The sequence below is a fragment of the Hordeum vulgare genome, chromosome 1H (assembly GCF_904849725.1).
Source record: "Hordeum vulgare subsp. vulgare chromosome 1H, MorexV3_pseudomolecules_assembly, whole genome shotgun sequence".
NCBI classification, from domain to species: domain Eukaryota; kingdom Viridiplantae; phylum Streptophyta; class Magnoliopsida; order Poales; family Poaceae; genus Hordeum; species Hordeum vulgare.
Window position 1 is genome coordinate 25819485 of NC_058518.1, and position 72089 is coordinate 25891573.

The window sequence follows — 72089 nt, forward strand, 5'->3', positions numbered from 1 at the left end:
GTTCTGCTCAAGTTCCGCCTCGTGGCGGTGGCGAATCCACGAAAAAGCTCCTCCTTGATTTTTTTTTCTGGACGAAACCCTTCATATAGCAGAAGAGGGGGGACAGTGGGCTAGCAGGCTGCCCACAAGCCCCCTTGGCGCGGCCAGGGGGGTGGCCGCGCCAAGCAGGCTTGTGGCCACCTGCTGGCACCCCTCTGGCACTTCTTCGGCCCAGTATTTTTAATAAATCCAGAAAAAAATCCTCGTTGATTTTTACGGCGTTTGGAGTTGCGCAGAATAGGTATCTCAACTTTGTTCCTCTTTCAGGCTAGAATCCTCTTTCATGTAAACCTTGCACAATAAGAGAGAAAAGGCATAAGTATTGTACCGTGAAGTGAAATAACATCCCAAGAAGCGATAAATATCAACATGAAAACATGATGCAAAATGGACGTATCATTGGGTATACCTCATATCTCAGATCCGGAATCAAAGTGTTTGTTTCTAGAAATGGGTCCTTTCTCGAGAGAAAGTTTCTCTCGAAAGAATTGTGTGGGAAGATGGTGGAACTTGATGAGGTTACTGAACCACCACTTCAACCAGTGTGTAGCAGGGCACTGGAAGTTGTTCCTGTGGCACCTACATCAATTGAAGTCAAAGCTGATGATAGTGATCATGAAGCTTCAGTGTCAAGTTACTACAAACCTCATAGGTCTTGGAATCCGAGAGAGGATCCATGTATGAAAACAAAGTGTGGACTTTGGAAGAACTACTTGATGGTCGTAAGACTGATAAGTGCAGATGGATATTTAAAAGGAAGACATGCGATGATGGTGAAAAGTCACAATTAAGAAAGCTCGACTTGTCGCAAAGATGTTTCCGACAAGTTCAAAGAGTTGACTATGATGAGACTTTCTCACTCGTAGTGATGCTAAAAGTGTGTTGGAATCATGTTAGCAGTTGTTGCATTATTTATGAAATCTTGCACATATGATGTCAAAACATTGTTTCCTCAACGGTTTCCTTGAGGAAAGGTTGTATGTGATACAACCAGAAGGTTTTGTCAATTCTAAGGATGCTAACAAGTATGCAAGCTCCAGCGATCCTTCTATGGACTGGCGCAAGCATCTCAGAATTGGAATATACGCTTTGATGAGATGATCAAAGTTTTTGGGTTTATACAAGGTTTATGAGAAACTTGTATTTCCAAAGAAGCGAGTGGGAGCACTATAGAATTTCTGGTTAGAATATGTGATTGACATATTGTTGATCGGAAATAATGCAGAATTTCTGGAAAGCATAAAGGGTTGTTTGAAATGAGTTTTTCAAAGGAAAACCTGTGTTAAGCTACTCGAATATTGAGCATCAAGATCTATAGAGATAGATCAAGATGCTTGATAAAAAACTTTCAATGGAATGCATGCCTTGACAAGTTCTTGAAGGAGTTCAAAATAGATCGACAAAGAAGGAGTTCTTGGCTGTGTTATAAGGTGTGAATTTGAGTAAGACTCAAAATCTCGACCACGGCAGAAGAAAGAGAAAGGACGAAGGGCGTCCCCTATGCATTAGCCGTAGGCTCTATAGTATGCTATGTTGTGTACCGCACTTGATGTGTGCCTTGCCATGAATCTGTCAAGGGGTACAAAAGTGATCCACGAATGGATTACTGGACAGCGGTCAAAAGTTATCCTTAGTAACTAGTCGACTAAGGAATTTTTCTCGATTATGGAGGTGATAAAAGAGATCATCGTAAAGGGTTACATCGATGCAAGCTTTGACACTAATCCGGATGACTCTGAGTAGTAAACCAGATTCATATGGTGGAGCAGTCATTTGGAATAGTTCCAAATGGCGCGTGGTAGCAACATCTATAGGATGACATAGATATTTGTAAAGCACACACAGATCAGAAAGGTTCAGACCCGTTGACTAAAAAACCTCGCTCACAAGCAAGACATAATCGAACCCTAGAACTGTATGGGTGTTAGATTCATTACAATCACACAGTGATGAACTATATTATTAACTCTAGTGCAAGTGGGAGACTATTGGAAATATGCCCTAGAGGTAATAATAAATTGGTTATTATTATATTTCCTTGTTCATGATGATCGTTTATTATCCATGCTAGAATTGTATTGATTGGAAACTCAAATACAAGTGTGGATACATGGACAACACACTGTCCCTAGTGAGCGTCTAGTCGACTAGCTCGTTGATCAAAGATGGTCAAGGTTTCCTGGCCATAGACAAGTGTTGTCACTTGATAACGATATCACATCATTAGGAGAACTAGTTGAATGCCCGTGCGTTTCCACGGGGCAATATAAAGATGCTAGACATTAATGAAATGATAAAAAATAAACACAGATGCCAAGCAATGCATGCCTCTGGTTTACAACTGTGTCATGCCAAATATTGATATTATTTTCCGGTTTTAGCTTTCCACAACAACCAAGCACCACCCACCCTTCCTCTCCATGGAACATTTTCTTCTTTTGCCCTCATCTAGTGGGACAGGTTAGGGTCTTTCTACTACCCATCCCAAACCACATGACGTACCATGACAAAAAGAGTAAAAATAAGGTATCTACTGTACTAAATAACATTAAAAACCTACGAACAAAGCCATTAATAAGTGTTGAAAGGGAAGCAAACATTAAGATCCATAATTTGGTCACACTTGATAGATGAAATCTACTTTCTCCGTTCACAAATATAAGATGTCATAACTTGATAGATCAAATCTACTCATTTCAATCCTTATGTAGGCCACATTGAAATATTTAAAATATCTTATATATGTGAACAAAGGGAGTATGTTATAACTTGTACAATATGTTGAGCTACCGCACCGACAACCCACTCCTCGTTGCATGAGAGACATATCTTCCTCTCACGTCAAATGTGTCCCATTCAAATTCCAATGCTCACTGTACGTATCTTTTGATGCTGAGACACAAAATCTGAGACACATCAAAACACCAAATGTAGAGATGACAGAAACAGAGTAAGTGAAAAATCCTACAACCACGATAAAATATATTTCAATAAAGAAGTAACTTTTACTTTGTTGAAATAATGGTAATGTTTGTTAGGTTGCCTCAAAACCTCAAAAGCTAGACCACCATTACTTTTTTTAGGTAGTTAGACACATAATTTTAAAATCAAGTGGTACCTATTTAAGTGATGTAAAGTGTTGCAACTGTAACCATTTGGCTCAATCTTTTTTTAGGTAGGCAGACACATAATAATAAAAAGATGAAGTTTTGTTGAATTTCAATGTCCATGGAACAAACATTGCATTTCTCTTAGTCCATGGAACAAACATCGCATTTTTAGATAGGCAGACACATAACCTATTTTAAGGGAACAAACATTGCATTTCTCTTTGTCCAGAATTTAATTATCTGACTCCATTTATCCAGCCCCTACCACATGAAGGGAAAGTAATGCATATAGAAGAGCTAGTAAGTTTAAAAGTAATTTTATGAAAATATCATACCAATGAAAACATATTGTAACGTCGGTACTCATCTTGTACTATTGCATATAGCCTCATGTATGAGCTAACACTAAAGTAGGATGCATAATTATATGACATGCTGCATTATCACATTAGCTTCACAAACCTAAAGGTCACTAAGATAATGCCCATTGCGACTTCCACCAAATATGTACAATGTCTTGCGATACAGTTGTTCCATGCTGCAGTAGCCAAAGTTCACATCAATGGTACAAAACTAAATATTGTAACAGAAAGGAAAAATAGGGTAACGGCCCTACAAGTTACATATAGCAGAGGCAAGAAAAAGATATGATGCACCTCATAATGGGGTTTAGGTTGTTGCCCACAAATAGATAATGCATGTCATCCCTCGCTAGCACTGACAGTACTAAGACCTTACAGAGTAACATCTTTGTCTTGTGTCCCCATTGAAACTTTCAGAAATGATTTTAACAAACTTGATAATAGCCCTAGGAATAAACACCGATGGGCTAATGCAGGTCCACAGGGCCTGGACACATCCCATTTTTTGGGCTATCATCTCTCTCGTCTTCTCTGCATAGCTTCACAAGCACCAGTGGCACCATCTATTTGTTTGTCCATTCTATTTCCTCTCCTCTAATGTGTGCATCTGAAAATAATCTGATGATTGGTCACTGGATCATTCCAAGATGTCGCGTTCTCGTCCACGTAGGTTGGTCCAAAAGACTGGATATAGATTCTGGTAATAAGCTTGCAATGCACCAGTTTTTTGCTTCAGGGTACCTAAGGTATGAATTCTGATATACAGGGACGGGCAGATATCCTCTTTCACTTGCATTTAAAAAAGGAAAGTCGGGCCGACTCCAAATATCAAACTGATAGTTGCGCTTAAGATTTAGGGAGCGGTTACCAAGATTGGTGATAATTTTCTATTGACACTCCAGCCTGAGGCAAGTCCAATGAAGGGTCGATGCTTCAAGCCCGTTCAAATGCCTTGTATCCTCAATTACTTATCACCTGATTGTCTATAAATTTAAAGATCAAACTATTAGTTACCTTCGAGTTAGTGAAAAAACAAGCAGAAAACCAACTACGACACTAATAGTAATATCTTTCCAAGGTATGCCTTAGCTTCAAAGAGAGACATATCCATATGCAGTGCCATGATAAGTGAATGCTACTTCAAGCCTGATTACTTGACAGTAACACAGTGTAACCAAGAAATATTTATTAACTTGTTCCAGGAAGCATTTGTTGTCAAATTGTGGAGCTACAATAGTTGAAAAGGAACTAAAACACGACTATCAATTGCTAAAACACGGTAGTATATTCTCCGTTGGCATTAAGTTGAACATATAACAAATTAGGAAAAGGAGGAATAGTGTGGATTACACAGAGAACCTCTGTGTGCCTGGCCGCCGACACTCACGAGCAACCCTCTGGGGTGATGGGATAAGACGCGACCAACTGTTAATCGGTGTTCTCGCACCATACTGTCCTTACATGCCTCCCCACCTCATCAGTGAGTTCCTCATCATCTCAGAATAACCACCACCTGTTATAAACACCCACGTAGTGGCAACATGCATTTTTAACGTAGTTAGATCTTTGTCCTTGTAGATACCTATTGTACTGACCATGTGGGGTTTACACCTACAAAGATTGGTTTTTAAAATATAAATGAGGCATATCACCCACGAAAATATGCATGCATAATTTGTTGTTCTCATATTTAATCCCTCCGTTCCAAAATAAGTGACTTAATTTTGTACTAAATTTGTACTAAAGTTAGTAGAAAGTTGAGTCAATTATTTCGGGTCAGGGGGAGTATGAAAGAGGCATATCTTCAGAAAACAAGGGAGGCACTCTAAATAATAATAGTTGGTATAACATACTGTTCATGAACAAATACGGCAACACCAATAACTACCTTTTGAGATTGACCATGTTTCATGAAACTCGAAAGCGTTTCTTCACAATAAAAAGATCACCAACATTCATCATGCATGACGCAACTCTCTGAACCTGGATAAGAACCAACAGCAAATTGCTAACACAAATATTTCAGTTAAGAGAGTGTCCAATGGGGTAAATTATGAAGCAAGAGAGTGCAAAACAATGAGGTTAGCTGAGTGGGAAGGATCCAGCAGGCTGACATAGCTTATTCTAAATAAAGGTCATAAAAAATCTGATATATAGTAAAAAAAAACTGCTGAAATAGGCCCAGGTTACCCTACTGAAATACAATCAGAACCTGAATGTATATTAACTGAATCAAAAATGGGCTATCATATCCATGTTCATACACATAGAACAGGCAGGAAAATGAATCAACTTAATCAATGGCAAACCTAAATAGAAAAGTGAACATAATATGCTCACCAGAGCGACATATGTGTCTAAGTGTGCTCACAATTTAATATGTAAGAGAATCAACATATGCCATGCCACTGAATTTTATTCCACGCGGTTATTACAATCATAAGAAACATTCACATGTTGAACAGAAGATCATTTGACGGTCCCAGAAATATTAACATGAAACATCACACCAAAGTATATTTGAATTAACAATTTAAATAAACCCACAAATGAATCTAATAAATTACATGCCACTCCTAGATTATCAAATAAATACGAGGAACTCGGAGGCACATCAAGAACATAATAGAAAGAACATAGTAACTCAAAAGTTAACCATACTCAAAAGAACCATAAATAATAGAAAAAACATGAAAATATTTGTTCTACCATTCATGAGATGGAACCAACAATCTAACTCCACCCTCGCGTTTCTATGGTCATATGGAGAATTTTATCTATTGGGCTCGATGTCATAAGATGAACAAAACTAAGGAATTATGCTGATGCCATCGGATGGCCTTCGATTTTGGATGCGTTGGTAACTGTGACATATCCTTCAAGTTACCTATTGTTAGGGGCCGTATTTACAGGTACAAAATATCAGGACATTGTCTTGGTAAGGATTCGGGAAAACGGAAATACACTATGAAAATGGCTTAAACCCCTCTCTTAAGACATACTGTAGAAGAGAAGAGATACTTAAGATATTTCGAAGAAACTTACTACAGCCCATCAGCATCGCAATGCAACATCCCTGATGGTTCTGTTGGGAAGCATAGCAGCTATCTTGATGTACCTCATGATATTAGGTTCGCGAGCATATCTGCCATTACCAGCAAAGAAACTATTAGAACATCAAAGGAAATGGCTTCTCAAGCCAGATGGTGACATTAGACATGGTTCTCTTTCTTTCTAGGATTCCTTTGACACAAATTCATGGGTTAGAATCTGATGAGCTCATCGGCACAATGATAGAGTACTCAATTGCGGGTGTTAAGGCATGCTTATGGTTGGAAGAAACCAAGTGCAGATCCACAGTAATACCAAATAACGATGAAAGCGACGCTATAGCAGATGAGCTAGGTAGTGCTAGAAACTAAAAAGGTAAAAAGGTTCCAGTGTGTCATAGACACTTTCCTATTCACAGAACCCTGCAGTAGGTTTCAGGCATATGCATTTAGTTAAATACACTAAAAATCACCATAGGATACTTGCAAGAAAAAAATCCTAGAACAAATGGATTTACCTGCATCAAAAGTGTTATGATGTCACTGACACATGTAACTTCGTGTTTAGTCAAATTTTCAACATAGACAACAACCCGCATATCTTCGCGGAGCTGCACATTAGGTTTCATGTGTAGTACAGTAACATCAAGAAAGAGTACTTGAAGATTTGTGGATGACGGGTCAAGAAGATATGTAATTTGTTCATTGTAGATCTCCAGGAAAGAACACTTGCAGTTGTACTTCAGATTCTCATCCCTCCTGCTCTCATCTTCCTGCAATTTTAGGATTCGCACATTGCAGATTTAGAAACCATAGCATTATAAGATACATTACCCTATGCTCACCAACAAGTCTTTTGTTATCAACAGATTTAAAAAAATACTGCTCTGATTCTCGCAATCAAGAACTGAAAAATACGTGGTGCCATGCCACATTCTGAACTAGTCTTCACTCCCAACTCACTGATTTCACCAAGCATTGTGTGTGTCTTTCCACTTCCAGTCTGCAAACAAATAAAAGGTTGAAGCAGAGTTTTCCATTATAAGTAAGACAAATTAAGTTTATAACATATACCTGCCCATAAGCAGCCTCCTCCACCTGACCGAGCACGGCAACGGCGGCAGCCCCATGGAGGGGTCATGCCTCCTCCCACTGCGCTGCCCCAAAGCGCGGCGCCCCAGTGCGGGAGGCGGCGCTGGCGTTGTTGCGTTGTCCGTGCACACGGGCCGGTTCTTGCTTGCCGGCCAGCGCCGCCACTACCCGCTCCTCCCTCTCTCTTATCTCTTTCTCTCTAACAAAACAATGTTGCACTGGTTGTATTTGTTCCATTAGCTCCATTCAAGATTTTCTCGACGCATATCTTATTTATCTTATCGAGGCAAGACAAATTTTGCTCTTCCTCCTCTTTTACTGGTTGTATCTGTTCCATTGGTTGTCAACTTTAGATGTTCTAAATCATAGGAATATTGCCATTAGTTGTCCCAACTAACAACAGCACTCCACACTGTATAAGTACTCCACACATACAGAAATACTCTAAGCACTTTTTTCTTTGAAATCAATACTCACACTTTCAGAGACAAAAATGAAAGTTACAATGAGCCGAGCATAAGTAGAATAAAGGACCACTTTGCTTCCATTGAACATGTATGACTAGTTAAAATGGTCATGTCCAGTTTTCATTTAGTACTTATTCTAATTGCTATAGGGTCATGTATGAGTAGTTAAAATGATTATGTATGAGTAGTTAAAAAGATCATATAAGGAGTATATGGATGTTCCTTACTGTACACAAATTCTGTCATCCTGGATTCTCCTTATTGTGAATAAATTCAGTCATCCAAAATGTTCAGTCTTATCTAACATTTGCAGTCTAAGGAAGCAAGAAATAAATGTGTAGTTGTTCAAGTTTCTAGTTTCATATATTTTAACTAAATTGCAGTAGTAGATGAATGTCACGGTATGAGAAGCAATCTTCCCTACAAAGAAGAAGTCATACAGCAAGTGGAGTTTGCTCCGAAATGACACTTTCTGCACTTCCATCAGGCATGCAGATCCTCACCTTGACCCTCCTCAGCAGATCGTATCCTCTGTCATGTTGTAGTAGTGATGATCAAATTCACGCCCTCTGCGACAAATGGTTCAGATCTCATTCCATGGCGCAACAACGGGGAATCATCAATCAAAATCTGTTAAAAAACAACCCAAGTAGGAGTATTACCTAGTGGTTGTCAGGGCGAAGGAGGAGGAAGGCTATGACAACCTCATTCGAGCGGCCGCCTTGGTCTGCTGCTGCACCACCAGCATGGACAACCGGGATCCAAAGTCGACGGACGTGAGCAGGTCCCCGAGAACCCATAGCTTCAAGTGCTCGCTCCAGTCCGATATGCCGGCCGTCAGCGGCAACTCGCGGCTCTTCGCTCGCCGCCCGACCACAAGCAACTCGACACCTCGCTTCCTCCTCCTCCTCCTCAACAAGAATAATCTTTGTCTTGCACATAATCCATCATATAAACAATTTGCTACAGATCAAACACCAATACAAGATTAAATATCAAGCATTAGTTTGTGACTTGCCTTAACAAGGGCCTAGATGATGTCTCACGTGCACATGTAGCCATGTAGGCGAGTTTATCATCACCCCGACAACATGCAGAATTTAGGTAAACATCTTCGGTTACATGCGCCTACATCACCTGCTTGTTCCCCAGCGAATTCTGCGACGCGCCGCGAGACCACCGAGTCAGAGACAGCAAACCCTGAACACACAAGGGGAGGGAAGGCTAGGGTTTGTGGGGCCACCTGTAGGGAGGATGCGGGGGAGGCGACGCTAGACCTGCTCCTCGAGGACGGCGGCGTCGGCGGAGTGTCTCTCCTTGCGGGTGGACTGGAGGCCGAAGAAGATCTCCTGGAGGTCGTCCACGCGGGTCTTGGCGCGGTCGCGAAACTGCTAGTGGCACGTCGACGATCGGGGACCCTTGCCCGCCGCGGAGCCACCGCCGCCGCCGCCGATCAGATCGCCCGCCATCGGTGCCAATCAGGGCGGCGCTGGTGGTGCGGTTGCGGCGAGGGGAGGGAAGGCTAGGGTTTGTGGGGCCACCTGTAGGGAGGATGCAGGGGAGGCGACGCTGGACCTGCTCCTCGAGGACGGCGGCGTCGGCGGAGCGGCTCTCCTTGCCGGCGGACTGGAGGCCGAAGAAGATCTCCTAGAGGTCATCCACGCGGGTCTTGGCACAGTCGCGAAACTGCTGGTGGCGCGTCAACGAGCGGGGACCCTTGCCCGCCACGGAGCCACCGCCGCCGGCGCCAGTCGGATCGCCCGCCATCGGTGCCGATCAGGGCGGCGCTGGTGGTGCGGTTGTGGCGATTGGGAGTGGGGGGTCGGGAGAGGCGAGGCGAGGCGAGGCAAAGAGACGGGGTGGGGGGGGGGAAGAGAGGGACGAGGCGCTCAGCCGGTTCGGGGTAAGCATGAGACCTTATTTTCTGTATTTAATCGATCGGTTTACGGAGGGATGGAAAAAATCGGTGGAACTGGCAGTGCTAGTGAGGGGATGTGTCGTGGTTGAACCATCACGACGACGGCAGATCCCCCTTTAATAGTAGAGATTATGTGATGGACAAGACCCAAACTATGAATGTAGCATATGATCGTGTCAGTTTATTGCTGCTGTTTTCGGCATGTCAGTGTATCTATTCCTATGACCATGAGATCATGCATCTCCTGGACACCGGAGGAATACCTTGTGTGTTATCAAACATCGCAACGTAACTAGGTGACTGAAAAGGTGCTCTACAGGTATCTCCAAAGGTGTCTGTTCGGTTGGCATGGATCAAGACTGGGATTTGTCACTCCGTGTAACGGAGAGGTATCTCGGGGCCCACTCGGTAATACAACATCAAAACAAGCCTTGCAAGCAATGTGACTAAGGAGTTAGTTACGGGATATTGTATTATGGAATGAGTAAAAAGACGTGCCAATAACGAGATTGAAGTTGGTATGGAGATACCGATGATCGAATCTCGGGCAAGTAACATACTGAAGGACAAAGGGAACAACATACGGGATTAACTGAATCCTTGACATAGAGGTTAAACCGATAGAGATCTTCATAGAATATGTAGGAGCCAATATGGACATCTAGGTCCCGCTATTGGTTATTGACGGGAGAGTGTCTTAGGTCATGTCTGCATAGTTCTCGAACCCGAAGGGTCTGCACACTTAAGGTTTGGTGACGTTTCAGTATAGTTGAGTTATAGGTGCTGGTGACCGAAGGTTGTTCGGAGTCCTAGATGAGATCCTGGATGTCATGAGGTTCTCCCGAATGGTCCCGAGGTAAAGACTGATATATAAGAAGTCCTGTTTTGGTCACCGGAAAAGTTTCGGGCTTATCGGTTGTGTACCAGGAGTGGCGGGAGGGTACCGGGGACCATCGAGAGGGGTGTCACACCCCAAGGGGCCTCATGGCCTGTGGGAGTAGACAAACCAAACCCTGGTGGGCTGGCCTAAGCCCCCACTAAGACCCATGAGGTTTGAGAAGGAAAAAACCCAAAGGTGGAAGAGGAGGAAAGGGTTTCCAAGTGGAGACGAGGAATCCTACTACTAGTAGGATTGGAGTAGGACTCCTCCACCTCCAATTTCGGCCAAACCTTGAGGGTTTGAGGCTGCCTCCTCCCCTCCCTCCCTCCTATATATACTTGAGGAATTAGAGGCAGCTCTTACCCTAATTTCCACGTGCTCCCTCTACTTCTCTCTAGATCTGTTTCTCCCCTAGTCTAGTTCGGCGGTGCTTAGGCGAAGCCCTACTGGATTAGTTCACCACCACCACCACCACACTGCCGTGCTGGAGAATTCATCTACCTCTCCGCCCCTCTTGCAGGATCAAGAAGGTGGGGATCGTCATCGAGATGTACGTGTGCTGAACGCAGAGGTGCCGTCTGTTCGACACTAGGTTGGGATGGAACGTGATGGGATCGCGAGACGGATCGTGATGAGATCGCGGGACGATCTGCGATTTGGATCGCGAAGATATTCCACTACATCAACCGTGTTATATAAGATTCCGCTTAGCGATCTACAAGGGTATGTAGATTCACTCTCCCCTCTCGTAGATGATCATCACCATGGATAGGTATTGCATGCGCGTAGGAATTTTTTTTGTTTCCCATGCGATGTTCCCCAACACTGTGATAGCGCCGAAACTGATTGGGCTCGTCCCACCATCTGCCAAGCTTCAGCAACTACGTCCCAAAAGCTAGGTTCTTGCTCCCACATGCATTCATAGCAGAATTGCTTATGTTTCTGTTTGGCTCGGGCGCTAGAGTCCACCAGCTCGGTCTCAAGGAGAATGGGGGTGTGGTCCGATATGGCAGATGTCAAGTGCTCCACCTTAGCGAAAGGGAAGAGCGCCGACCGACAAGGGGAGGCCACAACTCTATCCAGACACACCCAACAAATATGCCCCCCAGAAACCTTCTTCTCGCATGTCGAGTCGAGTCCCCGGTAACCCAAAGCAGCTAGACCACAAACATCCACAGCTTCCCTGAAGGCTTGAATCTGCGCACTATCACATTCATTTGGTCCATGCTATTCTTATGGCCTCAAATTTTCATTGAAGTCACCGATGCATATCCACGGAAGAGTTCTCATTCCCTTCAAACGTTTCATAGTTTCCCATGTCTTGTGACGAAGGCTTCTAGTGGCCACTCCATAGAAACACAACATCTGCCATTGGTCCTTGCCTGGTTCCATGACCCATGTATCAACATGATACTCTGAATAATTCTTTATTGCAACATCAATGGTGTTTTTTTCCAGAAAATACAAATGCCACCACTACGACCACTACTGCTAACTCCAAATCTGAAATCAAAACCTAACGAGAAGCGAAGGCCTTCAATACGACTCTTGTGTAACTGGGTTTCTACCAAGCGTAGAACGGTAAGCGAACTGATCTCCACAAGGTCGCGGAGTTCTCGGACTATCGTAGGATCACCAATCCCACGACAGTTCCAACTTAGGATTTTCATTGGGCCTAGCGGCGCTCCTGCTTGGAGGCCGCCAATTTTGCCAACATATCTTTGCTCTGCTTCGACAGAGCCATCCTTTCTTTCTTTCTTCACGTCCCGTGGTGAGATATACTCCGGGGGAGGTGGTGGAACTGTACCTAGCGTAGTGCTCGCGGCCCCCAAAGAAACCATGTTTGACGCACCAACATCCAGAACCACCAGAGCAGCCGAAAGCATCTGTGCAGGAGCGCTGTCAGCCAACACTTCGTCCAAATTGCGGCGAGCTGCAGGGACTTTGCGTGCAACACTTGTCTCAGCCACCGGCTTCAATGGACTAGTCACCTCGTCATCCACTACACCATGCACCGGAATTCCCTACTACTGTTTGTTGGGAAAAAGTCACTTATTGCCGACCCACGGTTGGCCAGGAAAACTTCTAACAGATCGTGTGTGAGGAAAACTGTTTTCGACGACGTTTTGTCGGTCGGCAAAGATAAAGCATGTACTATCGAAACATCGGCCAAGAATTCCCTTATGGCCCACGGACCACCGGTCAGTAAATAATCCCGACCATCAGTCGGACGATAAATGGGCCTCGCGTGTGAATAGCCAAATTTTAGCCCAATTCTGGCCCAACGCGCGAACTTTTTTCCCCAAATGACCTTCTCTTCTCCAGTCAAATCCTATCCTCCCAGTGCCACGTTCTCGGCCGGTCTTCCTCCGTGCCGCCCATCGCCGTCCCGCGCCGTCTCTCACCGCCCCCCGCCGTCTCGCACCATCCCGCGCCGCCCCATGCCGCCCGCGCCGTCCCCCGCCTCCCATCGCCATCCCTCACTGCCCCTCGCCGTTCCCCACTACCCCGCGTCGTCCTGTGTTTCCCCCAGCGCCCCGCGTCGCCCCCACTGCCCTGCGTCGCCCCGGTAGTCCCCCGCCGCCCCCTCCACCCCTCGCCGTCCTGCGCCGCCCCACGCCGCCCGCGCCATCCCTGCGCCATCCCGCGCCGTCCGCCTTTGGACCCGCTGGCCCCGCCTACGCGGCAACTTCTCACTGGCCAGGTTTGCACACCGCTGCTCACTGAGTCACTCGAGAAGTTGGGGCGTGGCTGCTTAGTTGCGATTTTCTTTTTCCTGCTAGAAACAACAACATTGACAGTTCTAATGAGATATAAGGAACATTCCATACAAGGATATCTATTAGTATTACTACTTGAATGGTTTTCAAACCATTTCAGCAATTGGTTTCAACCACAAGTAAGCATTCAGTTTCAGTTTGATTTGGGTAGAAAGTCAAGTTGGTTTGGTTTTGGTTGGACTGACATAAATATCAATTGAGTTTAGTTTGGTTTGGTTGCCACGTTTATTCACGTAGGTTTGGTTGAGGTATGGTTTAGTTTTCAAACTTTCTCACATTTAGCTGAGGTACAACTCCTCTCTCTGTTTGGCACATCTCTCTCGACATGTGACCTTACTTAAACTCTCTTGTTTTTTTGCAGGTAGCACAGAGAACCACTACTCGTACTACTGAGTGGAGGAAGAATATCTAGTAGCAGAATATTTGGTACTTAACGATCAGCTTGTGGTATTTGATTTTACCTAGCAGAATATTTCTGAGTGAAATTGACGAGTTTAATAACAAATGTCGGCTCCAAGATTTACCGAAGTTGTTATCTTAGCGTATTCCTAGCATAACCCAATCGATGTTGCGCGTGAACATGAATTGAATGTTTTGCTTAGGCTTCAGTTCTTATGCAATTTTTTCTTCGGGAGGCTGCACCGTGGGAGCTCATCTTGAAGTGATCATCCACTGACGTGCTTACTGCATCCACTCAAGTGATTTCCTCTGCCCCACTCAAATCCAAATGTCGTCGATATGTGTGGATTCCATGAATATGTAGAGATGCCTCCTTATGTTTGACACTAATTTTTATAGTGTGTAGCTAGGTTGGTTATTAGGATTCTTTTTACCAAGTGTGAAGCTAGCTACCATGGATAGAAGTTGCATGGATGCACCTAGGTATAATGCCACATATATATTTTAAATTTCTTAGATGTCGAAACTTTATATAACATAGTGCCCATGTACACTTTCATGTAGGCATACAGAAAAGTACTTACAAGGGCTCGCCAAATTCCTAGGCTATGCATTTAGTAAATCATCAGTCGAGAATAAAATATTATGTCCTTGCAAAAACTGTGTAAACTCGTACTAGAGAGAAGAAGCTGAAGTCCGTGAGCACCTGGTATGCGAGGGATTTGTAGATGGCTACAAACAGTGGTTGTTTCATGGAGAATGTGTCTCTTCTTCTCCCATTCCTCCAAATCTGGATGAGGGTGACCAAAGGAATGAGGGCGATGATATATCTGATTTGCTAAGAGACCTTGCTGCTAGTTTGGATAAAGGTGGAGATCTTGAAGATGATTGTGGTTTAAATCAGAATGATTCTTTTCTAGAATCTCTCCACAAACTTGAAGCTGATTCTCGACAAGAGTTATATCCAGGCTGTAAGAATTTCTCAAAGCTTCGTTTCCTAGTGAGACTTCTTCACACCAAACTTCTTGGAGGGTGGTTTGATAGAAGTTTTGATCTGTTGTTAGATCTACTCAAAGATGCTTACCCTCGGTCCGCAATACCCAAAAATTCCAATGAAGCCAAAAAACTAGTCAAATGCCTAGCACTTGGGTATGTTAATATCCATGCATGTGAGAATGATTGCATTCTATTTTGGAAGAACAATGCCAATGCCAATTCATGCCCAGAATGTAAGGCTTCACGATGGAAATCAGAAAGGAAGAGTGGAGATGGGAAACGTGTCCACAAGGTTCCTAAGAAGGTTCTTCGTTACTTCCCAATAAAGAAGAGGCTTCAAAAGTTGTTTGTGTGCTCCAAAACTGCACCTCTCACGAGATGGCATGCAGAAGAGCACACGAAAGATGGCTTGATTAGGCATCCTAAAGATTCTCTCCTTTGGAAAGATTTTGATGAAAAAAATAAATAGTTTGCAAAAGACAACATAAATCTTAAGCTTGTTGTATGTGCCAAAGGTTTTAATCCGTTTAGATCCATGAATGTCAACTATAGTATTTGGCCAGTATTATTGATTCCTTATAACTTTCCACCCCTGGATGATTATGAAGCAATCAAATTTCATCCTATCATTGTTGATTCCTGGCCGAAATCCCCCTGGTAGTGATATTGATGTCTATCTTGAGCCACTAGTTGATGATATGGTAAATATGTTTCTCAATGGAGTTAGGACCTATGATGCTCGACTGTAATCCAGTCGGAGTCGTGGTGACAACGATTGAACTAACAGGCGGAGCACTCACTACAACCATTGTTGCCACGGGCACCTCGGACACAACGGGGTCCACCGCAGCAGCTGATTGCCTTTGATCGTCGTCGTCCAGCTGGATGACCTCTCTTGTAGCAGGCGCGGCTGGCAGACAGAAACATCAAAAGTTACAATCAGGAAAACATACACGCGGAAGAATGACATGGAACGGGAAATCAGTTATACCTAGCTATGAGGTGGCTGCGTTCGTGGTGTCAACATCCATAAGATCTTCGTCCCCTCATGGCGGCGACGTGACAGAAGTAGCAGCTCTGTCAAGGCAATCTCAGTCGATCATCGTCAACCAAAATGTTCACTCGGATATGAGTATAATATCAAGTACTTACGCAGATGCGACTGGAATGGCAATCCTCATCATAGGCATGGCCTTCCGAGGCTTAGGTCCGTTGGGCTTGGGCACCTTCGCAGGCTGTTCTACTCGTTCTCCAGACGATCCCCTGACGCGCTTGGCACTCCTGCCACTCGGCGCCGAAGGTTTACTTGAGGTGCGAGCGGGGTCATGACGCTGTTTGGTCCGAGGCTCAGGGCGAGAAGGAGATGAATCTTCCTCCTCGCTCTCCTCCTCCTCCTCCTCGGTCTCTTCACTGTCGTCGACATAGTCCTCGCTCTCCGCACTGTCCTCCATGCTCCCCTCGTCAAGATCGAGTGTGTTTCCATTCGGGACCGGAGAATGCAAGTTCGTCCACTCCTGCAAGATACAATCGACGAGCTCAGTCGACAAGGAAATTGCAAGCACTCGGTTCTAACACAAAAGTATTCGACACGGCAGAGCTAACCTTGTTTGTGGGCAGGCTTTCGGCTGAGAAGGGAAAGATTCTTTTCGCCCCCATCGGATTATCGCAAGGACCGATTATTTCACGGATCCAATTTGCTACCGTGTCTTCGTTTACTTCCTCGGGATGAGACTGAGTGGAATCCTCAGGACTGGTGTAGTGCCACATAGTGTGGTCCCGAGCCTGGAGAGGCTGGATGCGTCTTCCAAGGAAGGTCTCTAACAGATCCATTCGTGTCACTCCGTTGCTGACTAGACCAATCAGTGCTTTGACCAAGGGATCCACCCAAGTTTTCTCCTCCTTCGTCAACCCTAATGTACTCGGAGCACACAGTCGCTCTAGAGTAAAGAAAGGGAGTCCACTCGACATGTTGAGGCAAGCAACATCATTACAGTAAAACCAAGTGGCATGCCAGTTACGAACCGACTCCGGAAAGGTCATGGCAGGATAGCTACTTTTGGCTCTCTTCTGAAGCCCTAAACCCCCACACAACTGGATGGCATGAGTCTTGTCATCAGTCGGATTAACTTTCTTCACCGACTGAGACCTCAAGGTGAAGATGGACTTAAAGAGTCCCCAATGAGGAGGACACCCCAAGAAACACTCATACAAGGTGATAAAGCAAGAGAGATGCGCAATGGCATTTGGAGGAAAATGATGCAACTGTGCACCAAAGAAGTTCAAAAAACCCCGAATGAAAGGATGGTGCGGCAGAGAGAAACCTCTTTCGACATGGGTCAGGAGGAGAACCCGTTCTCCCTCCCGCGGCTCAGGATCGACTTCATCTCCAAGAAGCCTCCAAGACTTGTCCGCCAACATGCCATGTTCGACAAGCTCGAGGAGATCCTCCTCCCGCACAGTGGATCGGAGGAAATACCCCTAGATCCAACCCGGCGGTAGAGCTTGCTTCTTCGACTTGGCGACGCCCTTCTTCTTTGCCTTCTCCAACTTGCCGGTCTGCCCTTTTGTCATAGTGGCAGCAGTGAGATTGGTCGCTTCGGTTTGCATTGGTGGCTAAGGAGAAGGAAGAGCTGGCGAGAGGAAGAAGACGATGCCGTTCCAAACCATAGCGCTAGAGCCTTTTATAACCAGCCGAATGGGTCACTAGCAAGTGGGCCCTCAACTTATCTCTTTGTAGGCTACCACAAGATACGTGGCGGAGATAGAGGTACAGGAATCGAGGCGACGGGATCCACTTGATGGCGACGACGTCATCACCGCGTATCGCGCGACAACCGAAATTTTCAAATCCGATAAAATCCGGAACTGACACGGTGATTGGTCACATCAAAAGATCCGGTCAGGCATGCCGTTTCGTTTGCTCACTCGGATCTTCAAATCCACTCTGATATTTTGTACCAAGCAGAATCGATCAAGGCAAATGACGAAGATTGCAATTGACATCCAATTCGGTGAATCTTTGAAGAGCATTCAAATTCAGTCTGCTATACCAAGATTTATAGCCACACCTTCATCACTCGAACCTCGATCCATTCGGGGGCTAATGATGGGGTTATAGCCCTAGGGAAGGGTCATAGGCCTGACCTATAACTCCTACCCAAGGGCACCTCATTATTAGCTTGAGGATCACAAGATACTTACCGACTGGATTAAGACGACCTCTAGTCCACCCAGTAAAGAACCACTCCGAGTGTTATCTTATACTAGCCGACTGGATTCCACTCGGTGAAGATCAGTAGCCAGTGGACATAGAAGGCCAAAAGCCAGTCCAGTGAAGCTAACGGTCAAACGTTAGGCTGCTGTAGTTAATGTCATTTATGGCATACGTTACATGTAACGTATGCACTCAATCTCACTTATAGCACCCTTGAAGGCTGGATACTTATGAGGGGCCGCGCACTCTATATAAGCCACCCCTCCCCTCTGGCACAAGGGTTCACATTCTGTAGCATTCATATTCCACTCGACACTAAAGCTCCAGAGCACTGAAACATAGGGCTGTTACCTCCACCGTAGAGGCGCCTGAACTCATACAACCTTGCCGTAGCTAGGACTCTGTCCTCTACTTTAGTACACTACACATCTACTGTTAGGCTTATACCCACGACAGTCCCCAAACCATACAACTCCTTGTTCATCCACGGAGATTCCTGGGGCCTTGCCATCCTTGATCTTCTTCTGGATACCTTTCATGGTCTCGTGTCCCTTCTGAGCATCCTTGATGTCATCCATCAATGTAGGCCTTGCTTTGAGGTTAGCCAGAAACCCTGGTGCGACTAGCTCCAACCCTAAGCTCTCAAGTTCCTGGGTAGCCTTTCCTTGATCATAGCATTCAAGGAACAAGTTTTTCTGCTCAAGGCATCTGCTACCACATTGGCCTTCCCGGGGTGGTATTGAACACTGAAGTCGTAATATTTAATCAACTCCAACCATCTTCGTTGCCTCATGTTCAATTCCTTCTGAGTGACAATATACTTCAAACTCTTGTGGTCAGTGTATATCTCACATCGCTTCCCTAGAAGGTAATGTCGCCATGTCTTCAAAGCATGAACCACTGCTGCTAGCTCAAGATCGTGAGTGGCGTAGTTCTCTTCGTGAGGACACAACTGTGGGGACATATATGCCATGACTATGCCCTCTTGCATTAGGACACCACCAATCCCAGTCCTTGATGCATCGCAATATATGACAAACTCCTTGTGAATATCAGGGGTGGCCAGAATTGGGGCTATTGTCAACCTCCTCTTGAGATCTTGGAAACTTTCCTCGCACTTCGGTGTACATTTGAACTTCTTGTCCTTCTTCAAGAGTTGAGTCATAGTTCATGCGATGCTTGAGAATCCTTCGACGAACTTGCAGTAGTATCTCGCGAGTCCGAGGAAGCTTCTGACTTCCTTCACATCGATTAGTGATTTCCACTTTTTCACGACTTCAATCTTGGCAGGGTCAACTGACAATCCATATGTTGTCATCACATGGCCCAAAAACCCAATTTCATGCAGCCAGAATTCACACTTGCTAAACTTGGCATGTAGTTGGTGCTCTCGAAGCTTTTCTAGCACCATCCTGAAGTGTTTCTCATGCTATTCTTCAGGCTTGGAGAAGATGGGTATGTCGTCGATGAATACAACGACAAACTTGTCCACAAAATCCATGAAGACTTTGTTCATGAGGTACATGAAATAGGTTGGGGCATTGGTTAACACAAATGACATGACTGTGTACTCTTGCATGCCATATTTGGTCACGAACGCCATCTTTGGGATATCCTCGGGTCCAATCTTGAACTGGTAATATCCATACCTGAGATCAATCTTGGAGAACACCTTGGCACCATTCAGTAGATCGAATAGGTCTTCAATCTTGGGGAGCGGATACTTGTTCTTTATTGCAACTCCATTGAGAGAATGGTAATCAATACAGAGCCGGATGGTTCCATCCTTCTTTGTCACAAATATGATAGGCAATCCCCAAGGAGAGGAGCTAGGACGGATACATCCTTTTCTGAGTTGTTCAGCCAGTTGCTCCTTCAGTTCAGCCAACACTTCGGATCCCATTCTATAGGGCTTCTTATAGATGGGTCCTGCTCCGGGAATTAGCTCAATATTGAACTCAATGTCACGATCAAGTGACATTCCGGGTAGTTCGCCAGGAAAGACATCCGGGTATTCAAATACCACTGGTACTTGATCCATTTCAACTCCGAAAAGGCAATTAACCTGAGGGGCTCAATTGGAGATAGGTTTGGGAACGTACTTGACCTTGACTCCTTGGCTATTGGTCATTGTAATAGCCCTCTTGGCACAGTCCAACAAGCCTTGGTGCTTGGCTAACCACTCCATGCCAAGGATCATGTCCAAGCCTTGCGACTTAAGGATGATGAGATCTGCTAAGAAGTCTACCCCGTTGATGTTGATCCCACCTCCTATACACCCTATCTTGGTCCTCAATACTATACCCGGCGTTTGTACCATCATGTGACCACTCAGGAGCATAGGCTTCAAGCCACTCTCTAGCGCAAACTTTTGGGTGACAAAAGAATGCGAGGCACCACAATCAAACATAACTGTTGCTGGGGTTGAGTTGACAAGGAATGTACCTAGTATGACATCTAGGTCCTCCCGAGCTTCCTCTATGGAGACGTGATTCACACTACCCTTACCATTGTTGGTTGGGTTGCGGGAAGCTTGGTTCCTGGGTGGCGCTCCACGGCCTTGTTCCTAGTTTGGCGCATTGGGGCGCGGTGCATCTGGCTTCTTGCTGGGGCACTGCCTCGAGATGTGTCCAGGCTGACCACACTGATACGTCTCCATTGTATCTACTTTTCCAAACTCTTTTGCCCTTGTTTTGGACTCTAATTTGCATGATTTGAATGGAACTAACCTGGACTAACACTGTTTTCAGCAGAATTGCCTTGGTGTTGTTTTTGTGCAGAAATGAAAGTTGTCGGAACGTCCTGAAAATTTACGGAGAATATTCACTACAAGAAAAATGCTCAATTATGACCAAAAATAATGACGATGGTTTAATTGGTCATTGATCCATGACCAAAATTCTGAAATTAGTCATGGCAAGTCAAAGAGGGTTCAAAGCCCATAACGTTATGACCTTTTGCGTCCATTTGGTCATGATCCTATTGCACAAAATGGTCATTAACATGTGTAGAATAATTTATGATCATATTTTAATGCTACCATGACCAAATATAAAACCATAAACATATGTGTGGAGGTGACTCGATGACACCTCATCAATTTTGCTTATGTGTCATATATAGAGAGCAAAATTTTGTTTTATACGTATATGAATGAAGTAAATTATATTAGATAAATATCAATAAATTATAATTATTCATTTTAATATCTTAAATATCTATCTATTATATAACAGAAGCAAAATACGGGTCCAATATAGAGAAATAAGCTAGAAAATCTCAAGTTAATTAGAAAATATCAACCCTTGATCCGGTTGATTTTTAAAATTATAAATCTATACCCGTTCGATTTGCGTAACATGGTTGGGCTCCATAACATCTCACGTAATGTGACACATGTCAAAAAAATCATGGGAACCAGTCAAAGACAACACGTAGTTGAAGTAGCATTGAATAGAATAGGTACGTGAGAATATGCAATATATAAAAAAAATACTAAATAACATGTCGTGTTTAAATTGGCCTAAAAAAGATAGATACAAAACACGTATGTACCTAGCAAAGACAAAGCCCTAAGCTTAAGAAAAAAAAACCCAGAAAAGTCCTACAAGAACACGTACAATCCAAGCAGATTCAAAAAAGAAAACAAAACGTATGATGCAAGCCTATTAAATAGGAACCTACAGACTGTCAACCAACATGTTGTAGATTCTAAAAAAAAGAAACACCATCAGTATTAATCAAAGCTTACTACATTTGTCATTGAAAATACCAGCAGCCTAATTGATCAAATCCTGCATGCAATTAGCATTTTAGTGGCACTCAAGATCCGGCCGATGCATTTGTCCGCATATCCTTCCTATTTGCTATTTTGTACAGGGATACAATACCCCTAATCATTAAATTAGGACTAAAATTTTAAATACACCATCCTATTTGCTAATTAAATACTTTGCTTCTCTTTATATACGGATATCAAAAATCAAAATTAATAGGTAATTTGACAATCTTCTTTCCTGCAAAATCATTTATGCCACGGATCGATGACATGGCATAAATCCTACCGTCCATTGCTAACAATCCCACGTCCATCCATCCATTTGAAGAAAAGGAGAAAAAAAACTAACAGCCCCACTACTCGTCCTCGCGAACCCTACCCTAGCCACTCGTCGCGACGTCGCTTCCTCGCTTTCCAGATCGCCGCGACCACCTCCCTCCCCATCCCCTCCCCGCACCCGCTGCGGCTCCCACCCTCCCCGCAGACGCGCACGGTGCCGTTCCCTCCTCCACCTACAGGCCATGCCAAGACTGCGGTCTCCCTCCGCAAGATCGCTCCGGAGCCCGCTGTCCTCCTCCACCTACAACAGCTCGTCCCCTTTTGAGGATGAATAGCTCGCGGTAACCGACGGCTGGGCTCAACGGCGTTCCTATATCCCCCATCTCCTCCCCTCTAGCGATTGCAGAGGCGACGATAGCTACGCCGCCGGAGGGACGACCTGGAGGTGAAGACTACTCCTTTCTCGCATGTGTGGTACTCCCCTTTCCCTCTGCCATGCGGTAGCGACCCGGAGGTCGGCGTAGGATATGCAATGGTCCTTCCCGAGATCTCCGGGTACAACGACCTTCTCTTGTATCCCTCTCCATTGTCGTAGTTCTTATCGCTGGTGAGCCCTCGCTCCTCCTGTTATTCCCTCTTCTCCTTGAATTTCCAAATCTCTAGGGTTAGGGTTCTTTGTTTTGGGATGTGGTTTAGAGCAAGATGAAGAAAGAAAGGGAGTTTCGTACTACCTGTAAGTAACGGGTGATGATGGGGAACTGGAGATTGGCATCTGGCCATGGAATTAATGCAGGTGGAGGTGGAGATACTACAGAAGAAGAAGAATATGTGGATGACAGAGAAGAAGATGAGGAGCTCAAGTCTACGGACGGGGAACCATGTTACACTCTCTTTTTCGTTCCAGCCAAAGGTGATAAGCCTGTTTCTTCTCTGTTTTAGATGCATTGTTCCTTCTTTCTTCTGTAGGGACTTCACTGTTTTGGCTGAACTAACTCAATTAATTAATTTCTCATGGAAATAGGAAATTTTAATGGAGGGTGCTTAATTAGCCGTTCCCTTCCTTAGTGGAGGCTGCTTATTTTAATATGGTAAGAACTCCTATTCGATTGTGATTAAGTCAAATGGGTATACCATAGCTAGTTTTCTTATGCCGGTGCTTCGGAACTTTACTTTGGTGGAGCCACTGACCCTCGCCCGGCCTGTCAATATTCATGTAAGCTGCAAATTCGAGTTAGTTTTGACATGTTTGCTATTTTACAGTTGACTGAAAAAAATTGGCTTCATTCAATTTTTTGCTCCTGTCATTTGGTGCTAAGATTCATGCTGAAATCTCCGTGCGAGTAGGTATCACATTCCAACAGACCCATACCATCTTTTTCGCATGAGATTCTTGTACACTGTTAGATTTTGAGGTGCACAGTTCACTAGAATTACCCAGTCAAGCATATCATTGCACCCACATTTGGATGACACGTGATTTACACTAGGATTTATATGAACTCTTGTTTTTATACACATGTGCTACAAATTTCACCTCTAGTATTTTAACTTCCTACTTCGATGGATATGGTAAAATGCAACAATGTTCTAGCAATAGTCCAAATGGATTCGGTTATTCTTGCTTAGCAAAGTAAGACTAGCGAAAGGTACAAGAATGTTTCTGTTTCAGGAGGAAAATAATTCAAAATCTGACAATATACAGTTGAAGATATCAATTCCAACAAATTACTAGCTAGAGACCTTTGAGAAATCCAGCACAGTTTATGACGACATTGCCTTGTTAATTTTTCTCTGCTCAACTTGACTTGTAGGTCTCAGCATTTTTTTGCTTATGTGCTACTGCAAGGTGATGCCAAATCTGGTGAATTTTGGGCTTTTCTCATGGCTTTGCTCCTCTTCCGAAGAAGTTACGTTTGGAGGAGGCTAGAGAAGACATGGAAGCTACATCGAAATTGCAATGGTAATTGATTACTATTAAATACCCATAGCACAACACCATCAGTAGTCAATAAGAGTAATTTACTGTCAATATTATTTCATCCACGACTATGAGATGTATTAACTCCTAAAAATAGCTAAATTGGATCAATTCTGAGAACATGAACCTCTTGTTTGTAAGCATACATAATCTGGTGTAGCATGTATGACATGCCCTGTTATCTTTAATGCATACTAGCGTCGCAAAAGCGCAGCATAATTTAAAATCAAAGGAAGCACCATGTCGAGTATACCTGATTACATTAATATTCCTGCAAACTGAGAATCCATGCGTTAACATATCTCCTGGAGCAACCATTTTGACAATCTTTTGTTGGCCAATAATAACCGCATGGAAAAAAGCCGCAAAAAGTCTACTGGTCCAGTAGTTAAGGACATATAAATCAAGGCTAGAGCCAAAATAAAAAAATTCCTTAAAGAATGGTACTCTAGAATAATATTATAATGTTGCAAGATAATGATCAGACATTCTTTTAGCTTCTTGCTTACATTCTTTGGTCTTCCTGCTCAAATTCACAATGTCGATGGTTCATGGCTTCTTGTCACCATCGATGAATATCTCGCTTTTCAAGGCATAACAATACTGTCTAATTATGTAAACTGTTGTGTTTCATCAATTATACTTTTTTTAGAGTGCACGCCTTGGAAGCACCTTTTTTTAATCTAAAAGTCTGATCGATAAAAGAAAGAGGCAGAAATGGATGGACCATGTGAACCTAATAATAAAGTAATGTAATTCAGCTTTCATTAGAATAGAATAGTGGAAATACAATCAGTCCTAGGAAAAATTCAGGGAGATTTTAACTAATGAATCAATCCCTTAATAAAATAATATTTTTTTTGCGTCGCCTTAATAGAAAAATGTGTTTCACCTCTTATTAGAATAGAAATAGTGAAGATACATACATACATGCAGTTAGTCCTAACCATTTCTGTACAAAACAGTTCAGGGAGATATATACATGCGCCTTTAGTATAGTAACTTATTTCATACCATCAGGTTGTATCTCCGTATGTCTTCTTTCTTGTTTAATAAATGCAAACATATATGCTACACTATCTTTATACCAACTATAATGGATGGTAGTCATTATCCCTACAACCAATTTAAGCTGTTCTGAACTTCTTTTCTCTGTTGCAACACATATAGATGTGCAATAAGCTTCTTAGAGACCAAACAAGTCAGCTAAATGGACAACAACAAGCCAGGCAACGCACCATCACGCCTCAGGTGGCGCCCCAACCACTACTACATGCAAACATACGCGTAGTCAGAGCTCAATACACCACCACTGTTAGAGGATCAAATAGTTCTAATTTATTTATTACTTGTACATTATAATATTCTATACCCGGTGCACGCACACTTTGCATGCATTTTTGACATCATGGTAATTAGAAGCAGAATAGACACTTATTTAGAGACGTAAAGATTAGATTAAAAAAAGATTCGCATGTATTTTATTCGTACCTTCATTGAGAGAAGTTGTATGCTTTCTTATGTTTGATTATTTGAATTACCAGGATGATCTGAAGCACCCAGTAGAAGTAGAGGACAGGACAGGAGGAGGGAACAAGAAGATTCGTTTATCATTGATGTTATGTGTGATCAACAAAAACTTGTGCTTCTCATCCAATCTTTGTCGAACTATGTTGATGTGTGATTATGCACTTGTTGGGCCATTTTGCTGTGCACGTCCACTTGTAGAACTATTTTATTGTGCACTTGTAGGACCTTGAACCTTTATGTGTAGATGAGTCGATGGATGATGTATTGTAATTCATGTGATGTGTTACTGAAATGAAATATAAACAATTAATTTGCAATCTTTTATGCTTTTGGAAAAATAATGCATCGGCCTAAACAATTTAGACATTTTTAATAATAAAATAGTATTGGTGGAGGCCCGTGTAGACTAGATTATTGAATTGGGTTGTGTAATTTATGATGATTCCATTTGGTCACTAGCAATGCCATGTCAGCACAACCACGTCAGATCCTACGTGGCTCACACAATTGAGTAATGACCAAACCAAAATTTTGGTCAATAAAGATCTATGACCAAAATTTTATAAAGGTCAAGTTTGTTCATTCTTGACGGTGAACTGTTGACCTTGTAAATTTGGTCAAAAAAAGGTCAATAAGCAAGAACAATGACGATTCAATGACCAATATAGGGAGTCATAATTGACCTTATTTCTTGTAGTGATTTCTGGAAAATATGAAAAATACCTGCGCAAAGATCAACCGAAGGGGATGGGCCAGTGGGCCACAAGTCCTGTAGCCGCCGCCCCCTGGTGGCGGCTACCAAGCTTGTGGGGCCCACATGGCTCTGCCGCCCCCAAACTCAGCTCTATAAATTCACTTTCGTCCCATAAAAATCAAGAGAGAAGAATTCATCGCGTTTGCGATACGGAGGCGCCGCCACATCCCATTCTTCATCTAGAGGGCAGATCTGGAGTCCGTTTTGGGCTCCGTAGAGGGGAAATCGTCACCATCGTCATCATCAACCTTCTTCCCTCTCCAATTCCATGAAGCTCTTCATCATGCGTGAGTAATCTATTCGTAGGCTCGCTGGGCGGTGATGAGTAGGATGAGATCTATCATGTAATCGAGTTAGTTTTGACGGGGATTGATCCCTAGTATCCACTATGTTCTGAGATTGATGTTGCTACTAGTTTGCCATGCTTAATGCTTGTCACTAGGGCCCGAGTGCCATGATTGCAGACCTAAAATTATTATGTTGTCACCAATATATGTGTGTTTTAGATCCGATCTTGCAAGTTGTAGTTACCTACTATGTGTTATGATCCGGCAACCCCGAAGTGACAATAACCGGAACCACTCCCGGTGATGACCATAGTTTGAGGAGTTAATGTGTTCACCAAGTGCTAATGCGTTGGTCCGGTTCTTTATAAAAAGGAGAACCTTAATATCCCATAGTTTCCTTTTGGACCCCGCTACCACGGGAGGGATGGACAATAGATGTCATGCAAGTTCTTTTCCCTAAGCACGTATGACGACACACGAAATGCATGCCTACATCACATTGACGAACGGGAGCTAGCCACATATCTCTCCGTGTTATAACTGTTGCATGATGAATGTCATCCAAACAAATCACCGACCCATTGCCTACGAGTTTTTCCCACTGCTGCCATTACTTGTTTTGCTCTGCTGCTGTTACTACTGTTGCTGCTACTGTTACTTGCTTTGTCCTGCTGCTGCTGCCACTACTGCTACTTGCTACTGTTGCTACTTGCTACTGCTGTTCCTTGCCACTGTTGTTACTCGTTACACTGCTGCTACCAACTACAATACTTTTCTGGCTCCATTGATACAACAGTTAGGAATAGTCTGCCGTCAACAGATCGTTTCTGACACCGTTGTTATCATACTACTTTGCTGCTGATACTTTGCTTGTAGATACTAATCTTTCATGTGTGGTTGAATCTGACACATTCAGCTGCTAATACTTGAGAATATACTTTCACTTCCCGTCGTGCGAACCAACAAATATGGGTTGAATACTCTACCCTCGAAAACTGCCTCGATCCCACGCGCTGGTGGACTATTGCAAGACAATTTCTAATTTTTGAGCAATCGAGAACATCATTTTTCTAGCCATTGCCACGGATCTGCTAACAACATTTTTCTGGCGCCGTTGCCGGGGAGGCGATTGCTACATTCTCTGAGTCACTTGGGATTTATATCTGTTGATCACTATGAAGAATCTGAAGGATCCAAAAACCAAAGTTTTGCCCTCAACTACGTGGGGAGGTAAGGAACTGCCATCTAGCTGTGCACTTGATTCACCTTCAGTTATGAGTAAGTTTGAGACACCACCTCCTGCTAGAAATCTTGATATGTCGCCTGTGCTTGATGATGCTTATGATGCTACTGTGCCCGATACTGCTAGAGAAGCTATGCCTGATACTGCTAGAGATGCTATGCCTGATACTGCTAGAGATTCTATGCCTGATGATGCTATGCTTGATACTTGTTTGCTTGATGATGCTAGAGATGCTATTTTGCTTGATGATGCTATGCTTGATACTGCTAGAGATACTACTTTGCCTGATATGCCACTAGGGGTATTCCTTGATGCTCATATTGCTAGAGTTATTGCTAATGCTCGTGATGCTTCTGAAACTGCCGATACTATTGAGATAGAACCTGCTTTTGCTCCTGCTAGATCTAGCTCTCCTAGATATGAATTGCCTGATATACCTGAGGGTTACGTTATGGAGGGAGAGATAGCTGAGGATTTTCTTGCGTGTAAGGATGCCTATGACGCTGAGAAATTACTTCTCAAGTGGAAGGAAAAATCTCTGAAAGCTAGGATGAAATACGACCCGAAGTTTGCCGCTTCACCTATCTTTATCACCGATAAGGATTATGAATTCTCTGTCGACCCTGAGATAATCTCTCTAGTCGAATCTGATACTTTCCACGGTTATGAGTCTGAGACGGTCGTAGCCCATCTTACCAGACTACACGATATAGCCACCCTTTTCACTAGTGAGGAGAAGATCTGCTACTACTATATCCTTAAGCTGTTTCCTTTCTCTCTAAAGGATGAAGCTAAAGCCTGGTTCACTTCTCTTGCTCCTCGATGTGTGATTAGTCCCCAGGATATGGTCTATTACTTCTGTGAGAAACATTTCCCTGCCCATAAGAAGCAAGCTGCCTTGCAGGAAATATACAACTTTGCTCAACTCAAAGAAGAGAGTCTCCCACAAGCTTGGGGGAGGCTCATCCAGCTACAGAATGCTTTGCCTGATCACCCTCTTGAGAAGAACGAGATACTCGATATCTTCTATAACGGACTTACCGATGCTTCTAGAGACCACCAAGATAGTTGTGCCGGTTGTGTATTTAGGGAACGAACTATAGAACAAGCTGAGGTCCTTCTGAATAACATCTTGATCAACGATAATGCTTGGACTATTCCCGAACCACCTGCTAAGCCAACTCCTACGAAAATAGGAATTCTATTCCTCAGTCCTGAATATATGCACGAAGCCAAGAAATCTATGCAAGAGAAAGGCATTAGATCTGAAGATGTCAAAAATCTACCACCTATCGAAGAGATCCATGGTCTCGATAACCCGATACAAGTAGTAGAAGTGAATTCTCTGCGTAGGTTTGATGAGAGTGATATTCCTTTTGACAAACCTGCTAGCCTATGCTTTGATGAATTTGACAACTTTGTTGCCAAACAACAGAGTTTCAATGATTATGTTAGCAGACATTTGGAACAAAGTACTCATATGCTTAGCCATTTAAGTGCTTGTGTAGACAGAAATGTCAATGATCTGAAGCTTCTGAGTAAACATGCCTCTATGATTACTACTCAGGTAGAACAAGTACTTAAAGCTTATAGTGACTTGCTCAATGAATTAAATGACAACTCTGTTAGAGTCATTACTAGAGGAGGCAAAATGACTCAGGAACATTTGTATCCTGAAGGCCATTCTAAGAGAATTGATCAAGATTCTCAAGGAATTAATGCTGATACAGCCAGTCATCCTAAGGAGAAGAATAAGGATGATAGAAACCTATATGTAAGTTCACCAAATACTGTCACACCTGAAGAACGAAATGATATTTCTGCGTCTGATGCAGAAACACAATCTGGTGATGAACATGAACCTGGTTACAATATGGATAGCGATGTTCATAATAATGCTCAACCTAGCAATGATGAGGATGTGGAGATTGAACCTATGGTTAATCCTGATAACCCACAACCTAAGAGATACGATAAGAATGACTTCACTGCTAGGAAGCATGGTAAAGAAAGGGAGCCATGGGTTCAGAGACCTATGCCCTTTCCTCCTAAGCCATCCAAGAAAAAGGATGATGAGGATTTTGAGCGCTTCGTTGAAATGATAAGACCCGTCTTTCTGCAGATGTGGTTAATTGATATGCTCAAAATGTCTCCATATGCCAAGTACATGAAAGATATCGTGACCAATAAACGGAAGATACCAGATCTTGAGATCTCCACCATGCTTGCCAATTACACTTTCACAGGTGGAACTCCTAAAAAACTTGGTGATCCCGGAGTGCCCACTATACCTTGCTCCATTCAAGGAAACTACGTAAGAACCACCTTATGTGACCTTGGATCCGGTGTTAGTGTTATGCCGCTCTCTCTTTATCGTAGACTTGAACTGGATAAGTTGACACCCACTGAAATTTCTCTGCAAATGGCCGACAAATCAACTGCTTTCCCTATCGACATTTGTGAGGATGTGCCTGTTGTGGTTGCTAACACCACTATCTTAACAAACTTTGTTATCTTGGATATTCCCGAGGACGATGCCATGGCTGTCATCCTCGGAAGACCCTTTTTAAACACTTCAGGGGCTTTATAGATTGCACCAAAGGCAATGCCACTTTCCATGTCAACGGTAATGAGCATACAGTGCACTTTCCAAAGAAACGATATCAAGTACATTGCATCAATGCTATTGAAAAAACTTCATCGATTCTTATTGGGAGCTTATAATGCCCTATTCCTCGTGTCAAGATGAAGTATGATTTGCTTGTTGGGGAGATACATATCCCCATTGAGGTGACTTAGTGGTATTCGAAAATTCTCTGTTCTCTTTGGTGATTCGAGAAGGTTTTGTCCTGAGGATTTGATCAACCCATTGACGGATTTCTTCCGATGACCATGGAATGGATGAATCAAGGAGTCACATACCTTTGTTTTAAGGTTTCACTTTCTGTTGCCTAGAAGAAAAATGATAGATTTGGTTTAGTTTTCCCTGCTTTCTGTTTTAGCGTCCCGGAGAAAAATACCCCAAAAATAAAAGTTCTCCGATGGTCCTGAAAATCTTGTATGATTTTTTCTAGAATATTTGAAAATTAGTGGAACTGAGAGCTGGCCTGGGCCCCACACCAGTGGGCCACAAGCCCTATAGCCGCCCCCCTGGTGGCGGCTAGCAAGCTTGTGGGGCCCACAGGGACCCCCTCCACTCATTCCAGCTCCCATCCTCTTCTTACAACTCCAGAAAAAATCGTTTCGCAGCTCAAACCTGTGTTCTTGCTCATTTGGCTGTGATTTTCGATCTCCTTGCTCAAAGCACCATTCTTCGAACCGTTTTGGGGAAATTACTCCTTGGTAAGTGACTCCTCCGTTGGTCCAATTAGTTTTTGCTCTAGTGCTTTATCCTTCGCGTATTCTTGCTACCTTGGTGACCCTGTTCTTGAGCTTGAAATGTCGATTTTAGCTGGTACCAAGTAGTTTTGGCATGTGATACGGTCTCTAGGCACTAGTAGGAGTAATTGCTATAAGGTGTGGTTGGTCTTCATTCACTTCTCTTGAACTTCAAAAATTTCAGCAAAAGGAAATTATGTTTAGGAGGAAGTGTCATGGTGGTTCCTCAAGTAAGAAGGGTCCCCGTCTTTCTTTTCGGGAGCTCGAACCTTATCAACTAAGGGACGCACCGGTACAACCATGTGAATGACCTTCCGATGAGTTCATGATCGCAGCAGGCTTCAAGGATAAGTTTGATACACTTGTCCGCAAAGCCAGGTTAGCAGAATTCCTCTCAGATAAATCTGAACAATATGCTATGCTCACTGCCTCTTTCGTGCGTAGATGTAGAGACCCGACTCAAGACGAGTCAAGCCTCTGGTGTTTCCGTACCATCCCAAGATCATGCTGATACACACTCAGTACATAATGTATATATTCAAGAGTTAAATCACACAACTTTATTAATCGAAATCTCATAAAGAGTACTTTATTACAATAAAGGATTACAATGAAGTGGCTGAAGGCCATCTCATGAGATAACTAACGAAGACTAGCGGAAGCATCAGGTAGACGAGTCCATCCGACTCCAGGGCATGTCGCTGAGCGTAGATCGTAGCCTCACTCCTGGTCGGAAAAGTACTCTGCAACATGATACGTTGCAGCCGTGTAGGTCAGCATATGGAATATGCCGGCAAGTCATCAAAGAGAGGAGTAAAATAGTAATCAACTATCTCTACATGCATATTTGGCCGGTGGGGCTATGAGTTTTGCATTAAGCCAATTTTATCCTACAACAAGAGGGGCTGGAAGCAAGATATTACTTCATTGTTTGTTGTTAACGAGATGGTTCCGCCAACCAATTCTCGTACCCGAGTTGTTGTTAACACCCACATCATTATTAAGTTGTGTCGAGAGTTCAGGGGAATTTCAATGCCTTCGGCTCAAGTTGTCCATGACCGTGGACACGGCTAATCGATTAGGTTGGGCACTCTGTAGAGTTTTGCAAACGTTCCCCACAACATTTGATCACCTCTGAGTATGTCCTTGCACTTCAGGGTGTTTGAAGACCGGATGATCAAAACATGGTCTTTCAACGGGTCCCTCTGAATCCCTGTCGGTGCCCATCCATTCCTACCGTTCTTCTACATCTGCTAGCACCGCCTGTCCAGAGTCGCCGCGTTGTCCAACCAAGCCAGAGCCCATAATGACTTGTGGCTGTGCAGGTAAGCCTTGTGTCTTGAAGTCTCCGTCCGTCTCTTCAAACCTGGGTGAAGCTTTCCGAAGGATGTCATGGCCTCTCCAGCATCCCGGGTCATCCACTGGGTTCTCCAGGGAGCCGATCAACCGTCCTTCACCCAGAGTTGCATTGCGTCCGAGGTCTTGAAAATCTTGTCTTAACCGGTCTTGATTATTTAAGCAACCTTGCATCACTCGTGTTATGCACTCAACCGAAATCCCGTCTACTCAAGCATAGCAATATGAAATTTGTCGTCCCGGGGCCAAGTATCGGGGTTGTTGTGTGCCTACCACATGATACTACAACCTATACTAAAATTTCCAAGTACCTAGGCAGCATGCAATTGGGCAAAGAAAGGTGAAACTACCATGCATCGAAAACATAGGAAATAGCATGATCAAAATGACTTGCCTTGATGATAGTTGTCTTGATCGAGCACTTCTAAGTAACAAGCTTCGCACTCCGGGTGATCTACCGATACAAACAAATACACACCATAAGCACTACAATCAAGCAACAAGTAAAATAACATCACAAGTAAAAGTTTGCTATGGCCTAAGTGAAAGAATTCAATGCACGTCACTAAGGCAGAAACTTGTTTCTGTTAAAAACCCAAGTAAAAATATTTGAATTTTTTTGAAACTTTTACCACAGTAAGATATAATCACTAGGAAGCAGTAGCAAAAAGAATCAACTCAAAATCAATTTTAAACTCCTGGAATAAGCAAAACAAGGTTTAAACTAAATCTGATATAATTCAAATTTGAAAATTTCAAACATAGACAAATTATATGTTTTTAAAAACTACAGAAACATTGGGATCTACTGGAACAAGAATCAACATCATTGGACTTCGGGATCAAAAACTATGGTCAAAACAAAACTGAAACTTTGCTGTTTTTGGAACTAAACAGAAAAATAAAACAATAGCTAACAGACTACGTGGCAGTCCCTGATTGGCTAAGGGGTGAGTGCTGCGTAGCTAATCCAACGAACGTTCGCAAAGTAAAGAAAAACTGCTCGGCTAACTAATACTAATAGAAAACCGAACGGTTTTCTTAACAAAACCGAAGGGTTACCTACTTCTAATCTAGCGCGTAGGTGTAGGATCCAACGGTGGAGGAGGGGGATGGGGGTGCTCACCGGCAGGGATGACTCCTGCGAGAGCTTGATGGTGGCGGTGGAACGGGCGAGGTCGGGGACGGCGCTGCAGAGGTTCTCCGGCGACGGCGAGAGCTCCAGAGGGTGCGGGCGAGGACGGCGAGCGTGATGGTGGCGTCGGAGAGGTGTCGGGGTGGCCGGAGGCGGTGCCTCGGGTGGCCGAAGGTGGCCGGCTTCGGGTGCTCCGGCGAGAGCAGCAAGGGGCGACGGGGCGGAGCTTGGGCGCGGCAGCGGCGGGTGGAACGGAGTGCGGGGGACCGGGGCAGTTTTTATAGGGGGAGGGAGGAGCTCGGGGGGGGGGGGAGGGGCAGGGAGATCCCGGATGGATCCCGGCGAACCTGGGGACTCGGGCTCGGGCGCAGTTTTGGAAGGGGGAGAGGAGGAAGGTGACTGAGGTGGGGGAGAGGTTGGGCGGTGGGGCCCACCTGGCAGGGAGAGGGGGCTGGGGCGGCCGGAGTCGGTCGGCCGATCCTTAAGGGATTCGGGATACCGACCTCTCGGGATTTCGGCCCACAGCTAAGATGCGCCCATGCGGTTTCCTTTAAAAAAACGCTTTCCTATTTTAGTCTTTTTCCGAAACAGAAATTAAAAGGAATAAAAAGGAAACAAATAAAATATTTAATATGGGGTATTATATACCAAAAAAATCAGAAAAATATCCTCTACTCGATTAACATTTTTCCAAAGCAAAAATAAAAACTTAAATTTTTTTTTTTTTTTTAGAAAATCCCCTAAATGCTTTATTTCTTTTTTGCAAATATTCTCACGATAAAACTTTGGATTTCTTGGCTCCAAATATTTCAGAAATGCCCCGCACTTTGGAGGGTCATTTTCCTCCGCTCTCTCTCTTGCGTGCAAGAGAGTATTTTCCCGGCATTTCTCGTGTGAGGAAAAATAGAAATGCAAAAGCAAAAGTCGAAAGAATTCAAATGCAAACTTTATTTCAATCAATATGCATAGATGCTTAGCTACAATGTAAAACATTCCCAATTAGGAAAATTGGGATGTTACAAACCTACCCACCTTAAGATGAATCTCACCCTCGAGATTCGGGTTGGCTAGAAAATAGGTGCGGGTGGTCTCGACGAAGATCCTCTTCTCGATCCCAGGTGGCTTCTTCCTCGGTGTGATGGCTCCACAACACCTTGCAGAACTTGATGATCTTGCTGCGGGTAACTCTGTTGGCAGTCTTGAGAATCCTGATGGGTTTCTCCTCATACGTCAAATCACTGTCAAGCTGTATGGCCTCTAGGGGCACTGTATCTCTCAACGGAACATCGGCCATCTCAGCGTGGCATTTCTTCAAGTGGGAAACATGGAAGACATCATGAACTCCGGATAATCCTTCCGACAGTTCTAGTTTATATGCAACTTCGCCTCTACGTTCAAGAATTTTGTAGGGGCCAATGAAACGGGGTGCTAACTTTCCTTTCACACCGAATCTCTTGATTCCTCGAAGTGGAGACACCCGAAGATATGCTCGGTCTCCCACTTCATATGTTACTTCCTTGCGTTTGCTGTCACCATAACTCTTCTGCCTGGACTGAGCTATCTTGAGTCGGTCACGAATTAGCTTGACCTTCTCTTCAGAATCTCGGATAAGGCCGGGACCAAAAAGTTGTCGGTCTCCAACTCCATCCCACATCAACGGTGTTCTGCACCTCCTTCCGTATAGAGCTTCGAAAGGGGCCATCTTCAGACTGGTCTGGTAGCTGTTGTTGTATGAGAACTCGGCATAAGGTAAATTGTCATCCCAACTAGACCCATAGTCTAGTGCGCAAGCTCTCAACATGTCCTCTAGAATCTGATTGACTCTCTCGGTCTGTCCATCTGTCTGTGGGTGAAAAGCTGTACTGAACTCCAATCTCGTTCCCAAGGTTTCTTGCAGTTGGTGCCAAAATTTTGATGTGAACTGAGTCCCTCTATCTGACACAATACTCTTCGGTACTCCGTGCAGACATACGATCCTGGTCATATATATCTTGGCCAGCTTCGCACTCGTGTAAGTAGTCTTCACAGGGATGAAGTGAGCTACCTTGGTCAAACGATCGACCACAACCCAAATAGAATCATAGCCAGAACGGGTCCTGGGTAATCCTGTGATGAAGTCCATACCAAGCTTTTCCCATTTCCACTCGGGTATCGGCACAGGTTGGAGCAAACCTGCTGGCTTCTGATGCTCGGCTTTTACTCGCTAACAAACATCGCATATTGCTACGAACTCGGCAATGTCTTTCTTCATTCCTGTCCACCAGAAACTTTCTTTCAGATCCAGATACATCTTGGTGTTGCCGGGGTGTATCGAGTACGGGGAATCATGGGCCTCCTGAAGTATCAACTTCCTGAGTTCGGGATCATTGGGCACATAGATGCGATCCTCAAACCATAAAGTTCCGTGTTCATCCTCACGAAAACCTTTAGCCTTCCCGTCTTTCATTTTCTGCTTAATCTCAGCTATCTCCTTGTCTGATTTCTGTGCCTCGCGGATCTTTTCTGTCAAAGTGGACTGAATTTCTAGTGTGGCAACAAATCCTCTTGGAACTATTTCCAATTTGAGCTCTCGGAGGTCATCGACTAACTCCTGGGGTAATCCTCCTGCTATGAGTGTGTTCACATAACTCTTGCGGCTCAACGCATCGGCTACACCATTTGCCTTGCCTGGGTGATAATTTAATCTCATGTCATAGTCCTTGATCAACTCTAGCCATCGCCTCTGTCTGAGGTTCAACTCCTTCTGCGTGAAGATATATTTCAGGCTCTTGTGATCAGTGTAAACTACACAACTATTTCCGATTAGGAAATGTCTCCAGGTCTTGAGAGTGCACTACGGCTGCTAGTTCCAAGTCATGCGTGGCATAATTCAACTCATGAGGTCTGAGCTGTCTGGATGCATAGGCTACAACTTTACCTTCTTGCATGAGCACTCCTCCGAGTCCTTGACGAGAAGCGTCACAGTAAACCTCGAAATCCTTCCGAATTTTCGGCAATATCAGCACTGGGGCTGTAACCAGACGTTTCTTCAACTCTTGAAAACTGATTTCACATTCCTCAGTCCAAACATACTTGGATTCCTTCTTCAACAACTCTGTCATGGGCTTGGCGATCTTTGAGAAATTCTCAATGAACCTCCGGTAATATCCGGCAAGTCCGAGGAAACTGCGGATCTCCTTGACTGAAGTGGGTGCTACCCATTCGGTGACTGTTGCGACCTTGGCAGGGTCCACTGCTATTCCTTCTCCTGAGATGACGTGTTCGAGGAATCCGACTTCCTTCAACCAAAACTCACATTTGCTAAACTTTGCATACAACTTATGCTCTCAAAGTTTCTCCAGAACTAGACGCAGATGTTCCTTGTGTTCCTCTTCGTTCTTGGAGAATATCAGTATGTCATCGATGAACACCACGACAAACTTGTCCAAGTATTCCATAAATACTTTGTTCATCAGATTCATAAAATATGACGGAGCATTAGTCAGTCCAAATGACATGACCATGTACTCATACAAGCCGTACCGAGTGGTGAAGGCTGTCTTGGGTATATCCTGTTCACGAATCTTCAACTGATGATACCCGGATTGAAGATCAATCTTGGAGAATATGTGGGCTCCAACTAATTGGTCAAACAGATCATTGCTCATCGGCTAGGGGTACTTGTTCTTGATGGTCACCTCGTTCAATGCACGATAATCGACAACCATTCTCAAGGACTTATCCTTCTTTTCAACCAAGAGCACTGGGGCTCCCCAAGGTGAAGAACTTGGGTGAATATACCCTTTGTCCAACAACTCCTTAATTTGCTTCTTGATTTCTATCAAGTCATTTGCGGGCATCCGATAGGGTCTCTTGGATATCGGGGCTGTTCCGGGTAATAGCTCAATCAAGAACTCAATCTCTCTATCAGGTGGCATGCCCGGCAATTCCTCCGGAAATACATCTGGGTACTCCTGTACAATCGGTACTTCCTCCTGGACTACTCCCGTGAGAGTGTTTACTCGTTTACTCCGTGTCGGGCGCTGAGACATGTACTTAATCCGCTTCTGCTCGGGGGTGGTGAGCAAAATAGACTTAAGGGCACAATCAATATTCCCTTCATACTTGGCTAACCAATCCATGCCTAGGATTACATCCAATCCCTGGGACTCTAATACGATGAGGTCGGTGGGGGAAATTATGGTTCCCGATGTTGAGACTCAAAGCATGGCATCCTATCCCGGCTGTCATCATGCCTCCTAGGGAACTGACCTTAATAGGCTGGCTGAGGGTTCTAGTTGGCAAACTATACTTTTCCACAACTACCCTTGATATGAATGAATGTGTTGCACCAGAATCAAAAAGTACCAATACTGGACGTGAATTTAGCAAAAACTTACCAAGACAGTATCGGGGTGATCATAGACCTCTTAAACATCAATGTGATTCACCTGAGCTCGAGGAAATGGATTGGGCTTCTTTGCTGCAGAGTTGTCGTTGCCGTTTCAATTTCCCTGCTTGTTCTGGGGACATTCAGTGGCATTGTGTCCCGTCTTCTGACACTTGAAGCAGGTGATGTGATTCAGATCCTTCTGAGCTGGAGCTGAATGCTGCTGAGTGACAGTACCGCCATTCTTGAAGTTGCTGTTGTTGCGGTGGTTCCCATTTCCTCCATGGTTGTGGCCTCCATGGTTGTGCACTGGGTGGTTATGCTGGACGTGTCCTCCAAACTTACCGGATCCAGTCCCAGCATTCCCTGAATAGGGGGTGTAGCGAGGCTTCTTCTGAGTGCCGGAGTTGAACTTTCCAATCCCATACTTCCGCTTGCGGTTCTCCATCTGCTGGTGTTACCCCTCCAAGATGAGGGCCTTATCCACCAGCTCCTGGTAGTTGTTGAAGGTGGCTACAGTCAGCTGAATGATCAGCTCATCATTGAGTCCTTCCAAAACTTTTCCTGCTTGGCCGCATCATCGGCCACATCTCCAGGTTCATAACGGGCGAGCATGCTGAATTCATCGACATACTGAGCTACAGAGCGATTCCCCTGGCGTAAGTTGCGAAACTCACGCTTCTTCAGACACATTGCACCAGCTGAGACATGTGCGGTACGGAAGGCTTGCTTGAACTGCTCCCAAGTGACTCTAGCAATGGGGTATGTGGTGGTGTAGTTCTCCCACCATGCAGCTGCAGGGCCTTCAAGTTGATGCGCGGCAAAGCGCACCTTCTCAGCTTCAGGACAACCAGCAGTGATAAGTTCACGCTCCATCTTGCGGAGCCAATCATCTGCCACAATGGGCTCAATGCTGCTGGAGAAAGTCGGAGGGTTCAACCTCAGGAAACGGGTGAGATTGTCGGCCTGGGGTGGATGACGGTTGTTGTTATTGTTTTGGTTCTGGATGATCAGCTGCATTAGGGTGTTCTGTTGCTAGATCAACTGGGCGAGTTCCGGTGGAAAGTTGGAGGTAGGGGCATGTCTCAGAGGCATCGGATGTTTGTAGAGGGGTGAGATTAGCATAGAACAATGGTCTAAGAGTAATTACACTACCCATATGAAATGCAACAAACAAGTATCACACCACACATTTTATTCAATACCATCACAAAGTTTCACACGGGGATACAAAATTCGATAATCCTAAACATCGGCCTAAACGTTTGACGATAAGGTAAATTTGGTGGTCTAGTCTAAGTGTCCTCCTCAGAAAAGCATGGTGATGGGTCCTTCGGTGGAGCTTTCTTGATAGTCCTCGTCATTGCTGATCAAGGGGGCTACGTCACCTTCGGGATGAAGGTTCTCGCCCATGTCCAGTTCCTCCTCCAGGTATGCAACTCGAGTCTTCAGCTTCTCGATCCTCTCCAGAAAGTCCTTCACCTCCAGTTTGTGCTCATAGTGGGCTTCCAAGGCTGCTTCTTCGAGTTCGAGTTCGCGGAGCGACAGTTGCTTGATCTTCCTAGAGTCCTTGATCACACGATGCTCCATAGTCCCGCTGTGCTTCTCCAAGGTCTGGGCATAAGACAGGAGAGCGTCCTTGGTCTTGCTTGAGATGATTTCTCCGTCTTCGCTTCTCCGGGATACCGTGAATAGGTCTGGTGAAATAGGGCAGCCTTTGTACTCTTCCTTGATACGTCCGAGTGCACAATGGACCGCCATGTCCCTTCCGAGAATCCAGTTGGGTGCGATGAACTTGAAATCCACCGGCTCAGTGCGCGGCTCGAATGTCCTTCCGGGAACGTGCACCTCGATCCTGTAGCGTGAATCCTCCGGGTAAAACGAAGTTGGCTTCCCTGTGATAGTCGGCAGAGCAATCCTCAAGTCCTTGGTGATCTATACCAGCTCCTTTCCGAAAGGCATAGTGGCGTCGGGCTGGCAAAACTCCGTGAACTTAACGGGGATGAAGGTGGCCATCTAAAACATTGGAAAATCGAAGAGAAGTCAGGAATGATCAGAAGAGAAAATAGAGGATTTATAGACATAAGAAAATAGTTTTCTTCCTAAGGCTTTTCCATTCCTAGAGGTTACGTCCTATGGTCAGCGTGTGCTCTGAATACCATTTCTGTAGCGACCCGACTCAAGACGAGTCAAGCCTTTGGTGTTTCCATACCATCCCAAGATCATGCTGGTACACACTCAGTACATAATGTATATATTCAAGAGTTCAATCACACAACTTTATTAATCAAAATCTCATAAAGTGTACTTTATTACAATAAAGGATTACAATAAAGTGGCTGAAGGCCATCTCATGAGATAACTAACGAAGACTAGCGGAAGCATCAGATAGACGAGTCCATCCGACTCCAGGGCATGTCGCTGAGCGTAGATCGTAGCCTCACTCCTGGTCGGAAAAGTACTCTGCAACATGATACGTTGCAGCTGTGTAGGTCAGCATATGGAATATACCGACAAGTCATCAAAGAGAGGAGTAAAATAGTAATCAACTATCTCTACATGCATATTTGGCCGGTGGGGCTATGAGTTTTGCATAAAGCCAATTTTATCCTACAACAAGAGGGGCTGGAAGCAAGATATTACTTCATTGTTTGTTGTTAACGAGATGGTTCCGCCAACCAATTCTCGTACCCGAGTTGTTGTTAACACCCACATCATTATTAAGTTGTGTCGAGAGTTCAGGGGAATTTCAATGCCTTCGGCTCAAGTTGTCCATGACCGTGGACACGGCTAATCGATTAGGTTGGGCACTCTGTAGAGTTTTGCAAACGTTCCCCACAACATTTGATCACCTCTGAGTATGTCCTTGCACTTCAGGGTGTTTGAAGACCGGATGATCAAAACATGGTCTTTCAATGGGTCCCTCTGAATCCCTGTCGGTGCCCATCCATTCCTACCGTTCTTCTACATCTGCTAGCACCGCCTGTCCAGAGTCGCCGCGTTGTCCAACCAAGCCAGAGCCCATAATGACTTGTGGCTGTGCAGGTAAGCCTTGTGTCTTGAAGTCTCCGTCCGTCTCTTCAAACCTGGGTGAAGCTTTCCGAAGGATGTCATGGCCTCTCCAGCATCCCGGGTCATCCACTGGGTTCTCCAGGGAGCCGATCAACCGTCCTTCACCCAGAGTTGCATTGCGTCCGAGGTCTTGAAAATCTTGTCTTAACCGGTCTTGATTATTTAAGCAACCTTGCATCACTCGTGTTATGCACTCAACCGAAATCCCGTCTACTCAAGCATAGCAATATGAAATTTGTCGTCCCGGGGCCAAGTATCGGGGTTGTTGTGTGCCTACCACATGATACTACAACCTATACTAAAATTTCCAAGTACCTAGGCAGCATGCAATTGGGCAAAGAAAGGTGAAACTACCATGCATCGAAAACATAGGAAATAGCATGATCAAAATGACTTGCCTTGATGATAGTTGTCTTGATCGAGCGCTTCTAAGTAACAAGCTTCGCACTCCGGGTGATCTACTGATACAAACAAATACACACCATAAGCACTACAATCAAGCAACAAGTAAAATAACATCACAAGTAAAAGTTTGCTATGGCCTAAGTGAAAGAATTGAATGCACGTCACTAAGGCAGAAACTTGTTTCTGTTAAAAACCCAAGTAAAAATATTTGAAATTTTTTGAAACTTCTACCACAGTAAGATATAATCACTAGGAAGCAGTAGCAAAAAGAATCAACTCAAAATCAATTTTAAACTCCTGGAATAAGCAAAACAAGGTTTAAACTAAATCTGATCTAATTCAAATTTGAAAATTTCAAACATAGACAAATTATATGTTTTTAAAAACTACAGAAACATTGGGATCTACTGGAACAAGAATCAACATCATTGGACTTGGGGATCAAAAACTATGGTCAAAACAAAACTGAAACTTTGCTGTTTTTGGAACTAAACAGAAAAATAAAACAATAGCTAACAGACTACGTGGCAGTCCCTGATTGGCTAAGGGGTGAGTGCTGCGTAGCTAGTCCAACGAACGTTCGCAAAGTAAAGAAAAACTGCTCGGCTAACTAATACTAATAGAAAACCGAACGGTTTTCTTAACAAAACCGAAGGGTTACCTACTTCTAATCTAGCGCGTAGGTGTAGGATCCAACGGTGGAGGAGGGGGATGGGGGTGCTCACCGGCAGGGATGACTCCTGCGAGAGCTTGATGGTGGCGGTGGAACGGGCGAGGTCGGGGACGGCGCTGCAGAGGTTCTCCGGCGACGGCGAGAGCTCCAGAGGGTGCGGGCGAGGACGGCGAGCGTGATGGTGGCGTCGGAGAGGTGTCGGGGTGGCCGGAGGCGGTGCCTCGGGTGGCCGAAGGTGGCCGGCTTCGGGTGCTCCGGCGAGAGCAGCAAGGGGCGACGGGGCGGAGCTTGGGCGCGGCAGCGGCGGGTGGAACGGAGTGCGGGGGACCGGGGCAGTTTTTATAGGGGGAGGGAGGAGCTCGGGGGGGGGGGGGGGGAAGGGGCAGGGAGATCCCGGATGGATCCCGGCGAACCTGGGGACTCGGGCTCGGGCGCAGTTTTGGAAGGGGGAGAGGAGGAAGGTGACTGAGGTGGGGGAGAGGTTGGGCGATGGGGCCCACCTGGCAGGGAGAGGGGGCTGGGGCGGCCGGAGTCGGTTGGCCGATCCTTAAGGGATTCGGGATACCGACCTCTCGGGATTTCGGCCCACAGCTAAGATGCGCCCATGCGGTTTCCTTTAAAAAAACGCTTTCCTATTTTAGTCTTTTTCCGAAACAGAAATTAAAAGGAATAAAAAGGAAACAAATAAAATATTTAATATGGGGTATTATATACCAAAAAAATCAGAAAAATATCCTCTACTCGATTAACATTTTTCCAAAGCAAAAATAAAAACTTAAAAAAAAGGTTTTTTTTTTAGAAAATCCCCTAAATGCTTTATTTCTTTTTTGCAAATGTTCTCACGATAAAACTTTGGATTTCTTGGCTCCAAATATTTCAGAAATGCCCCGCACTTTGGAGGGTCATTTTCCTCCGCTCTCTCTCTTGCGTGCAAGAGAGTATTTTCCCGGCATTTCTCGTGTGAGGAAAAATAGAAATGCAAAAGCAAAAGTCGAAAGAATTCAAATGCAAACTTTATTTCAATCAATTCTCGTACCCGAGTTGTTGTTAACACCCACATCATTATTAAGTTGTGTCGAGAGTTTAGGGGAATTTCAATGCCTTCGGCTCAAGTTGTCCATGACCGTGGACACGGTTAATCGATTAGGTTGGGCACTCTGCAGAGTTTTGCACACGTTCCCCACAAGATTTGATCGCCTGCGAGTATGTCCTCGCACTTCAGGGTGTTTGAAGACCGGATGATCAAAACATGGTCTTTCAACGGGTCCCTCTGAATCCCTGTCGGTGCCCATCCATTCCTACCGTTCTTCTTCATCTGCTAGCACCGCCTGTCCAGAGTCGCCGCGTTGTCCAACCAAGCCAGAGCCCATAATGACTTGTGGCTGTGCAGGTAAGCCTTGGGTCTTGAAGTCTCCGTCCGTCTCTTCGAGCCTGGGTGAAGCTTTCCGCAGGATGTCATGGCCTCTCCAGCATCCCGGGTCATCCACTGGGTTCTCCAGGGAGCCGATCAACCGTCCTTCACCCAGAGTTGCATTGCGTCCGAGGTCTTGAAAATCTTGCCTTAACCGGTCTTGATTATTTAAGCAACCTTGCATCACTCGTGTTATGCACTCAACCGAAATCCCGTCTACTCAAGCATAGCAATATGAAATTTGTCGTCCCGGGGCCAAGTATCGGGGTTGTTGTGTGCCTACCACATGATACTACAACCTATACTAAAATTTCCAAGTACCTAGGCAGCATGCAATTGGGCAAAGAAAGGTGAAACTACCATGCATCGAAAACATAGGAAATAGCATGATCAAAATGACTTGCCTTGATGATAGTTGTCTTGATCGAGCGCTTCTAAGTAACAAGCTTCGCACTCCGGGTGATCTACCGATACAAACAAATACACACCATAAGCACTACAATCAAGCTACAAGTAAAATAACATCACAAGTAAAAGTTTGCTATGGCCTAAGTGAAAGAATTCAATACACGTCACTAAGGCAGAAACTTGTTTCTGTTAAAAACCCAAGTAAATTATTTGAATTTTTTTGAAACTTCTACCACAGTAAGATATAATCACTAGGAAGCAGTAGCAAAAATAATCAACTCAAAATCATTTTTTAATCTCCTGGAATAAGCAAAACAAGGTTTAAACTAAATCTGATCTAATTCAAATTTGAAAATTTCAAACAAAGACAAATTATATGTTTTTAAAAACTACAGAATAATTGGGATCTACTGGAACAAGAATCAACATCATTGGACTTAGGGATCAAAAACTATGGTCAAAACAAAACTGAAACTTTGCTGTTTTTGGAACTAAACAGAAAATAAAACAATAGCTAACAGACTACGTGGCAGTCCCTGATTGGCTAAGGGGTGAGTGCTGCGTAGCTAATCCAACAAACGTTCGCAAAGGAAATAAAAACTGCTCGGCTAACTAATACTAATAGAAAACCGAATGGTTTTCTTAACAAAACCTAAGGGTTACCTACTTCTAATCTAGCGCATAGGTGTAGGATCCAACGATGGAGGAGGGGGATGGGGGTGCTCACCGGCGGGGATGACTCCGGCGAGAGCTTGACGGCGGCGGCGGCTCGGGCGAGGTCGGGGACGGCGCTGCAGAGGTTCTCCGGCGACGGCGAGAGCTCCAGAGGGTGCGGGCGAGGACGGCGAGCGTGATGGTGGCGTCGGGGAGGTGTCGGGGTGGCCGGAGGCGGTGCCTCGGGTGGCCGGCTTCGGGTGCTCCGGCGAGGGCAGCAAGGGGCGACGGGGCGGAGCTTGGGCACGGCGGCGGCGGGTGGAACGGAGTGCGGGGGACCGGGGCAGTTTTTATAGGGGGAGGGAGGAGCTCGGGGGGGGGGGGGGGGAAGGGGCACGGAGATCCCGGGTGGATCCCGGCGAACCTGGGGACTCGGGCTCGGGCGCAGTTTTGGAAGGGGGAGAGGAGGAAGGTGACCGAGGTGGGGGAAAGGTCGGGCGGTGGGGCCCACCTGGTAGGGAGAGGGGGCTGGGGCGGCCAGAGTTGGTCGGCCGATCCTTAAGGGATTCGGGATCCCGGCCTCTAGGGGATTTCGGCCGACAGCTAAGATGCGCCCAGGCAGTTTCCTTTAAAAAAACGCTTTCCTATTTTAGTCTTTTTCCGAAACAGAAATTAAAAGGAATAAAAAGGAAACAAATAAAATATTTAATATGGGGTATTATATACCAAAAAAATCAGAAAAATATCCTCTACTCGATTAACATTTTTCCAAAGCAAAAATAAAAACTTTTAAAAAAATGTTTTTTTTCAATAAAATCCCCTAAATGCTTTATTTATTTTTTGCAAATATTCTCACGATAAAAATTTGGATTTCTTGGCTCCAAATATTTCAGAAATGCCCCGCACTTTGGAGGGTCATTTTCCTCCGCTCTCTCTCTTGCGTGCAAGAGAGTATTTTCCCGGCATTTCTCGTGTGAGGAAAAATAGAAATGCGAAATCAAAAGTCGAAAGAATTCAAATGCAAACTTTATTTCAATCAATATGCATAGATGGTTAGCTACAATGTAAAACATTCCCAATTAGGAAAATTGGGATGTTACAGTAGATTTAAATTTTCAGTTGGTCGTGACTCATCCATAGTATTTGATCTGTATGATAAATGCTACACCATGGATTTGGAGGATTTCAATAGGATTTGCAAAATACCTGATGGGGGTAGTCTTAATGATCCTGCTAAGTCTTCGGTTAGAGATTTTGTCTCCAGTATAATTGTTGGAGAAATTAGAGACATCACGCAAGCTACCATAGGAAGCATTCATTTCCCTGCCTTGCACTACTTTGCCCTCTTCATAGGTAGGTGCATTAATGACAAGTGTGCACATTGTCACCTATGCGCATCCGACCTTAGTATCCTTAAGAGCGCAGTAACAGGTGACAGGAGCTTCAACATGGGAGCTATAATAGCAAGGAGGCTGAATAATAGTAACATTGAGGGGGATTTCTTTGGTGGAATTTATGCTACACGCTTAGCAAATTTTCTTGGAGTACCCATCCGTTCAGGAGACCCCCCACTCCGCCGTACAGCCTACCTTGATCGTGTCGCTCTAACACGCTACCAGTTCCTTGAGAGGGATGAAGAATCCCTCCTATACCGTTTGATATTTAACCAGCAGCGTGTTTTCCATATTACCCTTCCTGCTCCCGCTTTCTTTGACTTTCAGGTAAAACGGAGATACTACATAACCATAGGAGAGGCAGAGGAGTATGAGAGGGAGGCGACGGCTTCTCGTCTTCGTGAGGCATCTATTCAGGCAGTGGCTGCAGCACTCCCGTATAACACCCATTATGATTTTGGGTTTTGCCAGGACCATCCTTGGAGTAGACCAAGCTAGGCCAAAAGCCTAAGCTTGGGGGAGTACGTGTTTTCACCGACCTTACATTCATGCTTATGCATTCACTTTGTTAGTCGGTGTTTACACTTTGCCACTGTATTATCCATGCTAGTTTATTTTCGTTTTCTTGTCTTGTGTCCTTTTGAGAAAACCCAAAAAGATTTTTCTTTCTTCTTTTGCTTGTTGGGAGTTTTCCCGTGTAAATAGTTTTCTTTTTCTTTGGGTCAAGGTAGAAGATATTGGTTACAATGTTTAGTGGCTTTTGCATGCATACCTGTTTAGCTTTCAAAGAGCCATATTACTTAGTATTCTCCTTTGTATTTGCCTATAGATTCAGCTTAGTCCAATGCACGAGCACTCTTATTATTGTTCACATCATTCGATCGTGCAAGTGAAAGGCAATAATGATGATATATGATGAAGTGACTGAGAATGGAAAAGCTGGTATGAACTCTATCTATTTTGTTTTTGTAAATATTACTAGCTTGTCGTCCCAGATTCAGCTTTGTTGGGAGAGAACCATGTTTGCAATGACAACTTAGAGATCATAGTTTCTCATGCCATGCTTAATTAGCTGAGAGCTTATAATGGTTTGTATTGAATATCAACATAGATTTTGAGATGACTATGATGTAGTATAATAGGATGGTATTCTCCTTTGAATGATTCAAGTGGCTTGACTTGGCGCATGTTCATGCATGTAGTTGAAACAAAATCAACATAGCCTCTATGATGTTCGTATTCGTCGTGATTTATATCCTGCTCATGCTTGCACTCAATGTAGGTCAAACTCATTGCATCTTGATGACTGTTGTCGTTCTCTAGTTGGTCGCTTCCCAGTCTTTTGCTAGCCTTCACTTGTACTAAGCGGAATACTGCTTGTGCATCCACTTCCATAAACCCAAAAGTTTTTCCATGAGAGTCCACCATACCTACCTATTTGCGGTATCTACGTGCCGTTCCAAGTAAATTCGCATGTGCCATTCTCTAAACCTTCAAGAAATAATCTGTTTTGCATGCCCGAACCACTCATGTGGTGACAGGGGGCTATTGGTATCTTCCATGTTAGGCGTGTTATCCTCGACATGTGTTTATTCACTGTCATTCACGAGAAAGGGGCCGGTAATTGGAATGCCGAGTTCCGCGCTTAAATCGAAAACATAACTGTAAAACAAGACTCCCCTCGGATTGATGTTAGTATGGACGGTACCCGAGGATTCGGCTAGTCGTGGAGTGTGATTGATTGGTGGTGGGGGTGTTAAAACTTTACTTTTCTGTTTGGGAACCGCCTATAGCATGAGTAGCATTGAAGATATTGAGAACTCTTGGTCATTGCGTTGACAATGAAAGCATGCCACCCAAAATTATTATCTCTGTGTTCAAAGCTTGAGCTGTGGCACCTCTGCAAATCATTGCTTCCCTCTGCGAAGGGCCTGTCTATTTATTTTCCTGTTGAGTCATCCTCCTCTTGTATAAGCACCAATTAGAGAGCACCTCTGTCATTTTTATGCTTTGCATTTGATTGATATTGAGTATGACTATGACTGGATCTTCGTTGCTATGAATTACAATGTTTAGTCAGCCCTTGATCTTTGAAAGTGCTCTGCATTTATGTTTTGCAGCCTCAGAAAGAGCTAGCGAGATACCACTTATTCATATTGCTTCATGCTTGTTTTGATTGAATTGTTGGTATCTGAAACTCATTATTATTTGCTTGCTAGCTGATTATGCCATTGATATTAGTTTACCATGAGACCTTTGTGTCACTTGCTTATGTGGTTAACTTGTGATCTTGCTGAAATTCTGGTTATGAGTTAGACATAGTTGCAACAACAAGATCAAACAGAGTTTGTCAAAGTTTTTCTTTCTCTTTCAGTTTGTCAACTGAGTTGCTTGAGGACAAGCAAGGTTTTAAGCTTGGGGGAGTTGATACGTCTGCATCGTATCTACTTTTCCAAACTCTTTTGCCCTTGTTTTGGACTCTAATTTGCATGATTTGAATGGAACTAACCTGGACTGACGCTGTTTTCAGCAGAATTGCCTTGGTGTTGTTTTTGTGCAGAAATGAAAGTTCCCAGAACGTCCTAAAAATTTACAGAGAATATTTCTCTAAAATATGAAAAATACCTGCGCAAAGATCCACCGGAGGGGATGGGCCAGTGGGCCACAAGCCCTGTAGCCACCGCCCCCCTGGTGGCGGATACCAAGCTTGTGGGGCCCACGTGGCTCTACCGCGCCCAAACTCAGCTCTATAAATTTACTTTCGTCCCAGAAAAAATCAAGAGAGAAGATTTCGTCGCATTTGCGATATGGAGGCGCCGCCACATCCTGTTTTTCATCTAGAGGGCACATCTGGAGTCCGTTTTGGGCTCCGGAGAGGTGAAATTGTCGCCATCGTCATCATCAACCTTCTTCCCTCTCCAATTACAAGAAGCTCTTCATCGTTCCTGAGTAATCTATTCGTAGGCTCGCTGGGCGGTGATGAGTAGGATGAGATCTATCATGTAATCGAGTTAGTTTTGACGGGGATTGATCCCTAGTATCCACTATGTTCTAAGATTGATGTTGCTACTACTTTGCCATGCTTAATGCTTGTCCCTAGGGCCCGAGTGCCATGATTTCAGATCTGAAATTATTATGTTGTCACCAATATATGTGTGTTTTAGATCCGATCTTGCAAGTTGTAGTTACCTGCTATGTGTTATGATCCGGCAACCCTCGAGTGATAATAACTGGAACCACTCCCAGTGATGACCATAGTTTGAGGAGTTCACGTGTTCACCAAATGCTAATGCGTTGGTCCGGTTCTTTATTAAAAGGAGAGCCTTAATATCCCGTAGTTTCCTTTTGGATCCCGCTGCCACGGGAGGGATGGACAACAGATGTCATGCAAGTTCTTTTCCCTAAGCACGTATGACGACACACGGAATGCATGCCTACATCACATTGACGAACGGGAGCTAGCCACATATCTCTCCATGTTATAACTGTTGCATGATGAATGTCATCCAATCAAATCACCGACCCATTGCCTACGAGTTTGTCCCACTGCTGCCGTTACTTGTTTTGCTCTCGTGCTGTTACTACTGTTGCTGCTACTGTTACTTGCTTTGTCCTGGTGCTGCTGCCACTACTGTACTTGCTACTATTGCTACTTGCTACTGCTTTCACTACTGTTGTTCCTTGCCACTGCTCTTACTCGTTACACTGCTGCTACCTGCTACAATACTTTTCTTCCGCCAATGATACAACGGTTAGGAATAGTCTGTCGTCAACATATCGTTTCTGACACCGTTGTTATCATACTACTTTGCTGCTGATACTTTGCTTGCACATACTAATCTTTCAGGTGTGGTTGAATCTGACACATTCAGCTGCAAATACTTGAGAATATACTTTCACTTCCCATCGTGCGAACCAACAAATTTGGGTTGAATACTCTACCCTCAAAAACTGCCTCGATCCCACGCGCTGGTGGGCTATTGCAAGACAATTTCTAATTGTTGAGAAATCAAGAACAACATTTTTCTAACCATTGCGAGGGATCTGCTAACAGCATTTTTCTGGCGCCGTTGCCGGGGAGGCGATCACTACATTCTCTGAGTCACTTGGGATTTATATCTGCTGATCACTATGAAGAATCTGAAGGATCCAAAAACCAAAGTTTTTCCCTCAACTATGAGAAAGGCAAGGGAAAACGGCAAAGAGACAAAGGAGAAAGGCAAATGAAAACGGCAAATGTGAAGTGGGGGAGAGGAAAACGAGAGGCAACTGGCAAAAAAAGTAAATGCAAGAGATGAGTTTGTGACACCTACTTGGATAGATCTTGACTTGATCTCTCTTCCCCACGCCAGAAATGGACACGTTGAAGGGAGACTATTCTTGACTTGATCCTCCCCGGCAACGACGCCAAAAATCCTTCTGCTACTACGACAACAGACCTTCCCTGGTAACGGCGCCAGGAATCCTGCTGCTACGGCTACGCCTATAGGGACTTCCTTGGCAAATATGCAAAGGATTTCCCCGTGGCCTTGGAGACTTGAGTTGGTGTTCCTTGAAGAGGAAAGAGTGATGTAGCACAACGGCGGTAAGTATTTCCCTCAGTTTGAGAACCAAGGTATCGATCCAGTGGGAGGATCACGTCAAGTCACAAGTACCTGCACAAACACAAAGAGCTTGTACCCAACACGATGAAGGGGTTGTCAATCCCTTATAGATTGTTTGCAAAGTGAGAACTGAAAGCAAAAAGGAAAACAAAGCAAAGTAAAAGTTAAAGTGGAAATGATAGTTGTGAATAGACCCGGGGGCCGTAGTGTCCACTAGTGGCTTCTCTCATGAAAGCAAGTAGATGGTGGGTGAACGAATTACTGTCGAGCAATTGATAGAACCGTGCAAAGTCGTGACGTTATCTATGGCAATGATTATATCTATAGGCATCATGTCCAAAACAAGTAGACCGATACTTTCTGCATCTACTACTATTACTCCACACGTCGACCGCTATCCAGCATGCATCTAGTGTATTAAGTTCATGAGAACAGAGTAACGCCTTAAGCAAGATGACATGATGTATATGGACAATCTCATATCTACGATAAAAGCCCATCTTGTTACCCTTGATGGCAACAACTGGATGCGTGCCTTGCTGCCCCTTCTGTTACTGGGAAAGGTCACCACACTGTATGAACCCAAAACCAAGCACTTCTCCCATTGCAAGAATCATAGATCTAGTTGGCCAAACAAAACCCAAGACTCAGAGAGACTTACAAGCATATCAAATTATGCATATAAGAAATCAGTAAGGACTCAAATATAATTCATAGATAATCTGATCACAAATCCACAATTCATCGGATCTCGACAAACACACTGCCAAAGAGGATTACATCGGATAGATCTCCATGAAGATCATGGAGAACTTTGTATTGAAGATTCAAGAGAGAGAGGTAGCCATCTAGCTACTAACTACGGACCCGTAGGTCTGAAGTGGACTACTCACGAGTCATTGGAGAGGCGATGGTGTTGATGTAGAAGCCCTCCAACTCCAAAGTCCCCTCTGGCAGGGCACCGGGAAGGGTCCCCAGATGAGATCTCGTGGAAACGGAAGCTTGCGGCGGAGGAAAAGTGTTTTCGTGGATGCCCTGATTTTTTCTGGGATTTTAGGGTATTTATAGGCCAAAGAGCTAGGGCAGGGGAGAGCCAGGGAGGCCACAAGCCTGGTAGCCGCCGACCCCCCTGGTGGCGGCTACAGGGCTTGTGGGCCCCCTATGGCTCTCCTGCCTTGGCCCTCAAGTCCCCCGATCTTCTTTTGTTCTAGAAAAAAATATTTCGGGGATTTTATTCCATTTGGACTCCGTTCCAAAATCAGATATGAAAAGAGTCAAAAACACAGAAAAAACAGGAACTGACACTTGGCACTAAATTAATAAGTTAGTCCCAAAAAAGATATAAAAGGTATATAAAACATCCAAAGTTGACAAGATAACAGCATGAAACCATCAAAAATTATAGATACGTTTGAGACGTATCAAGCATCCCCAAGCTTAACTCCTGCTCGTCCTTGAGTAGGGAAGTGATAAAGAATGAATTTTTGATGCTTTCCTGCTACCTAGCATAGATGTCCTTTGTAACTCCTCTTATGTGACATGAATGTTCAGATCCATTAGATTCAAAACAATAGTTTGCTATTGATGTGGAGACAATAATAATTCAAGCAAACTAGCAAGGTAATCATGAACTTTCAAAATAACAAGGCCAAAAGAAAGTTATCCCTACAAAATCATATAGTCTGGCTATGCTCTATCATCCTTGCACAACGAATTTAAATCATGCACAACCCCGATATTGGCCAAGTAATTGTTTTCACACTTTTACTTTCTCAAACTTTTTGAACTCTCACGCAATACATGAGCGTGAGCCATGGTTTTAGCACTATAAGTGGAATGGAGTGTGATGGAGGTTGCAAGACAAACAAGGAGAAGATGGTCACATTAACTAGGCATATCAATGAGTTGTGGAGATGCTCAACAATAGATATCAATGTGAATAAGTAGGGATTGCCATACAAATGATGCACTAGAGCTAAGGGTATGTGAAAGCTCTTAAAGAAAACTAGTGGGTGTGCATCCAACTTGCTTGCTCACGAAGACCTAAGGCAATTTTGAGGAAGCCTATCATTGCAATATACAAGCCAAGTTAAATAATGAAAATTTCCCACTAGCTATATGGTGGTGACAAAACGAGAGACTTTCAATCATGAAGATCATGGTGCTTAATAAGCACAAGTGTGGAAGGATAGTAGCATTGTCCCTTCTCTCTTTGTCTCTCATTTTTTTTGGTGGGCTCTTTGGCCTCTTTTTTATTTTTTATTTTTTTTATTTTGGTGGGCATATTTGGCCTCTTTTTGTATATGGCCTTTGCTGGCCTCTTTTATTTCCTCACATGTGACAATGCTCCATCAATGATGTGTTGGGGAACGTCGCATGGGAAACAAAAATTTTCCTACGCGCACGAAGACCTATCATGGTTATGTCCATCTACGAGAGGGGATGAGTGATCTACGTACCCTTGTAGACCGTACAGCAGAAGCGTTAGTGAACACGGTTGATGTAGTGGAACGTCCTCACGTCCCTCTATCCGCCTCGTGAACAATCCCGCGATCAGTCCCACGATCTATTACCGAACGGACGGCACCTCCGCGTTCAGCACACGTACAGCTCGACGATGATCTCGGCCTTCTTGATCCAGCAAGAGAGACGGGGAGGTAGAAGAGTTCTCCGGTAGCATGACGGCGCTCCGGAGGTTGGTGATGATCTCGTGTCAGCAGGGCTCCGCCCGAGCTCCGCAGAAACACGATCTAGAGGAAAAACCGTGGAGGTATGTGGTCGGGCTGCCGTGGAAAAGTCGTCTCAAATCAGCCCTAAAACCTCCGTATATATAGGTGGGAGAGAGGGGACCTTGCAAGGAGCCCCAAGGGGGTCGGCTGAGCCAAAAGGGGGGAAGGACTCCCCCCAAACCGAGTCCTACTTGGTTTGGTGGGTGGAATCCTTCTTTCCTTTCCCACCTCCTCTTTTTTTTCTTTTCTCTTTGATTTTTCTTCCAATGCGCATAGGGCCCTTTTGGGATGTCCCACCAGCCCACTAAGGTCTGGTGCGCCACCCTCAAGGCCTATGGGCTTCCCCGGGGTGGGTTGCCCCCCCGGTGAACTCCCGGAACCCATTCGTTATTCCCGGTACATTCCCGGTAACTCTGAAAACCTTCCGATAATCAAATGAGGTCATCCTATATATCAATCTTCGTTTCCGGACCATTCCGAAAACCCTCGTGACGTCCGTGATCTCATCCGGGACTCCGAACAACATTCGGTAACCAACCATATAACTCAAATACGCATAAAACAACGTCGAACCTTAAGTGTGCAGACCCTGCGGGTTCGAGAACTATGTAGACATGACCCGAGAGACTCCTCCGTCAATATCCAATAGCGGGACCTGGATGCCCATATTGGATCCTACATATTCTACGAAGATCTTATCGTTTGAACCTCCGTGCCAAGGATTCATATAATCCCGTATGTCATTCCCTTTGTCCTTCGGTATGTTACTTGCCCGAGATTCGATCGTCAGTATCCGCATACCTATTTCAATCTCGTTTACCGGCAAGTCTCTTTACTCGTTCCGTAATACAATATCCCGCAACTTACACTAAGTTACATTGCTTGCAAGGCTTGTGTGTGATGTTGTATTACCGAGTGGGCCCCGAGATACCTCTCCGTCACATGGAGTGACAAATCCCAGTCTTGATCCATACTAACTCAACGAACACCTTCGGAGATACCTGTAGAGCATATTTATAGTCACCCAGTTACGTTGCCACGTTTGATACACACAAAGTATTCCTCCGGTGTTAGTGAGTTATATGATCTCATGGTCATAGGAACAAATACTTGACACGCAGAAAACAGTAGCAACAAAATGACACGATCAGCATGCTACGTCTATTAGTTTGGGTCTAGTCCATCACGTGATTCTCCTAATGACGTGATCCAGTTATCAAGCAACAACACCTTGTTCATAATTAGAAGACACTGACTATCTTTGATCAACTGGCTAGCCAACTAGAGGCTTGCTAGGGACAGTGTTTTGTCTATGTATCCACACATGTAAATGAGTCTTCATTCAATACAATTATAGCATGGATAATAAATGATTATCTTGATACAGGAATTATAATAATAACTATATTTATTATTGCCTCTAGGGCATAATTCCAACATGATGATCATCACACTTACAACTGAAAACTTAGAGCAATGATGATTCTATATGGAATGCCTTTGGTAGTGTACCTTGACAATGATCTAGCATGGCATAGAAATTAATGGAAACATCATGCTAGCTATCTTACGATCATGCAATGGCAATGTAGAAGTGGTGGCACATGTCATGGTGGTAGTTGCATGGAAATATATTTCGGAATAGCTTTGATAAAGCAATAGTAGGTAGGCATGGTGGCTGTTTTGAGGGAGGCTATTGCTCGGTCTTGTGCACTGGCGAAAGTTGCACGACACTAAAGAAGATAATGATGGTGGAAGGTGAAAGTGCATCTAAACCATGGACTCAACATTAGTCATGAAGAACTCATATACTTGTTGCAAAAGTTTTAGTAGTAATCGAAACAAAGCATTCAACGCATACTCCTAGGGGAATGGTTGGTAGGTATAAACCATGGCGCGATCCCGACCACTACACAAAGGATGACAATCAATAAACTAATCATGCTCAGACTTCATCACATAGCGGTTCACCATACGTGCATGCTACGGGAATCACTAACTTCAACACAAGTATTTCTAGATCCAAAACACCTTACTAGCATAACTTCAATATTACCACAACCACAACTCAAAACTAATTGAGATGAATCAAACTTCTCTAACTACTCAATGCACATGAAGGTGGAAGTTTTCATATACCTTTGGATAACTACCCCTTTTGAGACTACTTTTCATAGCATAGATCAACTACCAAGCCACGCACCGCTGTGCTCTAAAAGATATAAGTGAAGCACACAGAGCAAAATCAACTAGCTCAAAAGATATAAGTGAAGCACATGTGAGCTGAATTGTCTAACCAAAAGATATAAGTGAAGCTCGACAAAATCACGGTGAGTGCATGTCTCTCTCTATAGGTGTGCAGCAAGGAAGATTGTGACACATCAAAAATAAAAGACTCCTACGATACAAGACGCTCCAAGCAAAACACATAAAATGTGGTGAATAAAAATATAGCCCCAAGTAATGTTACCGATGGATTGAAGACGAAAGAGGGGATGCCTTCCCGGGTTATCCCCAAGCTTAGGCTTTTACGGCATCCTTGAATCAACTTGGGGTGCCTTGGGAATCCCCAAGCTTGACCTCTTGCCACTCTTTATCTCTTTGTCCATAAGAACTTCACCCAAAACATGAAAACTTCACAACACGAAACTTAAACAGAAACTCGTGATAACATTAGTATAAGAAAGCAAACTACCACTTCCTTAGGTACTGTAGCAAACATAAATCCTACTTATGTTGATGTTGGGTTACTGTATTTTCAATCTTCCATGGCTAATACCCCCGATACTATCCATAGTTTCATCAAAATAAGCAACCAACTCAAAAAAAACAGAATTTGTTAACAGCAGACCAGTCTGTAGCAATCTGTATACTTCGTATACTTATGGTACTTCAAAAATTCAGAAACATTACGACTGTCGGAAGAACTTGCGTACCAAGAAGCAGAAAAAAGAATCAACTCAAAATCTGTTACAGAAAAAAAATGAAAATTCTTTTCGTGAGCAGAAAGTTTCTGTCTTTTCCAGCATGACCAAACGATCATCCCCAAGAGTAATCATAACGGTTTTGCTTGGCACAAATGCAAAAGAAACACAAAAAACAAAATCATAACAGAATTTTGAAAGTGTGGAAAACACAAAATAGAAAGAAGAAGTATATATTCATTGGTTTGCCTCCCAACAAGCGCTATTGTTTAACGCCCTTAGGTAGGCATAAGGTGATGGAATCACGTATAGTCATCTTTGGTGCTCAAACCATAAGTAGCCCTCATCATAGATTCATAAGGCAATCTTATTTTCTTTCTAGGAAAATGCTCCATGCCCTTCTTTAGGGGAAATTGAAATCTAATATTCCCTTCCTTCATATCGATGATAGAACCAATAGTCCTTAGGAAAGGTCTACCAAGAATAATGGGACATGAAGGGTTGCACTATATGTCAAGTACAATGAAATCCACGGGTACATAGTTCTTATTTGCGACAATAAGAACATCATCGATCCTTCCCATGGGTTTCTTGACAGTAGAATCCGCAAGATGCAAATTAAGAGAACACTCTTCAATCTCATGAAAACCAAGAATATCACATAGACTTTGGAACCGCGGAAACACTAGCACCCAAATCACACAAAGCATTGCATTCATAGTTTTTGATCTTGATTTTGATAGTAGGTTCCCACTCATCATGAAGTTTTCTGGGTATAGAGACTTCTAATTCCAGCTTCTCTTCAAGAGATTTCATCATAGCGTCTACGATATGTGCGGTAAAGGCTTTGCTTTGGCTATAAGCATGTGGAGAGTTTGCAATGGATTGCATCAAGGAAATGCATTCGAACAAGGAGAAACTATCATAATTGAATTCCTTGAAATCCAAAGTGGGAGTTTCATTACTACCCAATATTTTGATTTCTTCTACTCCACTCTCCAACCTTTATCATCAAGATAGGTGCACTCTGAATCATTGGGGCGTTTTTCAACCAAAGTGGATTCATATCCAGCCCCTTCATCAATAGGTTTGACACGTGAAAACAAAGATTCAAGAGGAGTCACACCAAGCACTTTAAGATCTTCGTGATTTGCATCACTAGAACACACCGTTTTAAACCATTCATGCCTAGCGCGAATTTGAGCGGTTCTTTCTTTACTCTCATTCATGGAGACACGCATAGCTTTTAAAGTTTCATCCAAGTTGACCTTGGGAGGAGCACATCTAACTTTCAAAGCATCAATATCACAAGACATCCTATCAACGCTCTTAGCCAAATCGTCTATTTTAAGTAGTTTTTCCTCTATGGACGCATTGAAAATCTTTTGAGAGTTGATGAACTCTTTGATATTACTCTCTAAATCAGAGGGTAATTTGTTATGATTTCCATAAGTGTTGTTGTAGGAATTGCCATAATTGTTAGAGGAGTTACTAGGAAAAGGCCTAGGAACCTAGTTTCCTCTAAAAGCATTGTTGTTGCCAAAATTGTTCCTACCAACAAAATTAACGTCGAAACTAGGGTTGCTACTCTCAATCAAGGAAGATAGTGGCATGTAATTAGGATCTAAAGGAGCATTTCTACTAGCAAGCAAATTCATCAACTCGTCCATGTTAGCACTAAGCGAGTTAATCTCTTCTATAACGTGTACCTTTTAGCTAGCAGGTGACCTTTCAGTGTGCCACTGAGAGTAGTTGGTCATGATATTGTCTAGGAGTTTTGTAGCGTCTCCTAACATGATTTTCATGAACGTTCCACCTGAGGCGGAGTCCAAGATATTGCGAGAAGCAAAATTCAAACCAGCGTAAAAGATTTGTATAATCATCCACAAGCTCAAGCCATGAGCGGGACAATTTCTAATCATTAACTTCATCCTCTCCCAAGATTGTGCAACGTGTCATGATCAAGTTGCTTGAAATTCATGATATCCTTACGTAGAGAGATAATCTTAGCCGGCGGAAAATACTTGGATATGTAAGCATCTTTGCACTTATCCCAAGAATCGATACTATTTTTAGGCAAAGAAGAAAACCAAGTTTTTGCGTGATCTCGCAACGACAAAGGAAAAAGCTTCAACTTAATCACGTCATTATCCACATCTCTTTTCTTTTGCATATCCCAAAGCTCAATGAAGGTATTGAGATGGGATGCGGCATCTTCACTAGGAAGGCCAGCGAATTGCTCTTTCATAACAAGATTCATCAAGGCAGCGTTGATTTCATACGATTCCGCACTAGTGGCAGGAGCAATCATAGTACTAATAAAATCATTATTATTGGTACTCGAGAAGTCGCAAAGTTTGGTGTTTTCAGCCATGATGACTTCAACAAACCAACAAGAACACAAGCAAGCAAGAAAACCGGCAAAGGAAAACGGCAAAGGGCAAAAGAAAACGACAAAGGAAAAAGGCAAAAAGGCAAATGAAAACGGAAAATGTGAAGTGGGGGAGAGGAAAACGAGAGGCAACTGGCAAAAAAAAGTAAATGCAAGAGATGATTTCATGACACCTACTTGGATAAATCTTGACTTGATCTCTCTTCCCCGCGCCAGAAGCCATTTTTCTAACCACACCCAAAGCAAGTCACCTACCTGAAGTTGTTGGTCTTGCCGCCATTGTTGTTGTTGGGAGGGTTGTATGCCATCTTGTGGTTGGCATACATCTGAGGCTGGTAGCTCGAGCGAGGTGCAAGAGTACTCGGGTGTGAGGATGACAGTTTAGCTTCACTGCGGCTGATCGCCACGAGTGGGTCTTCTGGTTGCTGGAACCACCGATGTTGATCAACTTGCACTTGTGTGCGTCTTCCATAGCATGACGCTTATCTTCAAGCATGAGGGTCTTGTTCACTAGCTCGAAGAAGGTTCGACATTCACAGACAACAAGTTGATACTACAACGATCGTCGAAGCCCTTCGATGAAGAGTTATATCTTGGATGCCTCAGTGCTGACATCATCAGGTGCATACCTCGATAAGAGGTTGAACTTGTGCAGGTACTCCTTGACTGAGCCGCTTCCTTGCTTCAACACTCTAAACTCCCGCTTCTTGATGGCCATAATCCCATAAGGGATATGGGCAGTATAGAATCCTTTCTTGAAATCATCCCAGGTGATTCATACGTCGCCAATGTATCGATAATTTATGAAGTATTCATTCCATATTTTCCTATGTTTATAATAACTTTATATGGTATTGATGCACTTTATATGATTTATTTAGAAATAACCCGGACTGACGATGTGTTCAGCAGAATTACCATGGTGTTGTTTTTGTGCAGAAAATGAAAGTTCTTGGAATCGCCCGAAACTTCTTTTTGATTTTTTCTTGAACATATGAGCTACGTTGGAGCGAAGAATCACCAGAGGAGGGCTTCCATGGAGGTACAAGCCAACAGGGTGCAGTCTGGGACTTGGTTGCGCCCTAATGGCTTGTGGGCCCACGTGGCTCCGTTGCGCGTGATTCCAACGTTGCAAAATCCTATAATCCCAGAAACCCCAAAAATAAAGAGAGAACTTCTGCTCCGCCGCCGCAACTCTCTGTATTGCCAAAAAACCAATCTGGAGCGATTCCAGTACCATGCCAGAGAGGGAAAACCATAATTGGTGGCCATCTTCATCATCCCAGCGGAGGCCATGACAAGGACGGAGTAGTTCACCCTCTAGGCTGAGGGTACATACCAGTAGCTATGTGCTCAATCTCTCTCTCTCTCTCGTGTTATTGAGCTGGCACGATCTCAAGAACACCGGCTTTGTTAATGTAGTTGGATCATGTGATGTATTTCCCTTACCATCTAGTTGTGATGAATTGAGTCTTTTCCTTTAATATCTCGTCATGTTGGATTGAGCATATTGGTATAACAACACTTTATGTAAGTCTTGCATGGGATACCCGTATTGACATTGGGGTATTCCATTGATTCACTTGATATATGTTGAGGAATCAACTTGCGGGTTCCGATGACCTTGGGAATCTATGCTTAGGGGTTGATTGCATGTTTGCATACCATGTTCTCCGATATAAATCTTGGGGTGCTCCTTGCACGTTCTTTTTTTTGATTGAATATGATAGCTCTGAAATTGTTTGATGCATGTCGCATAATTTACCCACAGATACTTGAGGTGACATTGGAGTATCTAGGTGACATTGGGGTTGATTGATATGTATCATTGGTGTTATTCTAGTACGAACTCTTAGATAGATTGAACGGAAAAGATAAATAGATGTTATCTTAGTACGAACTCTTGAATAGATTGAACGGAAAGGATAGCTTGATGTTATCTTAGTATGAACTCTTGAATAGATTGATCGAAAATAATAACTTTGAGATGGTTCTACTACCTACCCCAATTTGATCTTATTGTTCTCCACTAGGTAGGAACTTTGGCGTGATTCTTGTTCGCACGTTGAGGTATCCAACTATGTTAGCATTGTTGAGAGATTGCACTAGTGAAAGTACGTACCCTAGGCCTTATTTCCAAGCATTAATACAATGTTTGATTGTTGTTTGCCACTTGTTACCTTGCTGTTTTTATATTTTCAGATTACAAAAACCTATATCTACCATCCATATTGCACTTGTATCACCATCTCTTCACGGAACTAGTGCACCTACATGATTTACCATTGTATTGGGTGTGTTGGGGACACAAGATATTTCTTGTATTTGCTTGCAGGGTTGCTTGAGAGAGACCATATTAATCCTACACCTCCCATGGATTGAGAAACCTTAGGTCATCCATTTGAGGGAAAGTTGCTACCCTCCTACAAAACTGTGCGCTTCGAGGCCCAACACGGGTCTACAAGAATAAAGTTGTGTAGTAGACATCAAGCTATTTTCTAGCACCGTTTCCGGGGAGGTATATCTTTAGACATTGCAGTTAAATCTTTTAGTTTATTGATTTTCTCTAGTTTGTTTTAATAAAATGGAGTCTACGTTGCCTAAATGGTTTCATCGTTTTAAAGTCTTCCGTGAAAAAGTTGGTTTGGAAAATTTTGCTCATGTGAGTTCCTTGAATGATGAGCATGATTGAAATGTTCTTAGTACAAGTTCTCTTAATATCCATGATGATAATGATGATTGCACTAGTCATGATAAAAAGGTTTCCTATAAGCATGTCAATTTTTGTGGAGTGAATAAAATTTGCAAAGACATGCCACATAGGGATGATAGATTTTGCAAGAAGCATAAACATGATCTAACTAATTGGTGGTTGAAAGTGATAGATGAAAGTGCTACAGAATTATGATCTCTTCATCCCATTACCTCTGAACTTTGCAATAGAGTTGGTCATCTTAGTTTCCAATGCAAGTTTTTTTATGATCGAACCGTTTCCAAATATTGTGATAATTTGATCTCCCATGAACTCTATAATGAACTTTGTCTATTTTTGGGGCAGGAAGAATTGTCACATAAAAATGATTGGTTTTATATATTCCTTACCACTAATGGTAATGAAACTAATATACAAGAAATCTATATGTTTTGCGTAGTGAATTGCAATGAGAATGCTTATATCGCCAACTATAGAAATAAGGGGAAACCAATAGAATACAAAAGGAACACTAATGAAAGGGTAAAGTTCTACCAATACCCCCCTATTGTTTCTCGTGATGAATCAGGTTGCAAGGAAGAGCTTTCCATCAAACCAATCTCTTTAAGAAGATTGTAAAAATCACTTAGACCCACACATAAGGTGGTGAAGAAGAAGAAAAGAAGGAAAAGTAGAGGTAAAAAGGCATCTCTCCCAAATAATGTTGTTGCTATAATCATTGAGAATGAAAATGAAAATAGTGTGGATGATGATACACTTGATGATTATTTTGATATGCCTACTACTTGTTGTGATGGGGATGATTGGGAAGATAATGATACTCCTTATAATATTGAAAATCTTTTTGGCACCAACTTGGAAAGTTGTGATGATAATAATTGTTACACTATTGGTGCTATTCATGCTATTGATGATGATGCTAATGATATGCAAACCCACAAGCTTGGGTATGCTATGCTTGATGAGAATGAAATATTGGATAATATATTTTCTACAATTGATGTGTATTTCAAGCTTGGGGATCTATGGATAATGAAGATGATCTTTTTAGTCCCCCTACTTTGAATGATCAAATTTGTTATGATGATTGCTTGCCTCCCATTTATGATAAGAACGAAGTTACTACTTATGATGATTATTTTGATGATACTTATGTTATTAAAAATAGTGATGATGATTATTATAAAATTTGACACAATTATGAATACCCTTTTTCTGAACATTATTCTTTGAATGTGGAAATAAGTTTTAGCATTCAAGTCTCCTATGATACTCCCACTATTATGTATGAGAAGTTTGCTTGTGGGGCGAGTAATAAATTTTTTATGCGTGTACGTCATGAAAAGAATGCTTTATGTGATAGTTATATTGTTGAATTCCTTCATGATGGTACCAAAAATTATTATGAGGGAGGAACATATCCTTGTAGGAATTGCAATAATATCAAGTTTCCTCCCTATGTGTTGAATCTCTTGAAGATATGCTTGTTTGCCTTCTTATGATAGTTGATTGTTTTTCCCAAAAAATGTTTGCTCACAAAATACCTATGTATAGGAAGAGGGTTAGACTTAAATGTTCTTGTCATATGCTTCATGATGCTCCCATTGTGTTCCAATTCAATATTTTTACGTGAGCATCACTAAAATCATCATGCCAAGCTAAAAAAGGCTTTAAAGGAAAGCGCTTGTTGGGAGACAAACCAACACTTTTACATTATGTTCTTGTGTGTTCACATGATTAATATAATTTAATAATCAGTTTTTGTGTATTTTATTTCAATAAAGTGCCAAGTAAAGCCTTTGGGATAGTTTGGAAACTTGTTAGTTTGAATCTGTGCAAAAACACAAACTTTTGCCTCGAGTATATGAATTATGTGATTTTACTGGAAAGTCAAAAATTCTGAAATTTTCACACAGTTTTTTATGCAAGTTCTATACGTTGTCCTAATTTTTCAGAATTTCCAGAGTAAGGTAAGTATGGTTTTCAGTCAGATCTTGACAGACTGGTCGGTTTTTGATAGATTCTGTTTTGCATGCATAGTTTGCTTGTTTTAGTGTTTCTATAGCTTATATTGAGTGATATAAATTATGGGAATGAAATAATATAGTAGGTATCATGTGGTAACAATTATGAATCTTTTCTTGACAGTACCTCAGTGAATGATCTATGTTTATTATACCAACCCATCTCACGAAGTTCCGTTAAGTTTGGTGTGACTGAAATTTTCAAGTTTTTGGTGATATACCGATATTAGGAGAATAAGGAGTGGAAATACCCATCTCCAACGTATCCATAATTTATGAAGTATTCATGCCATATTTTCCTATGATTATAATAACTTTATATGGTATTGATGCACTTTATATGATTTATTTAGAACTAACCCGGACTGACGTTGTTTTCAATAGAATTACCGTGGTGTTGTTTTTTGTGCGGAAAATGAAAGTTCTCGGAATAGCCCGAATCTTTTTATGATTTTCTTTGGAACATAAGAGAAACCCTGGAGCAAAGAACCACCTGAGGAGGGATTCCACGGAGGCACAAGCCAACATGGCGCTGGTTGGTCCTTGGTCGTGCCCTGATGGCTTGTGGAGCCTACGTGGCTCCGTTGCGCATGATTCCAACGCTGAAAAAACCTATAAATCCCAGAAACCCCATAAATGAAGAGAGAACTTCTGCTCCGCCGCCGCAACTCTCTGTATCACAACAGTTGCAGTACCGTGCCAGAGAGGGAAAACCATCACGGGTGGCCATCTTCATCATCTCGGCAAAAGCCATGACGAGGAGGGAGTAGTTCACCCTCTAGGATGAGGGTATATACCAGTAGCTATGTGTTCAATATCTCTCTTTCTCTCTCTTTCTCTTTCTCTCTCTCTCTCTATCTATCTATCTATCTATCTATCTATCTATCTATCTATCTCTCTCTCTCTCTCTCTCGTGCTCTTGAGATGGGACGATCTCAAGAACACGGGCTTTGTTAATATAGTTGGATCATATGATGTATTTCCCTTACCATCTAGTTGTGATGAATTGAGGCTTTTCCTTTAAGATCTCATCTTGTTCGATTGAGCATATTGGTATGACAACACTTGATGTAAGTCTTGCGTGGGATACCCGTAGTGACATTGGGGTATTCCATTGATTCACTTGATATATGTTGAGGCATCAACTTGCGAGCTCTGGTGACCTTGGGAATCTATGCTTAGGGGTTGACTGTATGTTTTCATACCATGTTCTCCGATAGAAATCTTGGGGTGATCCTTGCACGTTCTTTGTGTTGGGTTGAATATGATAGCTCTCAAGTTGTTTGATGCCTGTCGCATAATTTACCCACGGATACTTGAGGTGAAATTGGAGTATCTAGGTGACACTAGGGTCGATTGATAGGTATCATTGGTGTTATTCTAGTACAAACTCTTAGATAGATCGAACGGAAATGATAGCTTTATGTTATCTTAGTACAAACTCTTGAATAGATTCAGCGGAAAGGATAGCTTGATGTTATCTTAGTACGAACTCTTGAATAGATTGATCAGAAAGAATAACTTTGAGGTGGTTCTACTACCTACACCGATTTCATCTTATTGTTCTCCACTAGATACAAACTTTGGAGTGATTCATTGTTGCACGTTGAGGGATCCAACTTTGTTAGCATTGTTGATAGATTGCACTAGTGAAAGTATGTACCCTAGGCCTTATTTCCAAGCATTAATACAACGTTTTGCTTGTTGTTTGCCACTTGTTACCTTGCTGTTTTTATATTTTCAGATTACAAAAACCTATATCTACCATCCATATTGCACTTGTATAACCATCTCTTCACCGAACTAGTGCACCTATACAACTTACTGTTGTATAGGGTGTGTTGGGGACGCAAGAGATTCTTGTATTTGATTGCAGGGTTGCTTTAGAGAGACCATCTTCAACCTACACCTCCCACGGATTGATAAACCTTAGGTCATCCACTTGAGGGAAAATTGCTACTATCCTACAAAACTCTACACTTGGAGGCGTGATACGTTTCCGTCGTATCTATAATTTTTGATTGTTTCATGCCAATATTCTACAACTTTCATACACTTTTGGCAACTTTTTATACTATTTTTGGGACTAACATATTGATCCAGTGCCCAGTGCCAGTTCCTGTTTGTTGCATGTTTTTGTTTCACAGAATATCCATACCAAATGAAGTCCAAACGTAATAAAAACTTACGGGTATTTTTTTTTTTGGAATATTTATGATTTTTGGGAATAAGAATCAACGCGAGGCGATGCACGGAGTGCCCACAAGCCCTCTAGTCGCTGCCAGGGGGTGGGCCCGCGACTGGCAGGCTTGTGACCACTCCTTAAGGCGGTTGGAGCCCTTCTCTCGCTGCAAGAAAGTTAATATCCGAAAGAAAATCGTTTTAAAATTTCAGCCCAATCGGAGTTACGGATCTCCGAGAATTTAAGAAACGATAAAACGCAGAATCTGGGAGCGCAGAAACAGAAGGACACAGAGAGAGAGATCCAATCTCGGAGGGGCTCGCGCCCCTCCGCCGCCATGGAGACCATGGACCAGATGGAAAACCCATCTCCCATCTAGGGAGGAGGTCAAGGAAGAAGAAGAAGGAGGGGGCTCTCTCCCCCTCTCTCCCGGCGGCGTCGGAACGCCGCCCGGGACATCATCGTGTGACAGCGATCTACACCAACACCTCCGTCATCTTCACCAACATCTCCATCATCTTCCCCCATCTATATTCAGCGGTTCACTCTCCCACAACCTGCTGTACCCTCTACTTGAACATGGTGCTTTATGCTAGATATTGTTATCCAATGATGTGTTGCTATCCTATGATGTCTGAGTAGATTATCGGTGTCCTGTCGGTGATTGATGAATTGCTATGATTGGTTTAATTTGCTTGTGGTTATGTTGCTATCCTTTGGTGCCCATCATATGATCGCACGCGTGGATCACACCATAGGGTTAGTTGTATGTTGATAGGACTATGTATTGGCAGACTAGAGTGACAGAAGCTTCAAACCTAGTATAGAAATTGATGCATATGGGATTGAAGGGGGACCAATATATCTTATTGCTATGGTTGGGTTTTACCTTAATGAACGTTAGTAGTTGCGGACGCTTGCTAATAGTTCCAATCATAAGTGCATAGAATTCCAAGTAAGGGATGACATGCTACATGATACTTGCTATCGATCTTGCTATCGATCTTGCCTCTCCCACATGATACTTGCTATCGATCTAGTAACGTAGTCAATTGCTTAGGGACAATTCCGCAACTCCTACCACCACTTTTCCACACTCGTTAGACACTCGTAGTTGTTTCTTTATCTAACCAGCCCCTAGTTTTATTTACGTGTTCTTTATTTTCTTGCAAGCCTATCCTCACAACTACAAAGTACTTCTAGTTTCATTCTTGTTCTAGGTAAAGCGAACGTAAAGTGTGCGTAGAGTTGTATCGGTGGTCGATTGAACTTGAGGGAATATTTGTCCTACCTTTAGCTCCTCGTTGGGTTCGACACTCTTACTTATCGAGAAAGGCTACAATTGATCCCCTATACTTGTGGGTTATCAAGGCCCAACATGAGTCTACAAGAATAAAGTTGTGCAGTAGACATCAGTGATAACACGCTCTCCTTGCACGACCTTGAATCTCTCCCACCAAGCCGTGGCGGTAAGTCCGAGGTAGTGAGAGGCATGGAGAATCTTCTCACGGTCCTCATTGAAGTTGACCAATGCAAGGAAGTCCTCAATGGTGGGGAAGGTTTAGCTGTCCCGGTGAAGGTCGGGGGCGAAGACCTCATGAAATCTTCCACAACCTCCGTTCCAGCCCTGCTATGGGTTTTTCGCGAGAACCGGAGCCATCTACTAGATAGCGGTCTTGTTGTCTTGGCATTGCTCCCGGAGAGCTTGGAGAAACTGAGCCATAGTCAGGTTCTCCGGCGGAGGCGATGGCGGGGGAATATTGTCTTGTGGCTCCTCTTGGTCACCTCCAGCTTGAGTAGAACCACCGGCTTATAGCTAGTGGCTAGAGTCACCGGTGCTGGGGTTGCCAAAAGTACTGGTGCGAGTAGAAGTCACTATCCTGTTTGGAGCAGCCAAGTCAACAACTGGAATAGACGAAAGGAATAGGACAAGAGGGAAACACACCGAAAAGGGGGGTTGGTACAGAGCAAGTGTGTCAATCAAAAGGGTCGAAAGACCCATCACATAACCTTAAGATAAGATAAGTGATGTAGTCACTTACATGTTGCCTAAGGCAAAAGCGCGACTTGCATCGAAACACAAACAAAAAAACAACAAACAAGAACACATGGTTTCATATGAACCATTACACAGACTCAACTTCGCATGAGGGGTTCATAGCTTGTCCTACCCTAGGAGTTCTTGGACTGAAGTAGTGGAGTGCTCGGTCTCGTATTCACAGTCCTTTGGGTCTTCCTCCTGGTTATCATCTGTATGTGCATTGTCCCCCGTTAGGGGAGTCGAGGAACAAGGAGGTCCATCCCGATGATGCTTCAAATGTAGAGCAGTGAAGAGCTCACGATACTCCTTTGCACTCATGCGATGATGTCGTGTGGGTGCATCCCTTGCTGGGGGTACTGCTCCTCTGTAAGCGAGCGCGGGTTGCCCCTCGAGGGCTCCATCCATCTTGATCTTTCCTGGCTTCGTCTTAGCTTCATGGAGTAGCTCACGGGTGTGGTGAAGTTCCTGGCAGAGCTTCACGGATTCCTTGATCAGGTTGTGAGCTAGACTACCGATGGACAAGCTGAAGTAGGTCTGGAATCTGAGTTGTGTTCCATCTTTCGGGAATGGGGTCAACGTCCAACTCCTGCCAACATCATCCTTCACGAAAGGGAAGTGGCGAGTAGCCGGATCATTTGCCATCTTAGGGAGGATGTCGCGAAGGTGGATGAGCGCCTTCTGCGTCGCTCTCTCAATTGCTCACACTAGAGTCTTAATCTCTGGTCCTTCAAAGAACCACCTAGTCGGGGAGTCATTTGCCGTCACGACCACATCAATGTGGTACTCCTTCATGGTGGCATTGACCCAGTGCTCGTGGTAGAGGAAAACGGGTGATCGACGGACTCGACACTTCTCTAGGCCGTGCTCAAGGAGTAGGGGAAAGCCGGACTCTAGGAGGTTTTCGGGTATGATGACCATCTACAAGGTTTAAGGAGAGGTGTCAGTAAAGGGTGTTGAAAATAGAGTGGAAGATACAAGAGATGTAGAAACTCCTAAGTGTAAAGGCTAGGTGTAGGTTTTGAAAGGTTTTTCGTCCTCTATGAGGTCCATGCTAACTAAGGCTTCCTATAGTTAGGATTGCTCTGATACCAGCTCTTTGGGAGCCCGACTTGTAAGTCCTGATCACCGAATGCACATGTACAGTGATCCCAGAGACCAATGCTCAATGAACACACAGAAGCTGAATAACAAGAGTCTTACACCCATACATACCGTATGATACAACTGAGGGCCATTAAGGCCAAGTCATTACATAGATAGGGCCTCGAAGGCCGACAGACTAAACACAACTAACATCGGATAAATTGGTTGAAATCGCGAACCCATGCCATCTGCCTTAACCTACATGCATTCTGACTGGGAAGCGTCCTAGTTCGCATGTTCGTCACCGACGAACTCTTCTCCAAACTCATGTTCTTCCATGCATGGCCAAGTACATAAAAGTGGCAAGCCAATGAGTACTTTGAATGTACTCGCAAGCAACCCATGATATGGAACAAGACAATAATGAAGTATGTGATAACACTAGTATGCTATTTTGCGGAAAGCATATTTTTCCCTAGTGCAACAACATGATCAACTTCCCGTGCGGTATGCGTCATAAGGTAAACGGTAACCGAGTGAACATGTTACAGATATCAATGCCAATTGAGGGTTGAATGATCCATGCTAACCCATCATGCCAAGTCATCAAAATTAGCCCATTATTCACAGTACCACATTTCCACACACACACACACACACACACACACACACACACACACACACACTTGATTTAAGCGAAAACTCCTCGACGTAGTTTAAGCAGCACTACCCAACTGTCCTTGACCATGGGCATGAGTATTCGAATTGTTTTACACTCTATAGAGGTTGCACACTTTACCCACAAGACCCGAGAAACTTCCATGTCAGAACATGGCTCGCGGTATTTACCATACTCGAGGTATGTACCCGAACATCACCTTTTCCTTGATGATACTAGTAAAGAGTCCACTCGTTGGTGACATCCCCTCATGATGTACATCACATGTATCATCCACGAGGGCATGCAACAATGTGCCTGGTGTCTATAAAAACAGCCCCTTGTCGCCCTTGGCACGACCCCATCCCGAGACTGACCACGTCACTCCTGCCACTAGTAATGCGGGCTCTCTACTAGCACCGACCATAGTAGTCAGCAAAGCCCCGTCCCATAAGGGGTATTGTGGTCGTACATGTAAGGTTGGGTTAGTCGACAAATCTTAAATCTAATGCGGTTTTAAGAAACCACTCACACGGCTGGCCTCGGTACCACTCCCTTATCAAGTGAATACCTAGCTCAACACATCACACTCGGGCATTAGTGGCACCCGCCGGGGTTTTCGTAAAACATTTGAAATCATCTCCTTTTACCGTCTCCATGCATGTACCCAGTCCCATATGTCGAACTACCATCAACCTAACTACTTCCTAGCCGCACAACCCTCATAGGAAGGTAGGGTCATGCCCAAGTGCAAGTTTCAACGAGGAGTCTTTGGAAACAACGCACCAAGGTGGTCACCAATTCAACATGATTCAATGCATCGGAACAAAGTGCGATTTGACATGCATAAAAGTAGTTTCTCAGACATGCTTAAAGAGCTGATCGCCTTGCTCAAATAGGTCTGTGGGGTCTTCAAGGTCTTCTGGTCCAAGCCCCTCGTCAGCAACGCAATCTATCGCCGCAATATAAACGAGCAAAAATAAGCACTCAACCAAAAACAGGGAAAATATCCTACTCAGAAAAATGTCAAACCATTTTTGTAAAATACCATGGTGAGTGTGGGTCCTGTAAAAATTATTGGGTTTTCCATTTGGACTGAAAAATTTGCAGAAACTATTTTAACAAAATGTTAAAATGCCTAAAACAGGGTTTTAAAACAATACAGTGCATGCCACCTTTTGTAAAAATTGCACAAACTGCATCCTAAAATACTAAATAATATTTCAAGAATTATGATGGAGGAATATTTGAATTTGGATAAATATTTAATCCCTTCGAATTTTTACAAAACAAAATTTAAAAGGAAAAAAGAAAAGGGGCCACAACTCTTGGGCCAGGAGCTGTTGTCCAAATCGACCAAGCCAACGAACGAGTCCAGGCAGACCAGGCGCACGCACCCGCCAGTGTTCAAACCCGACAGGCGGGGCCCAGCCACCAGTGGTAGAGGGCGATACGAGGGAGTGGTGAGGATGACAGGTGGCCCCCACCTATCATTTTCAACCTCGGGACAAAGAGGGCGGCGAGCTCACTGGCGACGACAAAGGACACGACGAGTGCAGCTAGGGGTAGAAATGGGTCCACGAATGAGCCGTCGTTAGACTGGTGGAGGAGAGAGGAGCAGGGGTGGAGGGAGTCACCGGCGACGAGGTCCCGCCACGGAGGAGCTTCGGGAGGTGGTCGTTGGGGCTGAATCCTGTATAAAAAGAGCAGGGTAGACAGGGGAAAGCAACAGGAAGCTGTTGTGTCCAATTGGAAAAGAAATGAGAGTCGGAGCGGCCTTGTAACCAGGGATTGTTGGAATCCCAATGCATCGGATCCGGAGCTCGATCTCGAGCTTGGGTGCTCCTGGTGATGAATGAGTTGCTTAGGGGTGCACTTAGGTGTAGTAGGAGGTAGAAGGGAGGGAGAGGGAAGCTTGGGGTGGCGTTATATAGCGGGGGCACAGTTCACCGAAAGTGCATGCGCCGGCGAGACCGTGGCAACGGCCAGGGGAGGACAGAGGACTTTGCAGGACATCTGAGGTCTTCGTGGACGTGGTTTGGGTTGGAACAATGTCGAGGAGGAGCGATAGTTGTCATGTCACGATGGAGAGCGCCATCTGACCGAATCGACCATTGTGGCACGCGTCGTATGGAGGAGGAGAAGGGGAAAGGAGGGGCACGACATGGCATAGGTCTCCTGCCATCGAGGGGGTCGCACGGGACAGTTGGAGGGGTCCAAAGCTAGTCGGGGCTGGCCTCCCAACATGCGGGTGCGCACTGTAGCGCGTCAAGAGTGCAGTTTTGGCATGCCACGGCATGCTGGCGCGCTTTGGCGCTTCCCACCTTG

At 43.8% G+C, this 72089-nt stretch overlaps 1 long non-coding RNA gene across 1 annotated transcript; it reads left to right on the top strand.

Moving 5' to 3' along the window:
- The first annotated feature begins 23380 nt into the window (after window positions 1-23380).
- On the top strand, window positions 23381-26033 carry LOC123405517. Its single transcript, XR_006611970.1, has 2 exons — window positions 23381-23452; window positions 25887-26033. It is a non-coding gene; the product is annotated as an uncharacterized LOC123405517 (long non-coding RNA).
- Window positions 26034-72089: the final 46056 nt, after the last annotated feature.